The sequence below is a fragment of the Lepidochelys olivacea genome (genome assembly GCF_965140295.1).
Source record: "Lepidochelys olivacea isolate rLepOli2 genome assembly, chromosome: 2".
NCBI classification, from domain to species: Eukaryota; Metazoa; Chordata; order Testudines; family Cheloniidae; genus Lepidochelys; species Lepidochelys olivacea.
The window spans coordinates 68586755-68658843 of record NC_140412.1 but is presented as its reverse complement, the minus strand read 5'-3'; the positions used below and the strand labels follow the sequence as shown (position 1 = coordinate 68658843).

The 72089-nt window shown below is 44.3% G+C and overlaps 1 protein-coding gene across 1 annotated transcript; it reads right to left on the bottom strand.

The window, feature by feature from the left end:
* Positions 1-23935: 23935 nt before the first annotated feature.
* LOC311517095 (epidermal retinol dehydrogenase 2-like) lies at positions 23936-57694 on the bottom strand. The gene is made up of 7 exons (XM_084621679.1): positions 57631-57694; positions 54098-54455; positions 45009-45140; positions 32625-32724; positions 30391-30535; positions 25597-25719; positions 23936-24958 (listed from the first exon to the last, which is right to left on the bottom strand). The coding sequence occupies exons 2-7, from the start codon at positions 54425-54427 to the stop codon at positions 24829-24831; spliced, it is 960 nt and encodes a 319-aa protein (XP_084477805.1). The 5' UTR covers positions 54428-54455; positions 57631-57694; the 3' UTR covers positions 23936-24828.
* Positions 57695-72089: the final 14395 nt, after the last annotated feature.

Below are 72089 nucleotides of genomic sequence, written 5' to 3'. Positions count from 1 at the left end.
AAGAAAGAAAAGCTTCCTTTGCTTTCTATCTAAGCAGGAAGGAGCTCTCCTGAGATACATAGACACAAATGTTAACGGTGAGCCTTCTGGCCCCAGTGAGGATGTGAGTGGTGAGGAGATGCCTGCTCTTCCAGTTAGTCAGAGTGCAGGTGACCTGGCAGCTACGACACCATCCATATCTCCATCTCAAAGGGATATAACCATGCACATTCCTGAAGAAAAATGTAGATCAGAGAAGAGTGTGGTGGAGGCGCAAGAAACAGCTGCTGCTGAGTTTAGTTCCTTCAGTCTAGATTATCCAGGACTCTGGACACACTTGAGCAGTAGCCTGAGGGACTTCCTTATACTGCATGGGCCACAGCAAGTGAAAAACTCCATGTTCCCCAAAGACAATGAAAATAGAAGTTTCCATCCAACATATTACTGGCGTGAAATCCCCAGTGGTGGCAAAGTGGAGAGGCCATGGCTTATGTACTCAAAAACCCAGAATGCTGCGTACTGTTTTTGTTGCAAACTCTTCCAATCTAATGTTCCAGCCACATTGGGTTCTACAGGAACAAAGGACTGGAAAAATCTGGCTAGAAATCTGGCATGCCATGAGAAGGCAGCAAATCACCAGAGAGCATTCCATTAGGTGGAAAGAGCTTGAGATGAGACTAAGGTTAAAGGCCACCAGAGATGATCAGCATCAAGAGAAGATTGCATCAGAGTCTCTTTACTGGCAAAATGTTCTGAAAAGGCTCATTGCCATTGTGAGAATGCTTGCTACCCAGAACCTAGCACTGCATGGCACTTCAGATCAGCGGTATGTGCCAAACAATGGAAACTTCCTTAAAATTGTGGAGCTGATGGCTGAGTTTGATGCTGTACTCCAGGAGCATCTAAGAAGAGTCACCACCCAAGAAATGTACACACCCCACTACCTTGGAAAAACAATTCAAAATGAGATCATGCAGTTACTGGCAACAAAAGTCAAACAGAAGATTGTGGCAGATCTGAAGTCAGCAAGATAATACTCTGTTATTCTGGACTGCACACCTGACATCAGCCATACGGAGCAAATGACTTTAATGGTGCGTTCTGTAACAACAACAGAACCCAGTGAAAATGTCCCTGCAATGGTGACTGTCAGAGAGCATTTTCTAGACTTTAGTGACATTGATGATACTACAGGAGCTGGTATAACAAATGTGCTCCTTAAAAAGCTGGAAGATACGGGAATTGCGATAGCTGACATGAGAGGTCAGGGTTACGATAATGGTGCCAACATGAGAGGAAAGAACAGAGGAGTGCAGACATGGATCCGAGAGTTAAACCCTTGAGCTTTTTTTGTCCCATGCAGTTCTCATTCATTCAACTTGGTGGTCAGTGATACAGCATCAGCTTCTAGTGAGGCTGCTGAATTTTTTAATATAATTCAAAGCATCTATCTATTTTTCTCTGCATCCACTCATTGATGGCAAAGTTTGAAGCAACATCTGGGAACATCCTCTCTGACACTGAAACCACTGAGTGCCACACAATGGGAAAGTCGAGTGGAGGTGATAAAGCCTATCAAACACCAAACTGGGAAGATAGATGATGCCATAGTTGCCATTATGGAGGATAATGCTATGACAGGAACTGTTCGTGAGAGAACAGTGGCAGTGGGAAATGGAATCACCAGAAACATATGTAACTTCGAATTTCTGCGTGGCTTAGTATTGTGGCATGACATACTGTTTGAAATAAATGTTGTAAGCGAGAGACTCCAAGGTGTTGACCTTGAGATATCTGGAGCAATGGAACAACTGGACAAAGCAAAGTCATACCTACAGTCTTACCGGTCAGATGAGGGATTTCAAAATGTTCTGAAGAGTGCACAGAAGTTGGCAGAGGAACTTTACACTGAAGCTATTTTCCCATCCATTCAGGAATACAAGAGTCACCCAAGAAGAAGACATTTTGATTACGAGGCACAGGATAATCCCATAAGAGACCCCAAACAACAATTCAAAGTTGAATTCTTTAACCAGGTGCTAGATTGTGCGTTACAGTCAGTTGAAGGATGTTTCATGCAGCTCAAGGAACAAAGTAGTATATTTGGGATGTTGTATGATATTCCCAAACTCCTCACTATTCCTGAAGAAGACCTACACCAGCAATGCAGGAACTAGAGACAGTGTTGACACATGATGACATGCGCGATATTGATGCGAGTGAGTTAGGTGATGAACTGAAAGCCATTTCAAGATACATTTCAGCAGGATCAACTCCAAAGGCTGTTCTGGAATATATGTGCACAGATAAGATGACCACCCTCTTCCCAAATGCTTTTGTTGCTCTGCGTGTACTTCTAACACTTCTTGTAACAGTTGCCAGTGGAGAATGCAGATTCTCCAAGCTGAAGTAAATAAAAACACATCTACGCTCCACAATGACACAGGAGAGGCTGGTCAGCCTTGCAACCATCTCAATAGATGGCCCAGACTGTGGACCTTCAGCAGAAAGCAGTTCAAATCTTTGCAACCAAGAAGGCACGGAAAGCACCACTTTGATTATTCAAACAGATAAAAATGCCAGTGTTTACTATGCAGACAAGAAAAGTTACATTTGCTGTACAGGTGTTTGAAAGTTAAGCGTTACTTAAAATTTTTGAACAAGGCATTTTAAGTTGTTAGTTCTCCTTTATTGGGGTAGGTAGCAGAGCAGTACCATGAGAGGAGTAGAATAGGAAGAAGGCAGCATTGAGACCTTTCAGAGTTTTGTCCCAAGCGAGAGGGCCTGGGGGTGTCATTTGAGCTTCCCACCTCAGGTGCCAAAATGTTGTGGGCCGGCCCTGTTCGCAGAGACTCTTGCTCTCTCTGCCCTAGCATGGAAGCAGCTTGCCTAGCATACTGTCTGTGACAGTGACATGAGAACAATAATTTAAGTTATTAACTTCCAAGTGCAGTTCCTCATTATTAATGCAGGCAGTTCTGAAGGCAAAAAGTAAACTGCATTTGGCAGCAAGACTTTTTAATGAGAATGTAATTAAGCAATTCAGTCTGCAAACCACAAAATGATTTGTAGTGCACCCGACTGATTTCTCTGTCTGTTTCTGCCCTGTGCATTAAACATAAAAATGTCATTTTGGATACATTTCCTAAATTATGGATCTTACTGATATCACACCCCAACTTTAGCAGAAGGCTGGTGTTGGCTTCTGGCCAACTGGCAGCAAGGAAAGAGGATCACTGTTCAAATGATGTGGAAGCACAGCAGAAATGGAGCAGACAAATGCAGGCTAGAAATACTGAGCTACTGTAGGTGGTTTCCAGGGTAGACTAGGGGAGGAGGTATATAAGAAGATGCAGCTCAGTTGGATTTGTGAGACAGTATTGGAGGACTAACAGCACACAGGCTTGATTAGCCTGTATTATCACTGCAAAGTAGGCAGGTTGCCAGTCTGGGCTTAAGTGAAACTTGAGCTCAAGCCTATGCCCTCAGCCACACCTCCTAGCCTGGATTTAAAGCACCCTGTGTGGATAGAAGAGGGGCTGAGAGTAACACACAGGCTAGAGCCCAGGCTAACCCTGCTGTGAAGACATACCCTTAATTGTCAGCCTTTGGGGTAATGCCCTATTTCCAGTGCACAGTGGTCTATTCTGTGCTGTTAATCAAGTTACAGAGATTGGAGGGGTGGGTGGGAAAGAGGGTAAATTTAAAGGGTAGGAATAGCTATAAACAATAGCTATAATATAATAGCTGAAAGACATAGAAAGCTGAAGAGTCCAGGAATCAAATTTCCTGATCCCCCCAAAGGTGTCCAGTATAGTTTTCACCACAAATTGGAAACTGTACATTTGTCTGTCTTATGACTCAGCTATACTGCTATCTATATGTGAATAATTTTTTGTTCCTTCAAGACAAAGTCTCTTGTAAGCCCTAAAGTGAAGTGAAAGGTATTAGCTATACTCAGAGAATGTACAGCATATGTCCACAACATTTGGAAGAATTGAGGATTATGTTTGTTTTCCCTCAGAATGAATGTTGCACCCTAGAAATGATATGAATTGCATGGAAGAAGAAGAAAAAGGATTATTGGAAGGTATGACATTGAAATATTAAATTAAATTGCTTACAAGGGGGAAATTCCAGTTATTAGTCTGGGTGAATATAGAAATACAATTGCTGAAATGAATAAAACATAAAAAGACCCTGATAAAAGGATAAAGAAATTTGTTATACACTGTTGCCATCTACTGGATATAGATGGACATAGCGGAGAAACTGAAGGCAAAAATGAGAGCCCATTGGCAAATATCAGAGGGGAATCCGTGTTAGTCTGTATCCACGAAAACAATGAGGAGTCTGGTGGCACCTTAAAGACTAACAGATTTATTTGGGCATGAGCTTTTGTGGGTAAAAAAACCCCACTTCTTCAGATGCATGGAGTGAATATTACAGATGTAGGCATAAATATACTGACATGTGAAGAGAAGGGAGTTACCTTACAAGTGGAGAACCAGTGTTAACAAGGCCAGTTCAGTCAGGGTGGATGTGGTCCACTCTGAATAATTGATGAGGAGGTGTCAATACCAAGAGAGGGAAAATTGCTTTTGTAGTTAGGCAGCCGCTCCTAGTCCCTATTCAAGCCCAAATTAATGGTATTAAATTTGCAAATGAATTGTAGCTCTGCAGTTTCTCTTTGAAGTCTGTTTTTGAAGTTTTTTTTGTTTAAGGATGGCTACTTTTAAATCTGTTATTGAATGTCCAGGGTGATTGAGGTGTTTTCCTACTGGCTTTTGTATGTTACCATTCCTGATGTCTGATTTGTGTCCATTTATTCTTTTACATAGAGACTGTCTGGTTTGGCCAATGTACCTGGCAGAGGGGCATTGCTGGCACATGATGGCATATACCACATTAGTAGATGTGCAGTTGAATGAGCCCCTGATGGTGTGACTGATATGGTTGGGTCCTGTGATGGTGTTGCTCTGATGGTGATACAGGGATTGGTTCCTGGGTTATGTTTCTGTGGTATGGTGTGTAGTTGCTAGTGAGTATTTGCTTCAGGTTGGGGGGGCTGTCTGTAAGCAAAGACTGGCCTGCCTCCCAAGGCCTGTGAGAGTGGGGATCATTTTCCAGGATAGGATGTAGATCACTGATGATGTGCTGGAGAGGTTTGTACGTGATGGTCAGTGGTGTTCTGTTATTTTCCTTGTTGGGCCTGTCCTGTGGTAGGTGACTTCTGGGTACCCATCTCACTCTGTCAATTTATTTCCTCACTTCCCCAGGTGGGTATTGTAGTTTTAAGAATGCTTGATAAAGATCTTGTAGGTGTTTGTCTCTGTCTGAGGGATTGGAGCAAATGCGGTTGTATCTTAGAGCTTGGCTGTAGACAATGGATCATGTGAGGTGTCCTGGATGGGAACTGGAAGCATGTAGGTAGGCATAGCAGTCAGTAGGTTTCCAGTATAGGGTGGTGTTTAGGTGACCATCACTTATTTGCACTGTAGTGTCCAGGAAGTGGATCTCTTGTGTGGACTGGTCCAGGCTGAGGTTGATGGTGGGGTGGAAATTGTTGAAATCTAGATGGAATTATTCAAGGGCCTTCTTCCCTTGGGTCCATATGATGAAGTTGTCATCAATATAGTGCAAGTAGAGGAGGGGCACTAGAGGATGAAACCTGAGGAAGCGTTAGTCAGCCATAAAAATGTTGGCATACTGTGGGGCCATGTGGGTACCCATAGCAGTGCCGCTTACTTGAAGGTATAAGTTTTCCACAAATCTGAAATGGCTGTGGGTGAGGACAAAGTCACAAAGCTCAGCCAGCAGGTGTGCTGTGGACTCATCAGGGATACTGTTTCTGACAGCTTGTAGTCCATCCTCATGTGGAATATTGGTGTAAAGAGCTTCTACATCCATGGTGGCTAGTGGTGTTTTCAGGAAGATCACCAATGCATTATAGTTTCCTCAGAAAGTCAGTGGTGTCTCGAAGACAGCCAGGAGTGCAGGTAGCGTAGGGTCTGAGAAGAAAGTCCAAATAGCCAGATAATCCTGCTGTAAGAGATGCCTGAGATGATGGGGCGTCCAGGAAATCCAGGTTTATGGATCTTGGGTAGCAGATAGAATACCCCGGTCAGGGATCTAGGAGTGTGTCTGTGTAGATTTGTTCCTGTGCTGTAGCAGAGAGTTTCTTTAGCAGATGGTGTAGTTTCTTTTAGTACTCCTCAGTGGAATTGGAGGATAGTGGCCTGTAGAACGTGGTGTTGGAGAATTGTCTGGCAGCCTCCTGTTCATAATCTGACCTGTTCATGATGACTATAGCACCTCCTTTGTCAGCCCCTTTGATTAATAATGTCAGAGTTGTTTCTGAGGCTGTGGATGGTGTTGCGTTCTGTATGGCTGAGGTTATGGGGCAAGTGATGCTGTTTGTCCACAATTTCAGCCTGTGCACGTCTACGGACGCGCTCTATGTAGAAGTCCAGTCTGTCATTTCGACTGTCAGGAGGGAAAAAAAAAAGCAATTTTCCCTCTCTTGGTATTGACACCTCTGCATCAATTATTGGGAGTGGACCACATCCACCCTGAGTGAATGGGCCTTGTTAACACTGGTTCTCCACTTGTAAGGTAACTCCCTTCTTTTCATGTGTCAGTGTATTTATGCCTGTATCTGTAATTTTCACTCCATGAATCTGAAGAACTGGGTATTTTTACCCTTGAAAGCTTATGCCCAAATAAATCTGTTAGTCTTTAAGGTGCCACTAGCCCATTGGCAAGTATCTGATAAGAAATATGAGGATTGTCCTCTTCCAACAAATTCCTGAAACAAGGTATAAAACCCAAGGCCATCATGTGGAACCTCAGAGTTTGCCGAACCCACCAAAGAAGCTGCAGAACCCAGAAGTGTATCCGATGAAGTGAGCTGTAGCTCACGAAAGCTCATGCTCAAATAAATTGGTTAGTCTCTAAGGTGCCACAAGTCCTCCTTTTCTTTTTGCGAATACAGACTAACACGGCTGCTACTCTGAAACCAGATACATGAACCAGTGATGTGGACAGGCTGTCCCTTCACAGGATTACCAGAAGTCAGAAGAAGTGGTGAGACTTCATTGCCTCTCTCTTTGTGTTCTTTAATATAAGTACTGAATGTTACCTTCTTGAGTCTACACTCTTTCTAGTGAGACATCGAGGAACTGCATTTTTGGATTCTAACTAAGCAATGCTCTATGCTTGTATCTCATTTGCAAGTCCAAGTAAATTGATCTAAGAGAATCTAGTCCATTGCAGACCAAACACTAGACCTATCAGGATCACATTAAGATAAAGTACAACATTACATCTTAGAGAATTACTTGAAGTGTGATAAATGCATTAGAGATACTAAAGAACTGATTATATTCTTACATGATTCTTGGTGACTTAATACACTTATTGGTTAGTTAAGAATAACTAAGTATTCTAATCTGTGAAGTACTGCCCAATGTAAGAGTTGACCTGAGACGAACATAGCATAAAAATTGGTAATCTAATGATCCCTGGACTCAATAAAAAAGGGTTATTATTAAATTCAATTCAGATATTGGCTATAATTAAATTGAAATATCTAGTTTGTTACATTTCAGCTTTAAAAACTAACTGGTACCTCAACAAATTCATAAATTTAACCCCATTCACACTTACATAACCTACATTAACATTATTAATAAATGTAGTATCCAGTGCTTAATTTGTAATGAAAGAGGTGCTGGGGCTCAAGCAATTTTTTTACTTTCATAAGCGATTCAGCAAGCCCAGTGGTGCCGGGGCTCAGCCCTGGCACAAATTAAGCACTAGTAGTGTAGAACCCAGTGGGGTGGGAGGGCTCCAGATCTTGGGCTCCCACCTGAGCGTAGAAGTCTACACAGCAACGAAACAGTCCTGCGAGCCTGAGTTGGCTGGCACCAGCCAGCTATGGGTTTTTCTTTGCTCTGTAGACATATCCTTTGACTTTGAAATTCACTCAGCTCAGTCCAAAATGACCTGAATCCGTTGGCTTCTAGTGCATACAGCAAGACCCATCTGTTTCTCAGACCTTTGGAAGTTGATTAGGATAAAGCAAATGGGATGCTGAAGTTTGCTGAAGATTATTTGATCGTAGCTGGTTCTGAAAGTGCGAGAGGCTGATTGGAGATTTTATTGTATAATTTTGTAAGTGATTTTAAGGAATGGCAGGGCAGAGAGAGCTTTTAGGGTGTTCTATAAATGGAAACAAATGGCGGCTAATAAATTTTGCCTGCACCTCCCCAGTGTTCTCCTGAATACAGTGCCCCCTGACCTTCTGGCTATGGGCCTGGGTGGCTAGCCCAAACCACTTCATGTGCCACTATGGCAACACGGCTATTTTTAGGCACTAGCCTGAGCGGAGCTAGTGAGTGTACAGATACCTGAGTGCGAATTACACCTTCCAGGGGTTGTGTAGATATACCCTTAAAGGGCCAGCATGCTCTATTAAACACATACCAAGTTATTTTTGTAATTGTAAGATTCCAAAAATTCACTGTCACATATGTTGTCAGATTATGCGAAGGAATGTGAAGAGCACAGGGCAATATTTGAAAAAAGGAGCTTTTTAAAATGTTCCTTCTGCAAAAATTGATAAATATGATTCAGCATGAGAAATGTCAAGGCAGTTAGTATCTTGTTAGGGGAGTACTTGTCTGTTGATTTTTTTTTTTACCTCAGGCTCATAATGGGAAACTAACTTTAAGCTTGATTAGGCAGCAGCTACCACTCCATAAAAATGTGTATACTCTCTCTTGTTCCAGTATCTTTTATTGAATGATATATGCCCCCTCTTTCAAATCTTCAGATAATGCATTATTCAAAATCTTACACAATCTTGGGAATCAGCATTGTCAATAGTTTTTCTCCATAGATAAGATGGTATTGATATTTGCACTTAGAGCTGGACTAAAATCCCATTGTGTCACTTATGCATGATTTAGTGTAATCTCCAAATTCAGCACAATAACTCTTCACAGGACAAGTGAATGTTGTGTGTAATTTCTTTAAAATATATTTTACTAAATTAAAATGACTAAAATTACATAGAAGACTCAATTGCTCTATGAAGAGTATTGTGCTAAATCTTGAAGATTTAATTAAATCACTATCACTAGAATGTGACACAGACGCATTTAGTTTGACCTTAAATGCAAATTTCAATGCAACTTAACTACGGACTCACTCCCGATGCTTCCGTAGTAACTTGGAATGAGAAAATAAATGTTGATTGCCAAAAGGGTGGCATATTTTAGATTTCTAAGAATCTAGGAAAGGGAAATACATATAATTATGTGAAAATACTGCAAAAAGAGCTAGGGTATTAGTTTCTTATGAAGGAGTAGTAGTAGCCACGTAATAATTAAGATTGAAGCTAGCTTCCCATTGTGGGCTAAATAAAAGAGTCTCTGATCTAGCTACATCCTGACTGTCCAGCAGCCTGAGGAAAGAGTGGCCTCTACTGACAGGCTGGAGACAAAACTGTTTATAATAATCACACACACACACACACACACACAATATTGTTAAGGTTGCAGAATCAAACACATTATTCAAACCTTGCTCTGAAGATAGAATTATTAATTTCCTCATGGGATTTTGTGTAGTGCTAATCACTAGAGTATCTGAGAGCTTCACAAAACTTAATGTATTTATTTTCACAATATCTCCTATTATATCCCCATTTGGCAGATGAGAACTGAGGCAGAGAGAGATTAGGGTCAAAAGTTTCCACTAATTTCAAGTGCCCAATTTGAGACATCTAGGACCTAATTTTTCAGAGTACTTGGCATTATATAGCACTGCATATGGTCAAAACATTTTACACTGAGTTGCAACTCTGGCTGCTCAGCACTTTTGCAAATCAGGCCATGGAGTTCAAGTCAAACATCCAGAAAACGAGGAACACACACTTAAGCACAGCAACCTTAATTCTGGTATATCTTGACTTGAGTGCTTGACTTTGCACCCTTAGTAGTGTTCTTTTAACAATGTTTTGGGTGTGTCAAAGATTTATTCCCTCTGTAGCACCTCATTGGGGTGTGACAGGATCTCATACTTGGGTTCCAATTATCCAGGTTGGGGTAGTTAACATCACCAGACTGAGGACAGAAACTTGGCCCTCTGGCTGACTTCCTCTGGAGTCTGCCCTTCTGAGATTCCAAGAAAACAAAAAGAAAGAAGTCAAGGGGTGGGGGAGGGGAAGGAAAAAAAAAAAAAGGGACAACCTACCAGCCCCAAACAAGCCATTGGCCACTCTGCCTTCAAGATGCTCTTGGGGCAAGCTGCAATCCAACTCAATACTCTCTGGTCAACCAGCAGAAAATGCCCTAAGACAAGTAATTGTCTATAGTCTGTCCCACCTTTCTCTCAAGGTACTCAGACATTCTATAGATATGGGAACAGGTACTGCTCTACATCGGGCTTCTCCCTGGGAGCTGTGTGGGCTGTAGAAGTCTATCCTCCTCCCAAAGCTGCCTCCTACTTAGCTGGGCTCCCCCCCACACTTCTGGGGGGAGAACTTTTCCTCCAGTCCTGACATGCCTTGCAGGCATAGGAATAGCTTCAGTTGCAGCCCAAAGCAACTCCTTAACGCATTCCTGTCTGGTGTGGACATCCATCACAGTATGTGATAATACACACACACACATACACGCTCACTCTAGTTATGTTAAGATAAACACTAGTTAACTGTATTTCTCTGGAAAATATATCAGCCACCATTAGCTATTGAAATCTCTCTTCCACAGTCACAAAGGTTCAAACGTTGTATTTAATCAAGGGAATAAATATGGTAACTAATTGCTGCCATCTATACTTTAAAATATTTCTTGAATTGTAGTGTTTATGAAAAGTGCCAGAACACCATTAGAACTGAATGTTCAGTACTTTTGTGTTTTGTATAACTTGTACAGTAAGGCAAGTAGCAGTGTAAACTTTCCCATGCTGCCCCACTGGTATATTTCAAAACTTTTGGTCAAGAACCACTAGGGATGTGAGGGTAGGTTAGCTTCCATGCCCATTAAATCTTTACAGATAACCCCAGCTAAAAGAGTAATGGGGCTAATTGTGATACCCATTCACGAAGGAATGAAGGCAGAGAACACTAACTGAAATTTCATTGGCTGCAATGGAAGTTATGCTTGGTAGCTGAAGAGAGAGAATTTGCCCCTATCTAGTGACAGAATGAAGAAAGAACAGCTTGTACTAAAAATATTGATTAACATGGACAACTAGCAAGAAGAAATACAACATCTTGAAACATGTTAAGTGTCATGTAGAAAGCAACTTAACTACTGAAGTCAAAAACCTGAAATACTAAATCGTATTTCCACAAATTGTTACATGTGAATTTCAGTTTGCTGGTATTTGATATCTTCAATGCATTTGGTTCCAGTCTCTTCTCTTCTGACCTCTGAAATAATCTGGGTTGTTGAAGAGCCCAAGGTGCTGTGCAAGGAGGAATATCATGTTTGCAGATAGAAAGCTGAGGAGAACACACTGCATTTCTGGTTAGTTTTGAAAATTATAAAATCCTTTCACCACTAATTCTAATGAGCAACAATAGATAAATAATAAATGTGTACACACATAGTGCTTTATGTCTCCTAGTCTGTGTAATCTTCACAAGCAAATTTCCCATTCTCATTTTACAGATAAGGAAACTGAAGCAGAGGGGTTAAGAGTATGTCTGGAAGAGACATAATTGCACTAGCTGTCATTGACCTGGCATGCTAAAAACAGAATGTAGCCATAGTGGCATGAGTGGCGGGAAAGGCTGACTGCCACAACTATATGCCAATAGTCTCAGAAGGGTCTGTACTTGGGGGACTACCATGGCTAGATTCTATTATTAGTGCTCTAGCTCGATCGGAGCTAGTGCGAGTCTGCCTCCTCGAGCTGGGAATCATACTCCCAGTCGAAGTGCAGACATACTGTAAGTGACTTGGCCAAGAGTACAGAGTTAGTCAGTAGCAAAAGCAGGTTTAGAACTTATATAACATGTAAATATTTCCAGAAAGGTACCCAGTTTTGATTTGAAGACTTCAAGGTATGTCTACACTGCAATAAAAAAAACAGGGCACCGAATCTCAAAGCCCTGGTCAGCTGACTTGGGGTGGCGGGGCTTGGGCTTCGAGGTGTGAAAGTAGAATGAATTATATTGAAATTATAATTCATTAAAGAAATGCTACTTGAAGGGTTTGTTGAAATATAGTTGTCAGGAAGAGAAACGTTAAGGAGTGTGAGACAATGGGTCCTCAAACTAATGAACTTAGAGCTCCTACTGAGCTAGGAGATTGGTAAACGTTAGTATGCAAATAAGATATGTATGTATATTTGTCAGTTTCTGCTTCCTTTTGTCTCTTATGTTAAATTGGCTTTGGCTTAGCTGTATAAATAAGTTATCTTGAGCCGCAGAGAGGGGCTCACATCTGGGTGCATTGGCAAAGCGCTTTGCTAATAAACAGAGGGGTCTGACAAATTATGTGAGTCCTGAATCTGACTTTGACAATTTGGAGGTCCCACCGAGATGGCAACCGTCTTCACTGGGGCCGTATGACTCCTGACTGTTCTTACGACGGCCGTGTGACTCCTGACTGTTCTTAGGACGGCCGTGGCAAGCCGGCACCTGGGCATTTGGCCCGAGCGGTCCTCTGCCAGAACAGAAGGGTGCATGACCACAGTGAAGTCTACGCCATGGAACCTGTTGGTTCCCACTCTGTTCTGGTAGGGATCCTGGGATCTGACATCAGGAATCTGGTCAGGTAATTATTTCTGTGTTTTGTCCGGACTGTCTTGTCTCTGTGTCTATCCGTCCTCCCTGTGGTGTGTTTGAGTCTGGGCACCGTCTCCATCCGGGGATTGGCTGACCAAAGGGTTCCTGTCCCCACGGTCTGAGTGAGTGAAATCTGCACAATCGCAACCACACTGCGTCTTGGGTAAAACCTTTGGTGTGAAAGCAGGGGCGATTGAGGCAGTATCTTGTGGGCTCCTTTTGTGTGTTGCACCGGGCATCGCTCTGACGAACTCGACTTTCCTTCTTGTGTGATTGGTGTGTAAAGTCCTCCTGTATGGGTAACCAGACGTCTAAGTCGGGACAGTTCCCTAAAGGAACGCCAGCTCATTTTATGTATTTTAGGAAGAGTCCGGACTCCTGTAAATTTCTGGAAAAATGATGTAGACTAAGGGGATCAGGTAGAGTGGCTACTACCACCACTACGCTTCTGTCCCCAGAAGTTTTTACAGCTATTCTGAGGGAAAATGGGCCCTTTTCCCACAGAAATGGTCTATAAGGGACTGCTTCAGGCAGCAGGCGGAGAGAGAATCTGATCAAAATTATTTGACTATTGGGTAATGTAATCAAAATCACTAAAGGATGTAAGGGGTTTCTATTGGAACTTAACTTGGCTGCTCCTGGTTGTGTCTAGTTGTACAAGATGGAAGTGTAATCGGGGTACAGTTGTGTAAAAGAGTAATCACAGTGCAAGGGATGTTAGGCAAAAGAGAATTGTGTGTGTGTGTGTATAGTGATAAAATCTGAAGCTCTGTCTCAGCTATTACCTGAGAATAAACTTAAAGATTGGTACAGCAGAGAAACTATTGCAAACATGGTCTGTTGCACAAAAGGGGAAACTGAGGTACACCACCTCATGAATTTCATAAATGACCAGTGAGTGGGGTAATTCACTAACCTGACTATAGAACAGCCTGACTATAGAACAAAATAAGTACAGCCTGGAGGTAATTCTTCTGTTTTTCCTGCAATTAGCAAGGAAATTTGTAAAAGAAAGTGGTATTATTATTAAGCAATAATCTGTCCCCACCAGGGGGGTGGAAATTGTTTCTTTTGTTTTTAGACTCTACAAGCAAGCTGGCGCCAGCGGAAGAATAACTCAGAATACCATGGATCTATGTTTTGTGTTGTTTGTCTGTGGTGTTTGTCTTGTTGCTAGCATTGTTGTGTTTCAATGAACAGAAAACCTCATGACATGGGTGGGGGATGGCTTCAAAAGGCTGACCTTGGGGGGGTGGGGGGGAGATGTGTATGGGAATGCAAAAGACTAACTCAGGAGAATCCCAAAATTCAGTGGCCACTATTAGGATCTTGGGACAAAGACCGAGTAGGCGTCTTAAAAGACAAACTCGGCCAACCTAAAACTGAAGTGGCAAAAGGAGAGGCTAAAATTAGCAATGTAGATGTTCAGGTTTGGACTGGAGCCCAGGCTCTGCGATGCATCTATGTCGTGGGTTCTCAGTGCCCAGGCTGCAGCCCTAGCTGGACGGTCTACACTGAAATTTTATAGCCCCACAGCCCAAGCCCTGGGAGCACATGTCAGCTGGCCAATGCCAGCCACAGGGTCTTTTACTGCAGTGTAGATGTACTCCAAGACACTAAAAATCCAAAATTTCCCTTGCTAATTTGTTCCAATGGGTAATCATTCTCACTGCTTAAAAATTGTGCCTTATTTCTAATTTGAATTTGTCTGGCTTTAACATCCAAATATTGGTTCTTGTTTTTCTTGGGAACTCGGAATTCCTGACTCCCAGGCCTGAGTACATTCCTTCCAATCATGCTGCCTTATAATTCTTACAATTTATGTTCCTGATTAAAATTTTTAAGACAGTGATAAGATAAAAGCCAAAGTGAATATGTGCATTTCCTTTTATATTAAACCAGGATTTCAGGTAAGGGAACAAAATTACAAAAATCACAATCAAAATCATAAACAGAGCTAATTACAATTTTTGTAACACATAGTTTTTTCATAAAAAAATGGCCTTTTTTCAAAAATAAAATTTCACAAACCTATCTTCCCCCACGAAATAAAGCTTGCTTTTTTTCAATTTTGTTTGTTACAAAATTTTTCATAACATTTTTATTGACACATTACTAAGGACATTTAAAAAATGCTAGTGACATTTCAATCATCGTTTTGATACAGGTTTCAAGAAGAAAGGGTCATCCATTTGAAAAAACCGCATCCATTTTGAATCTTGTGAAATGGGTACATTTTATGAAATTTCTGAATTTTTCACAAGACGTTTTTGAACAGCTCTAGTCAAAAGTCCAATACATTCGGACATATGTTTTTGCAAGGAATGTTTGTGTTTCTTTGCAGATGGGATTGCTCAGATCTGAACAGAGCGCTGAAGGCTCTGGAGGAGTCAAAGGCAAAGTCTAATCTTCAGTTGCAGCAGGTGTCGCTTTCTCAGGTTAAGATGGCCTGGGAGCCACTTTGCTGTCTCCATGATTCCCTTGCTGGTGAAGACAAGTTAGGTGCGGGGCCCACTCCTGCTTGTTAATACCTCTCTTTGGGAGGACTAAGTGCTCGCTTCCTTTATGGAAACACTTGTTAGATTTCTGCTCAAGAATCTGTCTCTTGATGCAGACTTTTTATCTTTTAAAGCCAGCAAAGTAGACAATCCCTTATATTCCAACTCTTCCTGCTCTTCACAATTTAAGTGACTTATATATTTGATTAAAGCAAAACAGCTTTTTGCTGCAATTTCACTGCATCTTGTCCAAGAAATGCCTAGCGAGTCAAAGACTTCTCTTAAATTTTCATCCTTTAGTTGGTATAGCAGTCTTCTAATTCTTGTGTTAACCTATTTGTGGACGTGTGCGTGTCTACTCAAATTGGTCCCTGGCTCAAGTAAGCGCCCCATTATGGCAATGCAGTAAAACCACCTTTCTAAATGTCATAGAGCCATGGTCAACCTAGGGAGGTCAAACGAGGTGAATGTAGACGCTGCACGACCTGTGTTGACCCTAACAGTTCTCCAGCAGCTATCCCACAATGCCCCCTTCCTTATGGCACTGAACTCTGTGCTCACAATTGCCCAGACTGTCACAGAGACTGGAAGTCACTTCCCCCACTCTTTAAAACTCCCATTGTGTTTTTGAAATGTCTTTTCCTGATTGCCCACCTTGATGCGCACACCTAGCAACTCTCCCTAGTTGTTTGCAATTGCCCAACTGAGCATGCTGGCTTCATGCACTAAACACGCTCCTACTTGGAGTAGCCAGGAGGTATCGGATCTCCTGGGGCTGCGGGGAGAAGGAATGGTGTCAGCGCAGCTACGGACCAGCCATAGAAATGTTAACATCTTTGAGTAGATTGCATGGTGGATGCAGACAAAGGGGTACCACAGGGATCAGCAGCAGAGTCATATGAAAGTGAAAGAACTTCACCAAGGAAGCCACAAGGCCAGGGAGCGCAACAATAAATCTGATGCTGAGCCACAGACCTGCTATTTTTACAAGGAACTGCATACCATACTTGGAGGAGACCCCAACAGTACGCTGCAGACCGGAATGGATACCTTGGAGGTGCCCAAGACAAAGACCACGATATCCTGCACATTCATAGAATCATAGAATATCAGGGTTGGAAGGGACCCCAGAAGGTCATCTAGTCCAACCCTCTGCTCGAAGCAGGACCAATTCCCAGTTAAATCATCCCAGCCAGGGCTTTGTCAAGCCTGACCTTAAAAACCTCTAAGGAAGGAGATTCTACCACCTCCCTAGGTAGCGCATTCCAGTGTTTCACCACCCTCTTAGTGAAAAAGTTTTTCCTAATATCCAATCTAAACCTCCCCCACTGCAACTTGAGACCATTACTCCTCGTTCTGTCATCTGCTACCATTGAGAACAGTCTAGAGCCATCCTCTTTGGAACCTCCTTTCAGGTAGTTGAAAGCAGCTATCAAATCCCCCCTCATTCTTCTCTTCTGCAGGCTAAACAATCCCAGTTCCCTCAGCCTCTCCTCATAACTCATGTGTTCCAGACCCCTAATCATTTTTGTTGCCCTTCGCTGGACTCTCTCCAATTTATCCACATCCTTCTTGAAGTGTGGGGCCCAAAACTGGACACAGTACTCCAGATGAGGCCTCACCAATGTCGAATAGAGGGGAACGATCACGTCCCTCGATCTGCTCGCTATGCCCCTACTTATACATCCCAAAATGCGATTGGCCTTCTTGGCAACAAGGGCACACTGCTGACTCATATCCAGCTTCTCGTCCACTGTCACCCCTAGGTCCTTTTCCGCAGAACTGCTGCCTAGCCATTCGGTCCCTAGTCTGTAGCTGTGCATTGGGTTCTTCCATCCTAAGTGCAGGACCCTGCACTTATCCTTATTGAACCTCATCAGATTTCTTTTGGCCCAGTCCTCCAATTTGTCTAGGTCCTTCTGTATCCTATCCCTCCCCTCCAGCATATCTACCACTCCTCCCAATTTAGTATCATCCGCAAATTTGCTGAGAGTGCAATCCACACCATCCTCCAGATCATTTATGAAGATATTGAACAAAACCGGCCCCAGGACCGACCCTTGGGGCACTCCACTTGATACCGGCTGCCAACTAGACATGGAGCCATTGATCACTACCCGTTGAGCCCGACAATCTAGCCAGCTTTCTACCCACCTTATAGTGCATTCATCCAGCCCATACTTCCTTAACTTGCTGACAAGAATACTGTGGGAGACCGTGTCAAAAGCTTTGCTAAAGTCAAGAAACAATACATCCACTGCTTTCCCTTCATCCACAGAACCAGTAATCTCATCATAAAAGGCGATTAGATTAGTCAGGCATGACCTTCCCTTGGTGAATCCATGCTGGCTGTTCCTGATCACTTTCCTCTCATGCAAGTGCTTCAGGATTGATTCTTTGAGGACCTGCTCCATGATTTTTCCAGGGACTGAGGTGAGGCTGACTGGCCTGTAGTTCCCAGGATCCTCCTTCTTCCCTTTTTTAAAGATTGGCACTACATTAGCCTTTTTCCAGTCATCCGGGACTTCCCCGGTTCGCCACGAGTTTTCAAAGATAATGGCCAATGGCTCTGCAATCACAGCCGCCAATTCCTTCAGCACTCTCGGATGCAACACGTCCAGCCCCATGGACTTGTGCACGTCCAGCTTTTCTAAATAGTCCCTAACCACCTCTATCTCCACAGAGGGCTGGCCATCTCTTCCCCATTTTGTGATGCCCAACGCAGCAGTCTGGGAGCTGACCTTGTTAGTGAAAACAGAGGCAAAAAAAGCATTGAGTACATTAGCTTTTTCCACATCCTCTGTCACTAGGTTGCCTCCCTCATTCAGTAAGGGGCCCACATTGCTGAGTGTCACAGTTCTGTGCAGCAGGAGACGATAAATGGCCTGGCACACTTTCATGACTTTCCTACTCCACAATGATTTCTTGCTGACTAGTAGCAATCCAGTGTTGCAAGCTTCCACAGTGAGATTGCCATTCGCTACTCTACGGTCAGTGCAGCTCTCATTTTTGTGTCCCTGCCTAGGATGGCTGGGGTGAACTCAGCACTCAGATCTAGAAATGTGGCCTTTCCTATCCAAAAGTCCTGTAACCACTGCTCGTCATCCCAAACCTGCATTACAAACCAATCCTACTAGTCAGTGGTTGGGCCCAGAAGTGGCACTCCACCATCTGCAGCTGCTCTGGGAATGCCACCAACAACCTTGAATTGTTTTCGTTATGTCCCTTAACAAGCTGCCCTTGAAGAAATCATCATGTCCCCTGTTGTTGTGGTTCTTCTCGTGGGTCTGCAAATACTGGATGATTGTTCTATCTGTATTTGCAACATTCATGAGAATAGTGCAGACCCTGTGTGGGCTCTATGCTTCTGCAAGAGATGGCAACAGCAAAAGTGCTATGTGGGTTTGTGGGATTAAAAAAAAAAGACGCAAAGTTTATGGGATATGGATGGCATTATGAGATGGAAAATTGCACACTGAGAACTTGATCCCCCAGCTCTCAAAGGTCCCTGGGCAAGTCATTTCTATCCCAAAACACTTTGGAAAAAGCTTCCGAGAAGGCATTACACTAGATGGTAACAACACTGGAGGGTGGCAACCGGGGCATGTCTCCATTCTGTGTCCCCAGAAGTCAAACACATGCATCTCAAACAATACAAATATCAGAGAAGAAATAACGTGTTTGCTGCCCAGCTGGCATGGTCCAACATGGAATAGGCATGCAAAACATGGCTCCTCGACTAGCCACACTGACATAAGCACTCCACTTGCATCACATGTAAAAAACCACAACTCCTACAACAGACTCATCATTATCACAAAAGGAACCCTACAGTTCCATATTGTATCAACATTTTACAATCCTGCCCTCAGGCCACAACTGTTCCTTAAACCTAATGAATCTTCACCAGCAGTAGTTAGTCCAATAAAACATATCACCTCACGCACCTTGTCTCTCCAGTATCTTGGGACAGACATGCTACAACAAAACTGTATACAGAAGATACATGTCCACTCCCTCATTAGGCTGTGGCCATGCAATGAAGGGATCAGACATCTTCATCAAGAAGCGATCACACTTCATCAAAAGGCTATTTCATCCCTGAATGCCGGCATGCTGGCAGGACTCCCCAGGCCAGGCAATAAATCCATCCTCCTCAAGACTTCTGTGTCCCCGTGGTACATTCCAATCACAGCAGATTTCATTTTAACAGTGAGTCAAAGGAAAAGAGGCAAGACACAACCAAGCATGACAAATAGAAAGCATTGCCAATATCCGCAGACATGGCACAGTCCAGCTAGGAAGATCCTCACAAGACATTATCTGGTGTTCAGCTGCCTACTAAAATCAAAAGAGGGACAAGTATATATTCACATGGGCTGAACTAACACACCCAAAGATCTGTAGGAAGAACAGTGTCAGGTAATGGGATGTGCTTTCATGAAGGCAGAAAACTGTGTATGATGTAAGATGAAGTGTGACTTTCAACTGTTTGCTAAATCTACCAGAAATACACCAGACATATAGTGCCAGTGAATACATGTTCTCTATCATTCCATAGAGCATAAACACCAAATGGTACCTTGGGGAAAATCTAACAAGCAGGTCAATAAGCAGCCAAAGAAATGTATGTGTGTGTAGTAACTGGAGATGGGTAGAGCCAGCTCTCTAGGGCACCGTGTTCATTTTTATAAATGGTGTAATTTAGATTTGACCAGAATGAGACTTTGTATTGCTGCAAAACCAGATAAGGATAGTGGGGATATTCTCCCAGAAAATTTTGAAATAACCAGAGCAATTCCTGCATCTTAGAAGATTTAAACATTTCAAAAGACAGATTTTGCATAGACTATCCGATACATTATTGGTCTGTCTTTCCTCCAGAGGGGAGAGGAGGTGGTGGCTAGCTTGTGGTGCCAAATCTCTTTCTTTTCTCTTCCCCCTTACAGTGAAAGAGAAGCAGGTGCGGGGATAGATATTTCTGTAGAGCTTGTAGATAGGTGATTTCTGGCTGGACACTGTCAGGTGCTGCTGCTGCTCCACCCACTAATGCCCAGAAACACCTCAGCCAGACATCAGGTTCTCATGGTTCTCCCACTTCAGATTTCCTAGCCTGCTGAGTCTTCACCTTTCTTGCCAAAGAGGAAGGGGAGCAGTGTTCCCTCAAGCAAAAGGAGAGTGAACTAAGATCCTCCACACTTGCTCTACAAAATAGCATCCTTCGCAGTGTGACCTCACACGCACCATACAGATGAGGTCACCCCTGCGGAGGATGGCATGCCCTGTGGAGCAAAATGGCATCCTCCATACAGTGTGAGCTCACATGTACAGTGCATGTGAGGTCATGCTGTCTGGGGTCCCAGGAGGAAATATTTCATCAAAATGGGATTGTGCCAGCAAAAAGTTTGAAACGCCTGGTCTAATGGTTGTAGGGACATGCGACTCGGGGTGACTCAAGAGGTATTTTGTCATTTACACATCCTCAATTTGAATAAATAACTCAGATTTAATAGGAAATGATATGACGGGCGCCTGGGGACTTGCTTGTACCTCTGTGAAGCATGTTCTCAAAAACACGCTTCTGTAGTGTTATAAAGTTCAGTCTCATTGAGTTGGAATTTCTAAAAATGTAAATTTACACAGATGCTTTTTTTTAAAAAAACTTCAGCTTGGAATAAGGAACTGGGAGCAACTTCAGGCTTGTCCCTTACACGAACCTCTCACCAGTCAGGCTCCTGCATCTGGATCATTAGTTCTACAGGAACTATCAATCATAGGTGGAAGCTACTCTAAACCTTCAGTGAGTCTAATTTGTCTGGATACCATCATATGGGGGAATGAGAAACAATCGTCACATGGTTGCTGAAGCTGAAGGCAGCTACTACTTTGGGGTGGGGAATGAAACTACATTTTAGAATTCCACAAGTTCTTTTCCGTTCCAGGGTAGAGGCAAGGAGGCCGGCTTGCTAGGTGTCATGATTATTGATTGCAGACATGCTACAGAGATCAGCAGTACTGGAAGTAGTAGGTACCTATTATGTCCTGCAAGGGAGACAGCATAGCATTACACTACGTTCAACAGCGTTTATTGCTGTTCACTCCCCTGTTCAGGTTACCTATTGCTCTTGCCCTTCGCTTGCAGTTTTTAATAATTGTACACCACAGTAGGCTATGGAGCCAGTGACCATGAAAACACTCCAGTTGGTTCAGAATGCAACAACTTTCCTACTCAGCACATGACTCCCCACCTCCTCTCTTCTCCTCGTTGGCTCTGAGTGGAATGCAGAGCTTCATAGTTCTAACCAGTGTTCTGTTTCACAGCCACTATGATCCGTCATGCCCAGATGCATTAACTGTTTGTTTTCCCCCATGTAAGCGTTATCCTGTCAACTGTTTAAATAGTAAAACTTGCTGCCCAGGGCCATTGAGAATAAAGATTTTCAGGTTTTTTTAAAAAATGGTGGTAGTGATGCTATTCTGAAGATATTTGTTATACTTGGCTCTCTACAATTCTTGCTGGTTGAAACGCTGTTCATTTAAACTGTTTAGTACCTCTGTAAACAGTGTCAGGATGAGCTCCACCCTGACATCTGGTGGTGAGGTGTGGCAAGTTGTGGAAAAGAACTTCAGGGGCTGATCTCATTTGCATAGGCACACCCACCCCGCCTAGAATGAGGCCATAGCTGCCCAAATGGTCACTTTGGCTGCTGTGGGTTCCTCAGTGTCTCTGTTATTGGGGCAGGAAGAATAAATTATTACCCTGATTTTGGGAACTGTGCTTGGAACTGTACTTGGCCTTTTGTTATGATGGAGGGACTCACCATCAACTAATGGCACTCGCTAGGCAAGGGTCATGGGTTCCAAAACTCTGTGAATTGAGAGAGGCTGGGGACAAGTATTAATACTTGGTGGCATGGGCCCCTTGGTGAGGGCCTTACATGCTACTTGCACTTCCTCCTCTCTCCACTGTGGAATATCAGAGCTAATTTTGATTTCATTAGAAGTCTAGTTACAGGCTGCTGAGCTCACTTTGGGCTAACAATGCACCAGCACTGAGGCTCCCCTACTAATTCACCAAAGAGCTGAACTGACTAAGAGCTGAAATCACTGAGTGTTGTGTTAAGTAGTGGGGGAGCCTGAAGATAGATTGTGGAGCAGTTTGCGGGATGGTTGGAGTGCCTTGTGGACAAGCTGGTGGAGCAGTTCATAGGACGGCGGGAGCTGCTGGTGGGACACGGAGCAGTTTGTGGACCAGCTGGTGGAGCAGTTTGTGGGACGGCGGGAGCTGCTTGTGGGCCGTGGAGCGGAGCTGAGCGAAGGAGTTTGTGGGGTGGCTGGCAGAGCGGAGCGAGGGCCTATGGAGCTGTGGGGTGGTCAGCTTCAGATCATGTAAGGTGCCTCTTACCCCCGTCCAATCTCCACCCAGGTTGGGAGGTAAAGCCCCGTAGATAAACTTTCGAACTCTGGGGCTGCCCTGACCAGGGACAGAGACCTTTGGGTCATTGGACTTTTGGGACTTTGGGTGATTTGGGGTTGCTGGACTCAAGAACCAAAGGGAAAGGGGCATGCCCCAATTTGCTTGGGATGGGTTTTTTTTGCTCATGGGTTGTTTTATGAATCCTGTTGGTGGTGTTTCCCCAACATAATGCCACATTGTTTCTCTGTGTTATTAAAAGGCTTTTGCTACACTCAGACTATGTGCTTGCGAGAGGGGAAGTATTGCCTCTTGGAGGCGCCCAGCGGGGGTGGTATATATTTGTCCCAGGTCACTGGGTGGGGGCTCGAGCCGGTTTGCATTGTGTTATTGGAATGGATCCCCTAGATATTGAACCCGGCCCTTGTTGCTGCCAACTCTGACGGGCAGAAGGGTTACACCTCTTTCCTTACAAGATTATGAAAAAATTAATGTAACATTGTTTGAAATTATACTAAAAGCCCCAGCAATTTAAAGAATCAAGATTACCACAACACCACAAATTCTGCCTTTTTATGCTTATACAAAATCACTAGGCTGTGTCATCGGCATACACAAGGGATCTACACTCTACACCTTGGATCAATATTTCCCAAACTTCTGAAAGGTAAGTTCCCCCTTCAGGAAATGAAACCAATTATGCCTTCCACAGCTACACCATGTGTTATTAAAGGCCTATTAGTTTTAATTGATGTGTCTTCTGCATGTCCCTCCTGAGCTAGCCCTTCATGCCCATTCCCCTACTTTGGGAAATACTTCACCCATCTTCACCCATGGTTCTCAACCAGGGGCATGTGTACCTCTAGGGCTTCGCAGAGGTCTTCCAGGGGGTACATACACTCATCTAAATATTGGCCTAGTTTTACAACAGGCTACATAAAAAGCACTAGCAAAGTCAATACAAACTAGAATTTCATACAGACTTGTTTATACTGCTCTATACACTATAGAGTATACACTGTACTATCAGTACAATATTTATATTCCAGCTGATTTATTTTATAATTATATGGTTAAAAAGCAATTTTTCAGTAATAGTGTGATGTGACACTTTTGTATTTTTATGTCTGATTTTGTAACCAAGTAGTTCTTAAATGAGATGAAACTTGGGAGTATGTAAGACAAATCAGACTCCTGAAAAGGGTTCAGTTGTCTGGAAAGGTTGAGAGCCACTGCCCTATGATACTTCCTCTCTTTTCATAAGTATTTTGACAAGCAGTGAGATAGTTAGTAACATTGACATTTAAAGCATTATTAGCGACATCTGAGTTAGCACCCATTGAAATGCATGGAGCAGTTCACACTTCAGTGCTATTGTTTCAAGGTCTCTGTAAGCTTGGACAGACATCTTTCCTTTGGTTGCACTCCAGATTTTAACAGTTTTCTTTTCAGTATAATAGCTAGAGACTTCATTTCGTTTTAAATGAAAGCACAGACTCTGAAGAACGTTTGAAAGGTCTGTATGAACCCCTCAAAACTAGTGCTTTACTGTCCTCCTTGGACATGTCCCTCACTTTGGGGAAACACTGCCTTAGATACAACCTTTCAAATTACTGCCTATGATACACAGATACAACCTTTCAAATTACTGCCTATGCATGGAAGTGAAATATTCTGCAGAACTAAGAAGTAAAGGCAGTGGCAATGCAACTTTTTCTATTCAGCCCCAATTATTGTCCTGGAGGAACTACCTTTAACAATATGAGATTATGTCAATCTCTCCATGTCCATTAAATCTCACAATCTCTTCGCTGTGAGAGCCCATAAAGGTAACAGCTATGTTAATTTGTGACCTCGATACCCATTACCTATGGTACTGAGACAGGTCACTACATTAACTTTTATTTGCTTTAATGAATTACATACATATGTTGAGGGGAGAATATGCCTGTACTGATGGAAAGAAGAGAGAACAGTTGAGGATAAAAAATACTGAGTAACAGACAGCTATCAGAACAAGTATGACATCTTTAAACACCTAAAGTATCATATAGAAGAGAATTGATCTAAGGAAGAAATAAACCTGAAGAAATAACCCATTATGTCCATTAACTGTTAAACATGAATTTTGATTAGCTGGTATCTGACATCTTCAGAGCAGTGTGGTTTTGGTCCCTTCTCTTCCGGTCTCTGACACCGTCCAGATTGTTGAAAATACCAGCATACTCTACAGCAAGGAGTAGCACTTTCTTAGGTACAAAGCTGAGGAGACAAACAGCATTTCTAGTTAGTCTTGATGGTATTTTTTAACTATCCACCCACTAATTCTAACTAACAAGGAAATAATAAATTAATACTACATATAAACATAAAATCAAATATCTGTCAGGGATGGTCTAGGTATACTTGGTCCTGCCTCAGCATGGGTGGATGGTATAGATGACCTCTTGAGGTCCCTTCCAGCCCTATGTTTCCATGATATAATACTTTACATTTCCAACATTAGTCTTCACACCACATTTAACAATCCAAGTTTACAGATGAGGAAACAGAAGAGAGAGATTAAGCCATTTGACCAAGAGCACAGAGCTAGTCAGAGGCAATTTTAGAACTTGGGAGTTCCTGACTTATGGCCCCAAGTGCCTTCCTGCAGATCACACTGTCTTATAATTTGTGAAAATCCTTGAAATAACTTTTACTTGTGTATACATTTACCTGAGAAGTGTGTTGGAGGCAGTAGTTGAAACCACCCTTTCTTCATAGTTCTGTAGGTAACTAGTCTGAAAATTGATAGCCCAGCATCATATCTTATTGCACATTTTTACTAGCTTTGCATTCTGTTTAGCTACCAGGTATTTGGTGGGGGAGGGGAGGGGAGGGGAAAGAAGTCCCATTCTTACTTTTTCAAAGAAGAAAGGCAATTGGTCAGAGGCATGAACACATAAAACTTCTCCTCTCGAATTGCATCCACGATCTTCCTGCCTGCATACTCTACATCCAAAATAGGAAGTAAAAGTGGCCTCCTGGTAAAATAGGACATGTAATTATTATAAAACTGTAAAACTTTACTCCTGGAATCACTTACTTCAAAACTGATAATTTCCCTTCTTCCTCCCACTTCAAATGGAAAGTTTTGCTTCTTGCAAAAAAGTAAAGATCCTCCATTCTTAGGCCAGGTTTTCACTTAACATTTTTGACCTAGTTACATCACTCAGGAGTGCGAAAGATTCACACTCCTGAGCAACATAGGTAAGCTGGCCTAACCCCCAGTGTAGATGATCTATACGGATCTTCCATAGGGCTTGCATTGACCTAGTTACTGCTTCTCAGAGCGGTGGATTAACTGGTGATGGAAAACCCCTTTCCATTGCTGTAGGAAGCACCTACACTAAGGAGCTAAAGCCGCACAGCTGCAGCACCATAGCTCTGCTGCTGTAGCACCTGTAGTGCAGATCTAGCTTTCGAGTCCCCCCGTAAGTAAAATAATTAGTAAAAACTGTCGAAAACTGTGAAATTTTACCTAATAAATAGCATTCATACAGGGCCCGTGCTGGAGCCCACTGAAGTCAATGGGAGTCTTACCCATAGTTTATTTGGTAAACATTTAACATGTAATGCTCTTTTGTGGCTAAGTTGTCAGATCTCTGTATGTGCAAATGCACCCATAAACTCTGGGCAGCTGTGTGGGCAATTTATGCACTCACATGCACACAAAGAGGTGACAAAATTTGGCCCTACATCAGACTGGTTGCCTTTTATGATCTGATTTTCATTTGGTCTTATCTAAGTACTATCTGTAGCATAACTTCCTCAGCACCTCATCTGCCAACAACGCTTCTTGCCTGCCTGAGTGAGGGCAGTTTGTAATGCCAGCAGGTGTCCACTACAGGCTGATTCAAGAGGAAAATTTTATTTCAAGTAGGCCACTGAATTGATGTGGGTCACTTTGAGATGGAATCTGAAACAGTGACCTATAAGGCAAGGCTCCCTGTCTTGCTACCAAATCCAAGCTAGTCATCCGCGTTTGAGTGCACACAGTGCATGGAGTCCACACACAGGATTACAAGGTTTGTGAATTGTACCTACCCCACAGTGTCTGGTATTATTAGACTATGTCTACATTATGGATCGTATGCCAGCATAGCTATGTCGGCATAGCCCTCTAGCATAGACACAGCCAACACCGAGAGAAGGAGTTTTTCAGTCAGTGTAGGAACACCACCTCCATAAACAACAGTAGCTACATTGACAGAAGCACTCTGCTGTTGACATAGCTGCATCTACTCTGGTGGTTTTGTTGGCATAGCTGTGTCAGTCCGGGGTGTATTTTTTTCCCCCCACAGCTGTGACTGATGTAGTTACGCTGATATAGTTTAAGTGTAGACCAAGTCTTAGGCACTTACATAATTATATCTATCTATTGCATATACCATACATTCGGACCTGTACATTTTTCATGTGTTCCAGTGGATGATTTCAAGTTATCTGCTTCATCAGAGGCAGGGACTAAACCCTGCTGAGCCGTCACTCTTGAAAATATGATGGGGAAGCTCCCCACCTCGGCTCTTGCTGGAATGTTTGTGTGTCTGACATGGCAGGGCTTTCCCCTAGTTTCCAAGCATACGCTGCCATGCCCAGTCTCCTTGAAGTATGAAGTATTGTCCAAACGTAAGCAAGTAAAACAAACAAAAACAAGTCAAACTGCTCACCTTATCCCCTACGGTTTCATGGGCTCCCCTCCCAGGGTCTTTGGTAATCCCCCTCCTTGCAGCTTCCCAGTCCCAGCCAGCTCCCTTCTCAGCCACTCCTTGTTCACTAGCATTGCTCTCAGCCAGCTCTTCTGTTCTTCTGGAACAGCAGCTCGGCTCCAGGGCATCCTTTCTGGGCAGCTGGCCGCTACCACAGGAGTTAGCTTCACTCCACTGTGGTTCCTCTCTCCTAGTTACTCCCCCTCCTCCTGTCCTCTGACAGGCCTTTAGAGGCCCAGGTGTAGCCGCACCCCCTTTTTTTTGGCTTTACTGGCCACAGCTGCTCTGACACAGGGAAGCTGGACCAACAGCCTGCAGGGGTCAGTTACCCTGTGACAGCATCCTTCTTTACTCTGGGGGCTGGGAAGAGAGCCCTGGAGGGGAAACTGGGCAGAGCCCCAGACCTGCCAAGTACTACTTCAGCTGCTTAGGTCTGCATGCAGACAGCACACTGAACTGTCCGAATGGTTACTGACTGATGAGCAGAGCCATTGTGGTAGTGCACAGAAAAACCAAGAACAATTGCATTGCTTGAAGCTGCTAGACCAGTGCTTTTGTCTACATTGGCACTGCAATGGTGCAGTGCCATTAGGGTGGATGACATAGTTGTCAGTCTTGCTCAGAGGAAGAGCAATCACAATGACAGTGTGAGCACCTGTGCACCATTGGTAGCGATTGTATGTGGCCATATGATGTGTTACAGGTGGCTAGGGGGCTGGAAAAGTGATTGCAAGGCCAATATTCTCTAGTGTAGGAACATCATAAACCAGTACATGTTTGACTTCAGTGACCATTACAGATGTTTTAAGGGGTGACTCAAATAAATTTGACTAAGTTCTGTGTTTCGCCTTCCAGAGAAGCAGCACTAAGGCATAGCTCAGGAGGACGGGAGGCAAAGCTGGCTTTAAACCACTTGTGTACTTCTCACATTTTGAGCTGTTCTGAGGACTGGAATGGCCTCTGATGTAAATTAGAACAGCTCCAGGACTGCTCTGACTTATGGCAGTCTTCCCAGAGCCATCTATGGGTTACTCCATATCCTAGAACAGACTCAGCTTCCCCTTCTATATGCAACATTCCCCCTTCGTCTTCCTGCATACTCCTATATAAGTTTGGGCATGAGTTCAGGCACTAAGGCTTTGTTTATGCTAAAGAGCCTATGCCAGCATAACCCCCTAGTGTAGACACAACGTACATTGACAGGAATTTTTCTGTCAGCATTGGAAAACTTCCTCCCTGAACTTCATTAGCTTTGTCAACAGAATCACTCTTCTGTTGGCATAGCTGTGTTTACACTGTGGGTTTTATTGGCAGACCTACGTTGCCAGAGGTGTCTTTTTCACACCTCTCACTAACATGGCTAGGCCAGTACCAGTTTTAAGTGTAGACCGAGGTTTAGTGTTCTGCATTTCTCAGGCACATGCAAAAGTGAAATAAGCTGAAATGAACAAAGGCCACTTTACTTCTTAATTAGAGCATCCACCTAGGGGTATAATTCACTTAACTAATGCACTTTAAATTCAGCTTAACTTCTTGTGTAGACAAGCCTTCAGTTATCAACACACTACCATGCCTAATTTTTACCTGCCTGAAAGAAGTGTCCAGTTCAGGCATTATCCAAAGCCAGTTTAAGTCACTGGGCTTTGGTTCATGCACTTAGTGCTGCACCTCAATGTCCCTCTTCTTTACAGGTAAGTCGGCTGGACCACACACATGCTGAAGAAATGCATTTCTGAGTAAGAGTCCACAGCCAGTAAGACTTTTGTGCCGTCTGTGCTCGTGTCAGTTACTGGTCATGTGTGCTTAAGTGGATTCATTATTCATGGCTTTGTGCACTTATAAGCCATACAAATGGTATTAAAAAACAAAGCCAACTTTAAAATGGCTGGAGACTGAAAAAATGATTTCTACTGTTTACTAATTATATTTTCATACACGCTGTGACAGACTGACAATTTCCTGCAATGTCCTGAATGAATTTCATTGAATTAATTTAAATCATATTGAATTACGTTAATACTTTTGGGGTCCATTATATTAAAAATGCAATTGTGTATGTGTTATTGTAGCGTTGTATGTATTTCCATAGGAAGAGTAAATAGGAGAACAGCATGGGCTGATAAGGCAAATGCACTCAGGCTATAACATTTTCAGAGAAGCCACTCCCCTTGAGAGGCTCACATATACTAGTTCAAAATGGATTATCCAGGGACCAACAGACAAAGAAAAGGTTTTTGGATAAATAACTTGGTTTTCAACTGGCTCGGGCCTGAGCCAACAAATTGACAGAACCTCTGGTCCACGAAGGCCCCCAATCTTTAGGGTGGGGTTGGAAGGACTGGGCAAACTGAGGCCCCATAAAACTGTGCTTGTTCTGAACTCAAGCTGTGATGAACTTGTGATCACAAAGGAAACCTCTGGATGTGGTGTTGAAGGACTGCTGCTGCCAGAGCCCATGTTAGGATTGGGGAGCAGGGGGGATTATTTGGTAAGCTTATTAGCATGCGTCTAGGTTCTGTATTGATTTTAATGTGTTTTCTCTGTAGTGTTTTTACCTTAAGAATAAAGTAGGCATGCACAGGAAGTGTTGTGTGGTACCTTATTACTGTAGCAATTATACCTGTTAACTGTCTCTGAAGAGAAAACGAACAGGTGTCCTCGGGCAACTTGTCTGTGCTGGGAATAACAGAGTGAAGGCAGGGAACTGTGCTGCTTGGAAATACCTTGGTCAGAAGAGAGAGCTACATGGATCTCCACACAAGAAATACAACAGCTGGGGAGCTGGAAGCATGAGAGTGGGTGCCCTTGGCTGGACCACTGAGGGAGAATTAGACCACTGAGAGGGCAGTTGCCCTGAATGGTGACAAATGCTAGATCTAAAGCCAACCATTTTTAGTATTCCACATGCAATTGCTTAATATGCAAAATATAAAAAGTTTTACTTACGAGACACGAATACCCGTGGATAATTCTGTATTTACGAAAGAAGGACAGACGATGGTGGTTTTAATGCCTTTCTTTCCTGCAGCCTGTAACTCAAAAGCTAATGACTCCAGAAAGCCAATTATTGCAAATTTACTTGCACTATAATCTGTAAAGAGAAGAAAAAAGGAATATTCAAAACACATCATTAGCATCATAGCAAGTGTTACTGCCTGAATTTAAATTTTTAGAATAAAATACTTAAACTTTGATGATAATGAGTTATGTTACGCTACTTTCTATTTTGTCAAAGGGCCCAGTTGTGCAACCCTTACTCATGTTGGTGAGCATTTATTGATGTGAGTTCAATGGATCTGTTCATAAAAGAAAGAGCTCACTAGCATGAATAAGGTTTTCACAACTGGATCATTAGTTTTTCACAGCATAAGACTTATAATCTGACAACATACTCTGACAAGAGTCGCTGAGATATTGAAACATTTCAGTTTGTTACTGGAGCTCAGGTACAGCACTGGTATGCATGGAAAGAGCATCCTGGATATTTACATGCAAATAACAGACCAAACATCCTATTAGTTTCAGAACACCTGGATCCAGTACTACCCCAAGAAGCTTACACTGGAACAGAAACTATTTCCTTTGCTAAACTCTAAAGGCACTACCTTCTCAATGCTGCCTTTAAAAAAGAGGATTCCCTTCAGACTCTTCATCCAACAAACCACACTTTTTCTCTTCCAAGTTCTCATTAGTGTATTCTTCCCCTAGCTCACCCATTACTCCCTCAGAATCTCCTTTGGTGTCTCTTCATCCTCAGTTCTTTCATGTCCAATTCCTTCTCTTCCCTGGATATATCCTCAGCAAACTCATCTGCTCCCAAGACTCCCATTATTATTAACCTCTGGTAGCAAGAACTCTCAAATCTAACTAACTCTTGTCCAGTCTTGTGGCTCTAGTTGTCTTAGACATCTTCTCTTGGATGTCCTTCTGCATGTCAAACTTGATCTTTCCAAAACTGAAATTCTCATCTTTCCTACTAATCGCTCCCCATGTCATCTTCCTCCATTACCAATGGCAGCTCCATCATCCTTCTATTGCCCAGGCTTGCAATGTGGATGTCATTAAGGTTCCACAAACATCCTTAATACAGGCTTTTCCTAACTTTTGGTGTTTGTCTTTTCAACTTTAACAACATTCTTTTAACAAGTTTTTTTTTTAAAGAATAAAAAGGAGAAATATTATATTATACACAAGTGTAATATTCCTTTCCCTCCACTTGTGCTAGAAGACTAATTTTAATAAATGACAGCGGGTGTAGTCTTATTCTTTGAAACAGTGTGTTACATGTGCAGGAGTAGCCCCATTTTATAGACAGAAAGATTCTGCCAAATCTAACTACTCAGATATGCTGACAGGAAGTGTAATTAAGTGGCTGAGAGTTAGGACTGTCATGTTAAAGACATGATTACATTCTCAGATTCTCAGTGGAGTATGTGGTCTTGCCTAATAGAAGTTGGGAAGAATACAGAATTATTAACACCAATTAGTAGAAGAAGCAAGACATGCTCCTAATATCCTGGCTGCTAGCACAATGGTATTTTGAGAGGAAGTATGAGAAGCTGGATGATCCATTTTGTCTGTGTGGAATGCAGAAGTGAGAGGTTGGGAAGCATACAACATGTGGATGGTTTGTTCAGAAATTTTAATAGCAAGCTCTACTGAGAAAAACACAAAAGGAAAATGGAGAATTTTAACAGCTTATAACTCATTGAATCAGAATGGATTTTCATGGGGATCATAAAAGGCACCTGTATGACACCAGGACCATCCCCCTACTAAATATAAAGTTCTAGCTGCAAACCATGAAGGCAACAGAGCTCTTTGCAAAATGTCAGAAAAAATGATAATGGGAAATATTAGGCAATGTTCCTGAAGGGATCACTGCTGTGTCCTCTGTGATAATTGAATTATCTGTTTGCTATGGTGCATACTGCTCTTTCCAGTCCGTGACGCCTGCAGGGGGCTTGTCTATGCTAAACAGGTATAATCATCATAGTTCTCTCCTTCAGTCTGCTCATAATTTTTACAAATACTTGCAGGTTTTTCATGAGTTTATACTATCTTTGCATAATAGATTAAGACAACGTTCCTTTAAAAAGCTGGATGAGATTTCAGAAGTAAAATGGTTAACTCTGAGTATACATTTACATTAATTCAGAATAGCTCTACAGCACACTAACCTGTCAGTTTATTGGCACCAATAAGTCCAGTTCCACTTGAGATACTAACCAAGTGTCCACGGTTACAGGCAATCATAGCTGGAAGGAAGGCTTTGCAAGTCTATGGAACACATAAGAAACCACACAATTAGGTATCAGTTAAAATTAGTTCATTCTATAATTAGGTTTTACAACTTCAATTACTTTTCAAAGCTTCATTTTTGAAACTAGGAGATATAAGATAAGGACTTTTCAAGGAGTAAGCTTTCCCCTAAAATCATGGAGATTTGTCAGCGCAGAGATTATTCTTATTTCATCTGCTTAGTGTTTCCTTCCGGTTTGACTTTGCAAGACTCACTGAGTGTTTTAAATTAGGTTTCTCCAGTCATAGTGATCCACTAGGGGGAGCTAGAAGCCAACTTGTCACGCAGACGGAGGCAAAAGGATGGTAATCGCAGGCAGAGAAGGCCTGTTAGCCATGCGGCAATTCTCAAAAAGGGCCATATTTTTGGAGTTTAATGTATCTACCTTAAACAGGCCCACATTACACATCATTTGAAAACTAATTTTATGTACTATGGCAAGACACCTTTCACTTCAGCTGGCTTGGTGTTTCTCCCTCTGGCTGTGGGGGCCTGGTGTAAATCAGTGCCACTCTGGCAGGTTTTTAATTCCTCACTTTGGATTTTTTTTCAGTATTTACAAGGTGGACTTCAGGGTAGGCCAGAGGAGCTCTCCTGAGCAAAACAAAAAACCAAATTCACAATGCAAAAAGAAATACCTTTCCCTGCCCCCTCTCCATGGCATTGCCTTACTACGCTGACTTCTCGTTGATAGTTCTTCCCCAAACAGAAGTTAACTTGGGTCTTTCACCTATGGGGAGGGGAGCAGTCTTCCACCCAGGAGAAGCCTTGCCTCCCTGCTGCAACTAGTCCTCCTGCAGCTTGCTTCTCATCCCTCCCTCACACTAGAAGAGGTTTTTTTTAAGGATCACCAGAGGCCCTTAATTGGTTCAGGCATCTCTAGCTAAGCTAAGAACTTCTTTTCAGATCAGAGGGAAAAGGGCCTTCACCATTCTAGGGCTGATATATCTGCCTTCCACCCTTTCTCGTGCAGGCAAGCCATGCTCGCCTTATTGCTGAAGAAGCGGGACCTCCGTGACTTACGGAATTGGTGTCCTGTCTCGCTACTCAGCATGGACTACAAAGTCGTAGCCAAAGCCATCTCGCTGCGGCTGGGGTCCGTGCTGACGGATGTGATCCACCCAGACCAGACCTACACCGACCCGGGTTGTACCATCTTTGATAACCTCTATCTGGTCCGGGATCTTCTGGAGCTTGGGTGTAGGGATGGTCTGTCGTTCGCCCTCCTGTCCTTAGATCAGGAGAATGCGTTCGACAGGGTGGATCATGGATATCTTCTGGGCACTCTGTGAGTGTTAGGCTTTGGATCCTGGTTTGTGGGCTTTCTCCAGGTGCTGTATGCCTCTGCGGAGCATCTGGTCAGGCTCAACTGGACCCTGACCGACCCGGTCAGCTTTGGGCACGGAGTACGGCAGGGGTGCTCCCTCTCTGGCCAGCTGTACGCTCTGGTGATCGAGCCCTTCCTTGGTCTCCTCCGTCGGAGACTGATGGGGTTGGTGCTGTGAGAACCGGAGCTGCGGCTGGTCCTGTCAGCGTACACCGACGACGTCCTCCTCATGGTCCAAGACCCGGGCGACTTGGTGCGGGTGGAGACTTGCCAGGGCGTCTACTCAGCAGCTTCCTCCGCTCGGGTCAAGTGGGTCAAGAGCTCTGGCCTGGTGGTTGGGGACGGGTGGCAGGCGAGCTCCTTCCCACCCATGCTTCAGGCCATCCAGTGGAGCGCAGGTCCTCTGCTCGATCTTGGCATTTACCTTTCTGCCACGCATCTGGCCAGCCGCTGGAGAACTGGCATGGTTTAGAAGGCAGGGTGACAAAGTGGCTCTGGAAATGGACAGGACTACTCCGGTGCCTCTCCCTTCGAGGGAGGGCACTGGTGCTCAATCAGTTGGTCCTGTTCATGTTCTGGCACTGGCTCAACACCCTGGCCCTGGCCCCGGATTTCCTGGCCAACCACCGGACGGCGATTCTGGAGTTCTTTTGGCCAGGAGTGCACTGGGTCTCTGTAGAGGTCCTCCACCTGCCCCTGGAGGAGGGAGGGCAGGGCCTGAAGTGCCTACGCACTCAGGTCCATGTCTTCTGCCTCCAGGCCCTGCAGAGGCTCCTTTATGGTGCAGGCAGGCCGGCATGGAGAGTGCTGGTGCACGCCTTCCTGCGCCGCTTCTGAGGGCTCTGATATCACTGACAGCTCCTTTATCTCCATCCTCTCTTGGCTGCTGTTCTTCTACCAGGATCTGCTCCGGACCTGGAAACTGTTCTCGGCGACCAGGTCCATGGCGGCCACCGAGGGAGCAGATCTCCTGGTGGAGCCCCTGCTACACAACTCCCAGCTCCCTGTGCAGGTGGCGGAGTCCCCCTCGGTGCGCCAGAGGTTGGTCCTGGCAGAAGTCACCAGAGTCGGAGACCTCCTGGACCACAACCATGGAGACTGGCTGGATCCCCTGATGCTTGCTCAGCGCATGGGGCTCTCCAGACCTCATACTCCCGGGTGCATACTTCAGGAGGTGAGGGCCGCTTTACCACCTGCTGCTTGGGTTTACCTCAACCGGGTTCTGCGAGAGGGCACGCCCCACCCACCCTCCACCCCGGGCCCTCTGGACCTTTTCATCGGGCCCCTACCCCATGGACCCAACTGGCCCCTCTGTACCTTCAACATGAGCTGGCTGCATGATTTGCAGCAGGTTCTTTTCCAGACCACGCCAAGAAAACATCTATACATGCTCGCACTCCACACCCTTCACTTCGTCACCCTTGTGTCCCACCCTGACACAAAGTGGCGGGACTTCCTGCCACCTCTCGAGGGTGAGGAGCCCTGGTGGGTCAGCCTTATATTCCACCCTGGTTCCGAAGCCCGCCGGGGATATCAGTTGGCGGCTCCTTCATGGGGCCGTGAACACAGGCGTGTACTTGGTGCGGTTTACCCCTGTCCCGGACACCTGTCCCTTCTGCGGCGTGAGGGAGACCCTGGCGCACGTTTACTTGGAGTGCGCCAGGTTGCAGCCCCTATTCCGGCTCCTCAAAAATATTTTGTTATGTTTCTGGTTGCACTTTTCCCCTCACCTCCTTATCTATGCACTCCCTATCCGTGGCCCCACAAAGCCACGGGACCCCCTGGTCAGCCTCCTCCTAGCCCTGGCTAAAATGGCCATCTATAAAACCAGAGAGAGAAGGTTGGTCGATGGGGTCTCCTATGACTGTAGGGCCTATTTCCGATCCTCTGTTCTTTCACACATCTGGGCAGAGTTCCTCTGGGCGGCGTCTGCTGGCTCCCTTGATGCCTTCGAGGAGCAGTGGGTGCTGTGCGAGGTTTTCTGCTCGGTGTCCCCGTCCGGTTCCCTTCGTTTGACCCTTTGATCTCAGTTCTGTCCCTGTTTTTTCATTAGTTGTCCCCCAGAATCATTTGGTTTCCAGGTCCTGTGGAACTTCCCCTTAGGCTGGGGGGAGGTGCTTTAGCAGTGGGCGGGCTTCCGACCGCCCATCTCCTGCATCCCAATAGGACCACTCTTTTATAGCTGTGAGGTCTGACTTTGCCACAGTACGTTTAGATGAGGTATGATCTGAAGCTGTTAGTGGTGCCGTAAGCCTGCAGGCCAGGTGAAACAATGGTACCCAGAATGAGAAAGTGTCATTTTTTTGCACTGTTCCAGAAACACTGCAACATGACTACTGTTTAAGTTAATTTCAACACCTTACTGTGGTGTTTATTGGTCAAACCTACTAAACGACAATTTAATAAAAGACTTTTATTGGTTTTGCATGGGCAAATTTTTTTTTCAGAAGTGATGAAGCTGTTTAGCATGTGGCAAAAATGGTGAATATCAACACTTTGCAATTTGCAAACATGAAATACTTTGACAATTAAGAATATGTGATGTGAAAACATCTCACCAGTGATTATAAAGCTTCTATGCAGTATTTTTGATTAAAATTTGCTGGCCAGGTTATTCTCACATTGAAGATATTGCACCAGTATCAGTAGACTGTGTGTCCATAGCCTGCACTGCATAATGGATAGATAGAAATGTACGCAAATTCCTAATGCTTCACCATTAGTAAGCTTTTGTACATACAGCATAGCTCCTAGTCTGCCTTGTAGAAGGTTTTAATTTGTAATTGTCTATGTATGTAGTACTAGCCTTTGAAATATTCTAGAAACTAGCCTTTTAATTGACTTATGCATAGGTCAGTATTAGAGATGACAACACATAGCTTCATATTATGAATATACAAAAACTATGAGAGAAAGAAGTGGCATAACAAAAGTAGTAAAAACAAAGTCCACCAACAAGTCCTTGCTCTGCATTGAAGAGGGGTGAAGAGCATGTTACAACTTTACCACCTGTCACGGGGTAACTCACCACACTGTCACCTCCTGCTGGGCGTTTCAGGAATTTACTCAGTCCCAGCGGGTGCATCCTCGGGTGGTGGTGGCTCTCCCATCCTTGCATCCATCTACAGACCCATTCTCTCCTTTCTCTCAGCGTCTGCTTCATGGCACAGCCCTCTGGTCATGTGTCCATCCGGTTTCCCCCCCTTCCGGGGGCCTCTTCTAATAATAGTCCAGCTGCTCCTCGCAGCGGCTTGGCAGTCCACCGCTGGGCTGCTCCTTCATCATCTAGTGGGGAGGCCCTGGCCCAGGAACCCTGCAAACAGCAGCTTCCTGCTGCCTCTTCCTTCCAGCTCACTGTCTCTATTCCTTGGACCATTTCCCCACAGCCCCAGTTCCTTCCGCTCCTGCCTCTGGCTCCAATTCCTTTGCTCTTTTCCCAGGGCCTCAAGCCTATAAGTCCTGGCAGCCTGCCAGGAGCCCTCTAGGAAGCCAGTTGTCTCCCTAGGGCTCCCTGCAGCAGACTCCCTCACTCTGGGCTGCAGCTTCCTTTCATATGGGCCAGCTGGGCCCTGATCGGCTAGTCCAGCTGTCGCCCTTATTGTCCGCAGTCGCCATCCTAATTAGCTGTTTCCCCTGCAGCCACTCCTTTGGCTGCCTTGCACTTAGCCTCCCTAGGCTGGTTTTAACCCTCCCAGGGCCAGTGCGGGGCAAGCACTCCATCACACCACCATATCCACAACAATATGACAAACCCATTTGACCCTGAATCACATCCAGAGGCCCTTATCAACATACCCAGTGGAGTATATGTAACATCAGATGTATACGACTCTACTGAAAACAGCAGATGTTGGTGAAGAACAAATGGAGAGATTTGTGAGAGGGGCACTTGATTCTGATGGGACATGCTGCTTCTTTAGCCCAGTCAAGAAATCTAGCATCAAAACATTTTCTGCCATGACCAAGAAAACCAAATTTAAGTCTGGTAAGGGAAGGACAATCACAGCAACTATCAGTCCAGAAATTTTCTGCAGAGCCCTGTCCTTAGCAAGATGCAGAGATGATATTTCAATGGCAACTGTTCTTAGTCCCTCAGTGGGACCTGTGCCTAAGACCCTCTTGCATGCTGACAGACCACTGAGAATAACATACAAAACTGAATTAGGACATCAGCTGAAAGCTCAGGCTGAAAAAATCCATGACCTAAGATCATGCAACAGAGAAACTACAGTGTACAGAGATGCTATGGCTGTCATACAAAATGATGGCTGGAGACAAATTCCACACATGTGATGAACTGGCTGCTGAGTACTTGAGGCAGATCCTAAAAGGATTTGACAAAGCCAGTTCTGCAATCAAAGTCTGACCAATATGACAACAGTAACCCTGCGAAAATTGCAGAAAAACAGCACCAGGCAGGATCTAAGGTTGGCTGCAAGAAATATCAGGTGATTGGTGGATGCCCTGTACATCCATGGAAAAAGTTTCTAAACCTGGCATCCAGTAAGCAGTCACTTGTAAAATTCCTCTGTGAATGTATGGTTCAAAATGCAGCTGAGAGTGTAGAGACATATACAACACAAACACTCCTTCTTGCTGGCGGCTTTTCCAATGGTGAAGTAGCAAAGTAGAGGTATCAAAGAAGCCCCAAGGTTTGTACAGTACTCAAGAGGAAGCGGACACAAGGATGCTCTTCATGCTGTATGTGTTAATACAGCTTTTGGATCTCTTAGGGTCAAAGGAACCATAGTAATGATGTCACCTGATACAGATGTTTTGGACCTTTCTGTTCACTACTTTCCAAAAATGGAACACATGGATAATATGTGGATTGAAACAGGCACCATTACCAGCACATCGGACAAATGTAACTTCATACCTGCGCATGCAGTTTGTGATGCACACACTCCTGACTTCTGCAACATACTTCCTGCTTTACATGCATTAACAGGAGGTGACTGTCATTCCTAACGGGTATTTGGGGGGTGGGGGGCGGAATCTGTGTTTAATGCTGTGAAAACAAAGGAAGCTGACTTCTTCAGAGATCATGCCAAATATGGAGAGTGTGATGGACAATTTCTTCATTAAAGAACTTGGTAGCAGTGCTATTTGATTGGAGTGAGAAAGGATAGAAGACTCACAGAGACCTGAATTGACCTGAATTGCTTGCACCTCAATCTAGCCATCAAAAAAGTACAAGTCACAGGCCAAACTCCTCACCATTTGAGGACAGTTTTGAAGAGCATCTCAAAAGAGCATCTTGGCAAAATAAAGATTTGGATGTCTTCACACACAGGTAAATAGAATATCAGATCAACATTGCAACATGGATGGAAAAATGTGGATGATTAACTACTTTCTGTATTCTTCATGGGCTCAAAGGCACCTGAGCTTCTACAAGACCTTATTTGTGCCTGTACCAGTAGGGTTTGGTGCACAATCAACTGTCTCTGTAGTCAGAAAATCTTGCTTGCACAGAACTGTATACTTGCCAAGGCAATGAAAACTGTGGTAACCCACTTATTCTTGACAGATATCATGATGATAATGATGACTAGAAATGTCAAATTATATCTGTACAAAGCTAACAGAAATGAATGCAAATATTTCAAACTGGTCAATTTACTGCATTTATGGTGTCATTGTGTATCCTTGTTGCTATGGTACCAGCACCACTTGACAGAGCCACATCATACTTCATATTTAAGTAGACATAATAAGCTTTTAAATTATGTACAATGTGGATGTGTGTAGATAGGATACGTTAAGTTGACCAAATCGGTGGTGCTTGCCATTAACCTATATGAGGCTATAATTTTCCTACCCATGAAGAGCTCAGTCGCACCAACCTTCTGAGTAAAAGCTTTTAAGTGTAATAAAGCTGTTTTCCATTTTGCCCTTAAATATCAATCAAATAGAGGAACCTGGTAGTCACAGATGATTTTCCACAATCACTAATAGATTCAGTTCGCTCTGGCCTGTTTCATTTCTCCATTTTCCAGCAGGTGGAGACAAAGCAGAACACTTTGCATGACTCCTCTCCAGAACTTTGAAACATGAAAGTTAGCTTCCAACACAGGAAGATGCAGGTTGGATTACCTATTACCAAAATAAAAAGTGCTCTGTCAGAGCAAGCATGCCAAAGTTAAATAGGTACAGAGTGCTTTGAAACTTGCAATGACTAATTATTACTCATTCTTCTTTGTAAAGTAAGCACTCTTTGGCAAATCCTCTCCTTCAGCTTCTCCAGGGCCATGAAGGTCAGTGACAGCTGCAAAATCAGTGTGGACCCTCTGTATATATTGGGAGAAGTAGTATTATAGGACCCAGCACAGAACATCCACGAGTCCTACATGCTGGGAAGCTGTGATCTGTTGAGGCTTATTGAAGTCCAGCACAAAGGGGTGGAGGAAAAGAGGCACAGAGTAAGGAGTTTGCATGGTCTGAGGAGGAGGCAACCCTTGATGGTCTCATAGAATCTTTAAAGTAATCTCTGCTTCTTCTCCTATTACTCAGGCTTTGTACAGTGACCAGGATTTTTCCCTGTGGAAGAAAATCTTGTGAATATTAATCTGCCAAATCCCAGTGCCCCAATTGGCCAAATTCTCCAGATATTTTCTTCCCCACCTGGTACCTGCAGAAACATTCTGCGAAGGAATTGTTTGCAATAAGGCTCTGTAGAGAACTGGATCTTTCATTACTGGAAACCAAGCACTGAAGGTGGATAAGTGAGTGTTTTGCTTTGTTTCTACAGGCAGAAGAATGCTGTGAGATGAGAGAGTTCTCTACTGAAAACAATATTAGCACATCTGTGAAGTTGCTTGGTGTCTCTTTCCTTTCTATATGCACATAGAGCCACTACAATTACCTTCTCTATCAAAGGCATTCACTGTCCACATTATTTCAGCTACTGCTGTCACAACATTTTATCTCTGGAGGGCTAAAAGCTTGGAACTATAGAGCATGCTTTCCCCCAGTGGCAGCTTCTCACTGAGCTGGAAGTGTAAATTCCACCTTGAGACATACTCATGCTAGCTCTCATTGAGCCAGTGTGCTAAAAATAGAGCGTAGCCATGGCGGTGTGAGACGTGGGAGGGGAGAGCTGCCTGGAGCACGTTTAGCATCTCAGACAGGTACATGCGTGAGTCTGCTTGCCCATCCTGCTCCTCACACCACCACAGCACACTCTATTTTTAGGATGTTAGCTTCATCAGAGCTAGCAAGGGTATGTCTCCTCGAGCTGGAATTTACACCTTCCAGCTCTAATGCAGACAAAGTCATAATTATCATTGGCCTAGAATGAGAGAAAACTCTTGGATGGGAAGTGCAAATGGCTTCAGTTCTAGTGAACTCGGAAGTAAAGTTACTGATGGACCTCATTCATTCCCAGAGGGCTCAGTTAGGGTGTGCATCAGGGCAGGAATGGGTTGCTGTAGGAGCAGTTACACCAATTCTAAGCCATTGGAGGATCCCCTGTGCTGGGGTGATTGGCTTGTGGCCCCAAAGCCACCATAGCAGTGTATTTTGTGTAGGTTTTCACATTACAATGTGTCTCCAATGTAAGGGAAGATCTGAGCCTATGTCTTCTAAAGGTGTTTTCTAATTTTAAGGAGGCAGGGATGCACTGGGAATAAGATAGTTAATTAAATCTTATTTGCAAGTGAATTAAATATAGAGAACGGGAAGTTAGAGAAGTAATGGAAAAATATGAATTGCGTATTATTACTTTATTATTAATCACTTTTATTACAATAGCACCTACAGGTCCCAGTCAAGACCAAGGCCCATTGTGCTAGGTACTGTTCAAACTCATAGTGAGAGACAGTCCCTGCCCAAAGAACTTGGGACTAGATTTTCAGAGGTATTTAGGCGTCTAAAGGTGCAAATAGATGACTACTGGAATTTTCAAAAGTGGCTAAGTGCCCACTAGGAGCATATGTAACTTGCTTAGCTATTTTGGAAAATTTCACTAGGCACTTATTGTTCCTAAAATCTTTGAAAATCTGTCTCTTACAATCTAAATAGGTAAGATACAAAAGCAAGGGGGAAATGAAGTATTACTATCCCTATTTTATTATTGGGAACTGATGTATAAAGAAGTTAAGAAACTTCCCATTATAGGGAAAATAGGGTATTATTTTAAGTAATTAAAATATAGGAGGGGCTCAGGAATAACATTTAATTATTTTTACCTCTATATAGGTTACTCTGGATTGAAGCTGTGAGAAATAAACCAGTTTGGTGCACCTTTTATAAATTTATTAAAAGACTAAGCAAGCAGTTATAGAACAAATATGAATTTAAGCAACACAAGCTAATTTAAGTTAAAGTTTTCCTAACTTAACTTACTATGGTATAATGCAACAGTCAAATTAAGGGTATAATTAAAACATAATCAGTAATTCAATGGTTCAATTTATCTGCTTTGCCAGTGAACAAGTTAAGGAAAACAATTCTGTTAAGATTTAGCAGGAAGGTTAATGGGAGAAGCTATTCCTTTTTATTTAAACCCTTTACCGAAGGGTCCGTTAAAGGCAGAGGCTATTTCTTGCCTTGATTTTGAGGAAGTACAGCTCTTAAAATGATTTTTAGTGCCTTCTCTCTCTGGTTGCTTTCTCCTGCTTAGCTTCGTGTTCACAGAAATCACATCAAGCGTCTGTTCATTTACTCTATTTCCTCTCCCCACTTGAACACAATACCTGCATTTTTCTGGCAGTCATACACAGATATAGAAAGTTTTCTAGAGACCCATACTTAAACCAGTGTCATCCTAAAACTGCCATGACCCAGGATCTCCTTATGTTTAGATAACACTTAGGGGTTTAGTGTCTACTTTGAGAGGCAATTGCGACACACATGTGCGTGTGTGCGTGCATTGGAGCGATTTGAGTGTCCTTGAATTGCTCTACAGAAGGATTTTCATACCTTCTTCTCAAAGTCTTTAGCTCATAAGAGTGGTCTTAGTTTGGAACTATGTAACCTGGAGTTCTTTTGCATGTGGTGAGGAAAGTTTGGTCTCATATTTCTTAGCTGTAGATTTCAGGCTTGGCTTAGCTGGCGGTCAGAGTCTTTCACCTCTTCTTCTTTGGATGTCTGGTCCAGGGAACAAAGCATGATACAACTTTGGGTGTTGGGTTGATGTGAGAGAGCCTCTCCCTTCTTTCTGCATGGTTAGCATCTTTTGGATCAGTGACTCCTCTACTCAGCCCTAGGGACACTCTTGTCCAATTAGGGGTTCCAGCATGTCGGCTGTAGTTCATTGTGCATCAGTGACTTGGCACCTTGATCTTGAAGTCATCTAGAAGACGCCAGTTCGGTATGTATGTGTCTTGCACCAATTTGTTGATAATCACAAAGAGATATTCTCAAAGACAAGATGCAAGAAGGTGCCATGTGATAAGGAACTGGTAGGCAAACTTCTGCTTATGACCAAGACATGTGTCCTATTTGTTTAAATATAATTAATAGCTATTCAGCATTCACATATCCACTCATTCCCACACATCTTTGTGACCATGAATTAATTATGACAGGGGGAATGTAACTCTGAGAAGTGGGGCAGATCCTAGGGCAAGTGAATGACTGTACCCTAATAACCTGTTGCCTACAAGACAGAACGCTGCTTCAAACATCTCTTAGTAATGCTAACTTTCATTAAGCATTGAACATTAAACTATCATTAAATATTTCACACAGGACATCTGTAAAAGAGCCAGGAATTTAACCCAGACTGTCCGAAGTCTCAGTCCAGTGTCTTAGCCCAAGCTCATCATCCTTGTTCACAGTTAAGCCACTTATGTTTTCAGTCTTTTTTTTTAAAAAATGGGATGACTACAGCTACAAGACTGTATGGGGTCAATTGTGGCTAATGATTTCCTGTCCAACAAAAGTCAAGTCACTTCAGGCTAACTTGTTCAATTCTGTTTCATTATGTGTGCCTCAGTTTTTGGGTGCTCAGCTTGACACACTATGGCCTGATTCTGGAAAACTCAGAAACTCCAGCTGAAGTCAATGGAAATTGTGAGCACTCAGCAACTCAGAAGATCAGGCATTAGGGGTCAGATTTTCAAAACAGATCAGCTCCCATTCAAACACCAAAATAAGTGGCCAGATTTTAAAAAAATCTTTCAGCACAATGGATAACAATCCAGCCATAAATGTCACAGTGGGAATTACTGGCTGCTGAGCTGTTTTGCAAGTCATGTCCAGAGTTCTAAAAATATGCACCAGAGTTAGACGACACTTTTCAAAAGCTGACTTTACCACTTTGTGCCTTTCTCTGACTTCACAAATCTCTAAAATGGGACAATTCTCTATTAACCATTGAAAAGTGCTTTCAGACCCTAAGAATAAATGATCTGTACAAATACTGGCTGTTGAGGACAGATGGTACCAGAAAATAAATACCCCAGAATTTTATTTGAAATCTATGGAAAGCAAAGGAAAATACCAGTTACAGATGTGCAGTCCTGCATACTGGTGTAGGAAGTGTAGTTTAAATATATCACGGCTTGTGTTTTATGAAAGGTGAGAATAGGAAAAGAGACCAAAAAAAAATAGAATTCTATCATCACTAACTGCAGTCACAGCTATTATAGAGAGATTCTGTTTCTTGACTTAGCAATACAAAGCCTTTAGATGTACACCAAAGAGCACTGTCAGATTTTGCTTTTAACGTCAGTGCACATCATTTTTTGTGAGGACAGTTTGGGTGCCTGTTCCTAGTCAATTCATACCTCATAGAGGAGCAGAGCTTGCAAGCTAGTACTTTTTCAGCCTGGCATTTGTCACAAGTTGAACCAAAACCAAATATTGCTCCATTTCTAACGGGAATTTCTGAATACTAGACAACCTAAGTTGAACACATTTTGCTCACTTCTGAAGAAGTTGGGTGCTAGCGCCCTTTCACAGTTATCCATGGAAAAAATATATTACCCAGAACTGGGCCATGATGTTCACCCTTATAGTTTTCTCCATATCAGCATCTGGAAGGTCAAGAAACGTCTTCACATTTGCTATGCCTGCATCATTGATTAGGATATTAACATCCCCAACTTCTTTTCTAACCTGAAAGGAAAGAAGGGAAAACCAAGCTATTATATGATATTCATGCTTTATGTTTATAAAAACATATAGTGATCTGTTCTATGTACTTCCTGAATATTTGCCATTATTATTTATTACCAATACTGTGGAAGCAGACCACATTTGATAGGTGTTTTACAAACACGGAGAAAGACAGTCCCCTTGTCTTGAAGAGTTTACACTCTCAGAGGATTACTGTCAGATTCACACATGACTTTTCAATTAGTGTACATGCCTAGAAAGGAGTTAATGGAATTGAGGATATTTTATCAACCAACTTCTAACACTTGAGTATGAAAAAACTCTTCAAGGAACAGATTTCTGCCTGTAGTTTAAGGGTGTGATTTCTAAAGTGTTGCACACTAACTGGCCCATGTAAACCCTGCTGGTGAGAACTAAGCACTACATTAATGTGCAGTAGGGAATGTATAATTTGTTTCAGCAGGGTCTACATGGGCCAGTTAGTGCATAACATGTTAGTACACTTTAGAAATTACACCCCTTTAGCACACATTGTTGCACATGTAGACAAGCCCTAAGTCTGTGCTTTTAAGAATAATCCATACTCATAGGAACGCAGAATATTCAAGGTGCTTGATCCCGTAATGTTTAGCTGGTAGAGTCAATGTGTTGGAAATTTCATATGGACCTGGAATAATTTCAGTATATTAGTTTACCTGGTAATGTGTACTATGCGCATATGATTATTCTTATATTCCATTTTAAAAAACGACAAAACAAACAACATCGTTACTAGCATTGGATGAAATTTTTCAGATGAGTAGTTTATTCATAAAAAAATGCAGTTTTGGGTGGACCCAAACTATTTCCAAATGTGTGTCAAGTTCACCAAATAGTTTCAACTGAGCTGAAAGAGTCTCAATGTTTTGATAATGTTGAAACAAAATGTTTAGTTTTGACCTGGAAAAAATGCTTTTGATTTTTCGGCATTTTGACAAAAGCAAAGCACGGACAAATTAGCTAGAAAAGGAGGTGTTTCCCTTATAAGCTTTAGCCTAGCAGTTAGGCCACTCACCTAGGATGTGGGAAATCTGGCTGCAATTCCACACCCTGCGTGATGTGTTGAAGGGATCTGCACTTGGGTCTCCCACATTGCATAATCATTGGGCGATGGGGCTTTCTTAATCTCACCTGTTGAAGCTGTTCCACTTTGGCCACGTCTAGACTACAGACCTATATAACTATGTCGCTCAGGGGTCTGAAAAATCCACACCTTTGAGAAATGTTGTTATACTGACCTAACCCCCCATGTAGACAGTGCTATATTGATAGGAGTGCTTCTCCCCTTGACATACCTACTGCCTAGGGTGACCAGACAGCAAATGTGAAAAATCGGGACAGGGTATGGGGGGTAATAGGAGCCTATATAAAAAAAAGACCCAAAAATCGGGACTGTCCCTATAAAATCGGACATCTGGTCACCCTACTACTGCCTCTCAGGGAGGGGGATTAACTATTCTGGCAGGAGTAGCTCTCTTGTCAGTGTAGTAGCATCTCCACTAAAGTGCTACAGTGGTGCAGCTGCACTTGAAGGAAAGCCCTTAGTATCAATAATTAAATAGTCATGGAGCACTGACTTCAACTTGGGTCTCCCACATCTTAGGTGACTGTCCTAAGTACCAGGCTATAGAGTCATACTCACTCACTTTCCCTGGCCCAATGACTATCCATTGTCATTCACAGTATCGAGTGTCATTCATAGTCATATAAAAGTGTTTGGGCCAGGGAATGAGACTGAGAATGACTCTATAGCATGGTAGTTACGGCACTTACGTAGGATATGGGAGACCCAAATTGAAGTCCTTGCTCAATGACTATTTAGTGGAAAAGTGGAAAAGCTTCAACAGAAGAGACTGAGAAAGCCCCACACCAGAAAAGTCCAGTGGCTAGGCACTCTCCTGTAGTGCTGGAAACCCAAGTTCAAATCTCTTCTCCACATCAGAAGCAGGGAAACAAACACAGGTCTTCCGTGTGAGTGCTTTAACCACAGGTCTAAAACTTATAAAGGGAGACACCACTATCACCTCCTCATCCAGCTTTGAATACTTTGCTTTTGTCAAAATGCCTGCAAATCATAATGGATTTTTTGGGTCAAAATGAAACAAAACATTTCAATGTGACATTACCCAAATATGTCAACTCTTTTTAATGTTTTGATTTGCTGAAAAGTGTCATTTGACAAAAACATTTTTTTTTCAGAATTGCCAGCAAACCAAAAAATACATTATTCACTCAACTCCACTCACTACATTCAGGAGTCAGTTAGAAAATGCTAATGTTAAGATTGCGTATACCAGCTTAATTGCCACTTTTGTATATGCTTTCTCAAGAGAAATAGAGTATATGGAAATTCAGACTTTATATTAGTTTTTAAATTGTATTCTTAAATGGTTGATCTTGATAGGTTTTAAAGTAACTTCAAGATGAAGATTCCAGAAGATAAGTTGTCTGACGTACAGCCCAGTTTCAAAATAGAAAGATTACTGTAAATTGTCTTGTTTGCAAGAAGAATGACGCCACTGATCCTTAGTTGTTTAACCTTATTTTTAATTTTGTGAAGGATGAATGTTAAGTGACTGATTGAAATAGATTGTAGCAACAATCAGCTAATTTTATAGGACTTTTGTTGAACTTTTCATAACCTGGTGATTCCATATCATCATAAGACCTTTTCACCTAAATAAGACCATATCAGTTTCCTCAAAAGTAGTCTTGTGTTCTGGGTTTTTTTGGAGGAGTGGGGGAAGCATGGGGGAAGCATGGGGGAAGGACACAGTCTAACTAGTCTTTCCCCAATATAGATGCTAGCTCAGGCTAACCTAATTTAAACCTGATTGAACCAAGTTTCATGGCTCTAAGGTAGGTCTCGCACTCTATGTTTATGACAGCCTTAGAGACAGGCATTGCAAGGCAAAGTAAGCAAAGTTTGCAAATCATAAGAATCAAGGGTAAGGCTGAGAAGCCTTTACCTTTTGGGTCAACAAGCCACCTGAGGGAAGACTGATGTTCCTGAATCCTCAAGACCCAGCCACCTTGGGGAGAAGAAGTCAAGACATCAACGAACAGGCCATGCCAGCCTTTGACCAGTCTCGCTACAAGAAGGTTTGCTAGCAAGAAGCGCTGTGCCAGTAACATCATCATCTGGTTCCTTGACGGCATACTCTATGAGAGAGACAGAGTGGATGAGGTAGTGTTTTTAAATGGACCAATGTCTGTGGGTGGAAGAGACAAGCTTTTGAGCTGCACAGAGATCTTCACCAGAAAAAGAGCCTTGTGCAGTTCAAAAGCTTGTCTTTTCCACCAACAGAAGTTGGTCCATTAAAAGACATGATCTTACCCACCTCGTCGCTCTCATATCCTGGGACCAACATGGCTACAACAATGCTGCATACTCTATGAAAGTCCAGAAGACTACAAAGGTTTAAGAGCTCACAACACCTTTGTTATCTTAAGTATCTTAGTTTTCCTTTTTTCCTGTTTTTGTCTTTTGCATTTATTAGCTGGTAGAGATCCCAGCTTTTTTTTTTTTTTTTAAACATTCTTTCATTTTAGAGTGTGAAAGTGTGGCTGCGTGCATGCACCTGGTGTATAAATACCCCAAAAGTCTAAACAGAGACGACACCAGAAAGTAAGTTCTTCAGGTCTAAACAGCCCTAAAAGTTGTCTCATAAAACCATTCATTGAAGTGTGTTCTGTGTTTTAATGTCCTGGCTTACATTGGCTTGAAATTGTATTCTGTAATTTCTGGTAAGCGAGTGTTCTCAAACTTCTGCTTATGAAGAGTGTTCTGTTAAAGTCTGTACTATAATGTCTCTTTTGGGGCGTGGAAGGAGGAAAGCGTTAGCCACCCCATAGCAACAGAATTCTAAAAAGAAATCTTTACAATTGGCTTTGAGGATGTGGTTCAGACAAATAAAAAATTAGTTTCAGTATTAAGATTCCAACAGGTACCAAGTTGTAAATTTGACTAAAGTTGGTAAAATTCTTTAGTTGGGATTTATAACCAAATAGACAGCCACATTCTTAATCAATCCTTAGAAATTCTAGAAAGTTTTTATTTGTACTTAGTTAAATCCTCTGATTAATTGATTATTTCATTTTATTCCAAGGATCTTCTTATTGTACGTGGAGCTTGCAAAACCAATTTGCAGCAGCCCTCATCAGTGAAGTGCAGAACCGTCAGACCACCATCAAATCCAGTCATCAGTGATGTGTGACGTTGTCTGTCTTTAGACACAGCCACATGTGGGATCCTCTCATTGGCCTCAGGTGTGAAGGCTGGCTGCACATTGACCCTGGCTTATTGAAAATTGGTTCAGAAGGCCCCATGAGCAGAATGGCAAATCAAAGCCAGATACACACATAGTTAAGTCAGTTGTAAGAGACTGGTTTCTGACATCAATGGCAGACCATTCTTCATTCCACATTGACATCACAGAGAAAGTAGTGTCAAGTAGGCCCACAACAGGTGTCTCAACAATATGCACACTCTTGGGAGGTTGAAGAGGTCTGCGTAAAGTGATTGGTTGTGAAGATCAGTGCAAACCCAAGCCTTTCTGTATTTAGCATCCTCACAATGGATGCGAGGAGGAGGATGTTACTTAACACAGTAAGCCATGGTACTGGGGCTGGTCAAATTGTCCCAGTTACGATGTGCATGGTTGAGAGTAGTTGTGTATCAACCAACTTGATGTGAGACGAATGGAGCCGACTGCGTTTCATGGCATTTCTCGGTCTGAAAGGATGAACCCCGCACTGCTCTCTACTATTGTGATCACTGTTATGAACACACTGTGGATGGTCATGCAGTATATCAGGAGCTCCCACTCTGAACAGGAATCAGAGTTGCCTGACTTGCTGTGTGCCATGGAAAGAAACACCAGATTACTTCTGGCATTCACGGAGCAGCAGAACATGGTGGACCGTCGCTTCTGGGCTCGGGAAACAAGCACTGAGTGGTGGGACTGCATCATTGTGCATGTCTGGGATAACGAGTAGTGGCTGCAGAACTTTTGGATGCGGAAAGCCACCTTCCAGGAACTGAATGTGGAGCTTGCCCCAGCACTGCGGTGCAAGGACACCAAAACGAGAGCTGCCCTCTTGCTAGAGAAGTGCATGACGATCATTTTGTGGAAGCTGGCAACTCCAGACTACTACTGGTCAGTCACAAATCAGTTTGGAGTCAGGAAGTCGACCGTTGGGGCTGTGTTAACGTAAATGTGTGGGGCCATTAATTGCATCTGGCTATGAATGACTGCAACTCTTGGCAATGTGCGTGAAATAGTGGATGGCTTTGCGGCAATGGGATTCCCTAACTGCGAAGGGGCGATAGATGGCACACACATTCCAATTCCAGCCCTGGACCATCTTGCAACGGAATACATCAATAGAAAGGGGTACTTGTCTATGGTGTGGCAGGCAATTGTGGATCACCATTGGCGTTTCACTGACATTAACGCGGGGTGGTCCGAGAAGGAGCATGACGCAAGAATCTTCAAGAACACTGGCCTGTACAGAAAGCTCCAAGCAGGGACTTTCTTTCCAGACCAGAAGATTCCAGTGGGAGATGCTGAAAGGACATAGTGATCCCAGGAGACCCAACGTACCCCTTACTTCCATGGCTCATGAAGCCTTACACAGGAAAACTGGACAGCAGCAAGGAGCACTTCAACAATAGGCTGAACAGGTGCAGAATGACTGTGGAACGTGCCTTTGGCAGATTAAAAGTGCGCTGCCGCTGCCTTTATGGCAGGTTAGGGCTAAATGAGGAAAACATTTCTATGGTCATAGCAACCTTCTGCATGCTCCATAATAGTTGTGAGGCTAAGGGTGAAAAGTTCCCCCAGGGGTGGAGCGCAGAGGTGGATTGCCTTGCTGCTGAATTGAGCAGCCAGATACCAGGGCTACTAGAAGGGCACAATCGGGGCTATTCAAATCAGGCTGGTATTGGAGGCAACATTTTGATAAGGTGCCACAAGTACTCCTATTCTTTTTGCGAATACAGACTAACACGGCTGCTACTCTGAAACCTGTCATTTTAATAATGAACACCAGTAATGTGTCTTTCTATACAGCACTCTGCCATGCTCTGTTAACTTGCAGCCTTGCATGAAATTGTGATGATTCCTAACTGGGATTTGTAGTCAGCAAATGATCAAACAGCCACTATGTATTACGACCACTAGCAACCACACGTGTAGAAGACAAATAAAGATTGGTTATCTTTCAGAGAGTTTGTTTTTATTAAATACCAATTAACACCACACACAAAAGGCTTGGTTGGAAGGGAGATGACAATTCAGGGCAGTGTAGGCTCTCATAGCTGTGTGTAAGTCCGCTGTCACTTTGGAAGCTGTCCGAAGGGGTGGAGTGAATGGGGTACCGAGACGTTCCGGGAAGTTGCAAAGAATATGTGGGAGGAGTTTGGAGAGCATGGGAAGCAGTTCTGTATTGGCTGCAGGTGGGGTGAGCACACATGTGTTTGGCCTGGAGCTTGATTAGGGACTTCTCTGTTTGATCCTCTATCACTTTTATCATCCACTCCTGGCCCTTTATGATGCGCTCCTCACTCTCCTTTCTGTCCTGCCTTTCTATTTTAAATTTTTCCTTCAGGGTCTCTCTCTACTCCCTGCATTCTCCTTTTTCGGCCTCTGAGGATTGGAGCACTTCTTGGAACATGTCCTCCTTGCTCCGCCTTGGTTGCTTCCTTATCTGGCAGAGGTGCTCTGCCAGTGTACAGTGGGTTCCCCTGAAGTCCACATCTGCAGAAGCACAAGAAACAATATACAGAAGCATGACGGTTAGTTCATGCACAACATTGAATCATTACAGTAAAATACACCTCTTAACATACGAATCACTTTCCCACTGTCCCTTGGCAAGCACACATCTTGGTAAACACCTTACACATGGTGAGTTCGGCCTGGGTGGGAGTTGGGCATTCAAGATGAAGCAAAGGGTCTACATGTTTTTTTAAGGGGATCAGTGCATGCAATTAGGGACAATATTGTAAATTCCGCATGAGAGCAACTTCAGACCCAGGCCCTACGCTGCTTGCCTGCGTGCCACTTTGGTACCTGCACAAGAGATTGCCGATTGGCGTAGGAAAATTTCCTACAATGGGGGAAGGAACAAAGCAGTTCTGCCAAGGAACCTTCGGCAGAGGATTGTCAAGTGCCTCCAGGAAAGTTTCCAAGAGATCTCTCTGGAAGATTCCTGTGAAATCTCAGTGTGCATTAACACATTGTTCCGCCACGCTGCTTAGCTGCACAGGGGAATGTGGAGCACACTCAAACACAGCTAGTCTTGTATGTTTCTATCCTTTCACCCACTTCTAGATTATACAGAGCAAAGGACAGCTCTACCACACATAACTGAGCAGCATCAACTCAAAAACATCACTTACCAGGGCTCTCCTCTCCTGCATCATGCACGCCAGAGATGGACTGCTGGGACTGGCTAGATCCCTCTGGAATGGAAAAGAGGTCCTGACTTGCCATGCCACTGGACGACCCTGTCGTGTTCTCCACGTTGTCCTCCAACTCAACCTCCTCATCCACAACTTCATCCTTGGGGTTGAGTCCACTGTCCACTGCCTCCAGCCCATCCTAAGTATCCATGGGGCTCTTGGTGGTGGAGGTGTGGTCGCCACCAGGGATAGCATCCAGCTCCTTATAGAAGTGGCAGGTCTTTGGTGCAGCATCAGAGTGATGGTTTGCCTCCCTGGCCTTCTGGTACACCTGCCTCAGCTCCTTTATCTTCGCACAGCACTGCTGCATAGCCCTTATCCAACAAGCCATGAGAAATCTGATTGTAGGTACCGAAGTTCCTATGGCTAGAGTGGAGCTGGCACTGCACAGCCTCCTCTTCCCACAGTGCCAGCAGATCCAACAACTCAGATGTGGTCCAAGAGTGAGAGCATTTACTGCATGGAGCTCTCATGGTCAGCTGGGCAGATGCAATGTGAGCTCTCCACACTGAGCAAACAGGAAGTGGAATTTCAAAAATTCCTGGGACTTTGAAAGGGGCAGGGCAGAAACCTGTATACCTGGGTGCAGGGCAGCCGAGTTCAAACTCTGGACCAGAGTTTCAGGATGGGCATTGTGGGACACCTCCTGGAGGCCATTTACAGTGACATAACCAAGGAGCCCTCTCAATATAACTTAGCCACAGAAAGCTCTACGCCTCTCATCGAGGTAGTTTTATTTTGTTGGCAAAGCAGGAGAGTTACATTGGAAGAAGGAACATTGCAGTGTGTACACCTCCACTGTTTTGTCAATGAAACCTGACTTTTGTCGACAAAACTGTGTAGTGTAGATAAAGCTTTAGTTTACTTAAGATAGGGCAGCAGAGCAGCAAAAGTTAAGTTTGTAGTGAGGTTCTATTATGTCTTATTTTCCAGCTTAGGCTGAGTGAAGAATAAGTCAAACTGTACATCAGGAAAACTAGGATGAGACCCTCCTAGTTGCTTTTTTGAAATGGTTAGATCCCAAGACATCCTTATTTAACTATAATTCACTGATCACATGGACAAATAGCAGAAAAATCTCTTTACTCTGTTTTACTGTTTCTCAGTAACATTTGCAAATTTTGAGTCTCAGCAATGAACATGTGAAGTCAACTACTATCATATGCTTTACCATGGTTTTGATCTGAAGCAACTAATTTCCTTTAGAGGGAAAACTCACAGTATTTCAGTCTCCACAGTACATTAGATCAAACCCAATTATTTTATTACAAAAAATAGATTAAGCTCCATTTAAAATACCTTCAATTTTTTTGTTAAATTGCAATAAATGGACATAAGTGGTAAGTCCTCTTTATCAAACATTACTGCTTCTAAAACTAATTATTTGAAAGAGATATCTTTTAATCAGATACAATATTATACTGGAAACAAAAACAACGTAAAATATTACCTGATCTGCCACTCTGTAGACTTCTTCCCTATTGCTGCAGTCACACCTGTAGGCATAAACTCCTTTGGCTCCATTTTCTTTGGCCAGTTTAGTCGTCTCTTTGTTACCTTCTTCATCAATGTCCCAGAAAACCAGGGTAGCCCCAAGACGAGCAAAATTTAAGGCAATCTGCCTTCCAATCCCATTTGCAGCTCCTGTAATAAGCACTATTTCACCAGCAACATTCTTTTTACATGGAGGACAAATTAACAGAACGAAAGCCTCAAAGTAGTAATATCCTAATAAAATCAGGAATTCAAGGGTCTCCAAGATGCTGTTTAACTTGCACATGATTTTTCAGATACGAAGGATAATTTTTCTGATTAAAAAGATAAAACAAAAATGCTGCATTGAAACTTCAGAGATATTAGGGTTAAAAAAAAAAGAATTAGCTTGTACCCTAAGGATCTAGTTAGTTAATAGGTCACAATTCTTTTATGCAAAAATGCATTTTATCGCTAGATATATTTATTGTATTTTCCTAGGGAGTCATGGAATAGTGCCAGCTGTTAAAGACTGCTTAGGCCAGAGGAGCAAGATCCCACAAGTCTCCTATTCACTTCGTTTTAACACTGCATTTTCCATTGGCTGTAATATCATTTTATATACATATGTGGGCTTTTGTATACACACATTTTGTGTAATTGTTCACATTTCTGCCAAAAAATAGATTGTTTTCGTAGTAGTTTGTTTAAAAGGAGTAGTTTGTTTAAATGGAGTGAAAACCACCAAAACACTCAGACTGCATTAACCTCAGAAGATAGACTGCTAAAAAAGTTTCCTTCTCCCAAGAGAAAATGTGAATCACAGTTTCAAAGCACAGGAGATAATGATTTGTTCAAACACTGCAAATTTTCCATTGATATTACTATTTGTATTTTCATGGTACCCAGGAGCCCTAGATTTAAAAATCACACCCAGTGTTTTATATTATGGTAAAGTGCACCAATGCTCCTAAGCAGCATAGAATTACAATCTTACAATTTTATTATGACAGCACATCATTTTGTTTCCTTTACATTGTTCTCTACTGTACATATCTATTGTGTCTTTAAATTTTAGGCTCTTAATTCTAGGGACCTGTTATAAATTTGGTACATTTCACTTCTGAAGTTGCTGTATGTAAAAAGTCAGTTCTATGTAGTTAGTTTGTGATAAAACTATCTTGGATTTTTGTAGTTACTTTGAACAAATGGGTGAAATCTCATCCTCTCCAGCATCACTCAAGATGTGATGAAAAATAATGTTTGTCAAGTGGAACAAAGCAGCAAATAAGTTTTTTTCCCCCCATAGATGACAAGGCCAGAAAGGATCATCATAATATCATGATCTTCTAATTTGACCTGCATAAGACAAGCCCTATCTTACCCAGCAATTACTGCACCCAGCAGATAATTTCTGTTTGAATGATAGCATATGGTTTTTTAAAAAATATCCCATCAAGATTTAAAGACTCAGTGATCAAGAATCCACCCAGTCCCTAGGTAAATTATTCCAATAGTTAATTACCCTTACTGTAAAAACCTGTGCATTATTTTAATGGGAATTATGAACTAAGAAAAAATCACTTGTCTCTGTCCTTTTAAATCCAGTTAAAAAGCTCAGTATAGCAAGCTATCAGATATTGTGACATTATAAAAAGGAGTACTAACAATACTTTTTTAAAACCATCAAGACCTAAACAGTGACAACATATATAAGAAAAGTGCAGTATTGAGTCTCCTCTTTCTTCTATCTGTTGCAGTGGCCCTTAAATACTACAACAGTTTTTTGTGAATAATTTTCAACCCTCCAAGGTTTATGCGGATTTTGTTACCAATGTTGTAATGACAGGCAGAGGATCTATATCAAAAATAAAGGAGTACTTGTGGCACCTTAGAGACTAACCAATTTATTTGAGCATGAGCTTTCCTGAGCTACAGAAGTGAGCTGTTTTCAGAGCAACAGCCGTGTTAGTCTGTATTCGCAAAAAGAAAAGGAGGACTTGTGGCACCTTAGAGACTAACCAATTTATTTGAGCATGAGCTTTCGTGAGCTACAGCTCACTTCATCGGATCATGCTCACTTCATCGGAGCTCACGAAAGCTCATGCTCAAATAAATTGGTTAGTCTCTAAGGTGCCACAAGTACTCCTTTTCTTTTTGCGAATACAGACTAACAGGGCTGTTACTCTGAAACATATCAAAAATAGTAGTCCAAAGCTAGATCTAAGGGGACTGCCCGCTATTATACCTAAGGCTAAACTCACTTTTCAGATTTTGCCTTTCTAAGGCCTGTACTTTATGGGGTGGGAGAGGGGGACGGAAGATCTCCCTTGTACAAGGCAGCGCTGCACACCATTCTAAGGTACCACTGAAAGGTACACTGTGTTTATTAGTCCCCTGCACACTTTTAACTGTCTTCTGACAGAATCGCAGCTGAGGTAGCTATTGTACTTCCCAGAGCCTGCAGCCGATTTTCCTCCCAGCCCAGGAGATCCCACAAAGCACACGTTTGCGGGCACGCGCCCATTGGGCACCAACAGCATGCACAACTGTAAAGCACTGGAAAGATCAAGTTTTCCTGCCCCCTCCTTTAAGATCCGCTGCGGACAAGTCCCCAGAGCCCGCTCCTCCGCCCACCCCCCTGACAGACGGGAGGGGCTGATTTCCCCCCGCCCGCGTTTAGTCTCCCCTCCGCGGGCGCGCTCAGCAGCGGCAGCAGCCCCGGCGGGCGGCTCCCCCCCCCGTGCCCTGCCCTGCCCTGCGCTGCCCTGCGCGCGGCGACCCGGGCTCCCGCCATCCCGGGAGGCGCAGCGAGCGGCGCGGCGGCGAGCGGGGGGAGACGCCTGCCCCGAAGCGGCGGCGCAGCGCCACTGGGGGAGCCGCCGCCGCCTGGCTCCGGACGGCTCGAGGGGACCCGGCACCGCCCCGCCCCGCTCCCCACTCACCGCGCGGACAGCTCCCTGCGGCGCGCGGGCTCCGTCTAGTGCCGGGCGCCGCGCGCGCCAGCGGGGTAAATAGCTCCCCGGCCCCCGCCACGCCGCCCTCAAGCGGCCGCCCCGCCCGGGCCCGCTGCCCGCCAGCAGCCGTGACCCAGCGGGGCCGCCTGGCCAGGGGTTGCAGCCCGCAGCGGCCGGGGGGCACCCAGGGGCCCGCGGCAGAGAGCAGGGGCGGGTGGGGGCTGGAAGGGGGGGGCAGTTTCCCCTGTGCTCCCCTTCCCCCAACTATCTCCCGCAGCGGGGGTGGGGGTGGTTTTAAAGCCAGGCGGGCCAGTCAGTGGCCACTTTGGGTGAGTCTGCACCGCAGTTTAAGCGCAGGGTTAGTGGGACTTGAGTCAGCGCTGACCTGTGTTAGGGAGCCCTGGTCTTAGGGTGACCAAAGATCTCAGTATTAGAGGCTTTGTCTTATATAGGCAATTATTATTCCCTTCCCCTGCCCTGAAAAAAAAGTCTATACACTTGCTGTCTGGTCACCCTACCTGGGCTTAAGCATCTACATTGTATTTTAACCTACCTTAACACTTTTCCAACTTGTGCTCAAACCTAAGGCTCTGGTGTCCATACTGCAATGCCCAGATGTGAGTCAAAGTAACCATATCCCAGTGTCTCTAGTGCCTCCTCCCCCGAATATGGCTGCTCTAGCCCTAGCTGTGCAGTGAACTGTAGAAACAGCTCACTGCTTGCCCTGCACATTACCAGGAAGTAGCTTGCTTTGCAAAAGGCTTGTTCGGTTCGTTCCGGCAGCAGACCAAGGAGACTCTCTGACAGTGAGCTTGCATATCAGTGATCAGAAGCGACTGGGTTAATGCTGACCTGAGCTGCTGCTGTTTGCAAAGGGGGGTGTGGGTGGGTGGGTGGGTGGGTGGGTGGGAGGCGAAGGGTGGCATCTGTTTTAAATAGAGTGGATTGAATATTGTTGGGATAAAGAGGACTAAGAAACTTGTCCCATGGAATTTTGGGATACTTCTGACTGACTGCTGGGGCCTGAGTCAGGTGCGGCTGCATCTACAGTGCAAAGCAATAAGGCTTGGACCCTGCATCATGGCTTACCTTGAGCTCGGAGCCTCAGCCCTGCAGGGTTCTGGGACCTTGGGTTCGAGTTCTGGGTGAGTGTAATTGCAGTGTAGACAGAAGGGGGGTTAGGCTTATGTTGCAGTGTAGACATACTCTGAGGAGGCAGCTGTGTGCCCGGCCGTTGTCGCAGGTGGCTGCATAGTGCCTGAAAAGAGTAGCAATGAGAGGGCTCCTCAGCAAGGGGCCGGAGCCCTAGGGTCATCAGCGTCTTGCTGCCATTAGAAAGTTACAGCGGGCTAGACGGTGGCTCTGAGGAGTTGTATTAGCCAACACTGTGCTACCCCCAGCGGTGCACTTAAGGCAGACAGGACCAAGGCATTGCCCCTACCCTCATCCCATCCTCCACACTGCTCTGCAAAGAGGCATCCCTGAGCTGAGGTGCGGAGTCCTCCTATGCTATCTTGCTGCATCAGGGCTCCCATGGGAGCGGTATGGTGCACAGACATCTTACTGGGGTGGACGAAGCCTCCTGAGTCAATAGATTCACTCTACTAAACTGCCGAGGGGGCTCTGCCCTTAATCCCCGGATGGAGAGGAGGCCTTGGGGTGAGTGGAGTAGGGCTGGAGAACAAGTATGCCTCACACTCACTGTACAGTAAGAGCTCCTGTGCTGTGGGTCTGGGCCAGGCTGTCCTCTCGAGGTGCTGCGACCTGGTGCATGGGGCTGCAGTGCCATTCACATGTGGCTCAGTGATGCTGGAGGGCCTTCTGGGCCAAACCTGAGTGGTGCTGTGACCCTGTGTGCCTGGTCCCAATGCTTAGAGAGGGGAGCCCTGCCCATCCCCACAGGACAGGAGTCACTGCTGCAGGTTGAGCGTGTCACAGGCTTTCTCTCCTGACCAGGTTATTGGCAAAGGGTATAGTTTTGTAGTGGGGCAGTGAGCAAATCTGGCATCCTTTGCCAGTGCACCCAGTTATTACTTTTTCACATGAATCTGCCAACAAGGTTGTTATACTTAATCCGATGAGAAGGATGCCATTGTTCATTACATGGAGTGGCTGCCTGCAATAAGTTGTGAACCCTGAGTTTGCTTAATTTCTTCAGCATTTGTGATGACCTGTGCCTTGCAGTTGCATTATATAATATTGTCTGGAGACTTCCTGTGTCCTTTCAGAGTGAGTCTGGCTGCTGGAGCTACGAGTGAGCACTTTGGAGCCCTCTCTAATGCAGTGTGAGCTCTGGTGTACTGGTTACCGGCCTGTCCATCTTGGTACATGATAGGAGGCCCAACTTTCTGTAACAAGGCTGCCTGCTGCCACAATGAGTGAGTACAGTGTACCTACATATCACCCAGCTCTGAGTCAAGTCAGAATAGAGAGTAGCCGCTTGCAAATGTATTTATTTGTTGATTTGTATTACTATAGCACCTAGGGGCCCTACCATGGTTCAGGATGCTACCGCATTACGCTCTGTACAAGCATAGAACAAAAACGTGGTTCCTGTTTTAAGGGGCCTACAATTTAAATATAAAACAAGAAACATAGATACAGACAGACCAGGGAGAACACGGAAACAATGAGGTGATATTGGTCAGCATGTCAGGCAGTGGTACCAGCACACCCGCAGCTTAACCAATGCCAATTTTTTATAGGCATCACAGCAACGGAGAGTTTTCAGGAGGGTTTTGAAGGAGTGTAATGAGTTAGTTTTGTGGATGTTTATGGGCAGCACTTCCCAAGCACGTGGGGCAGCATGGGAGAAAGTATGAAGATGTTGGTTTGAAAATTTAACAAGTGGGCAGTGGAAGCTGGCATCATGTGCTGATTGGAGGTGAGAATCGACAGTTTGGTAGTGAATGAGAGACGATAGGTAAGGTGGAGACTATGAAGGGACCTGAAAGTCATTATAAGGAGTTTGTATTAGATGTATTAGAGAAGGAGGAGCCAATGGAGGGATTCAAAGGGAAGGTTGATATGGTCAAAGTGATGGGCTAGGAAAATGATCTTTGCAGCAGCATTCTGAATGGATATGAGTAGGGCAAGACTACATTTGTTAAAGCTAGAGAGAAGGATATTGCACTAATTGAGACTGGAGAAGATGAGAGCTTGGATGATAATTTTAGCTGTGTGGATGGATCGCAAAGGCTGTATTTTAGAGGGATTATTCAGAAAGAATTAGCAAGTTTTAAAAAGAGCCTGGCTGTGAGGCTATCGAGAGAGGTCCAAGTCAAAGATGACACCCTGGTTGCACCTTGGGGAAGCCAAGACTGAGGTGCCCAGGAGAGCTTGGAAAGTACATGTTTGTATTCTGAACACCATAGCAGTGAGAGTAGAGTCTCATTTTTGCATCACAGGAGGAGAGAACTTGGAAGAATACCACTATCATCCTCTCCCCCACTTTGATTCCTGTCGTACAGCTTGTCCCCATGCAACAGAACTAAATTGCGTCCCCTGCATTCAGATCTGCAGGGGAGAGGGAACCATATATTTTTAAAAAAGGAGGGAAAATGCCTGTCACAATTGACACAGTGTGGTTCAAGGTCAATCATGGAGAGATCTGTAAAGTAACAATTACCCTTTATTGTGTTTAGCAAGTTCAACTGTATGTTAATGGTTTTGCAACACTGAAAAATACATCTAAAGCAAAGCAACTAGCTTACCCTTGTTTCAGGTCTTTAAGAAGACACCCATAGCAGTCAGTTTTCCTTCTATCCTAATTAAAACTATTCCTTTTTGCTTAGTAATTATGTGAATGCTTCTATGACATTTAATTTAATCTAGCATTTTGCATACCTTGCCTTAGACAGCAGTCCTTTTAAAACTAGTTTCATTCACTTTAATTAATATTTGTATGCAAGAAGATCAAACATATGATGGATAGACCCACCTAAACGTCTCCCATTTTACTGTGTATAACATTAGTCACTTCTGTCCATACATGTACTTCCTGCCTATTTACCTCATGATCATTTTAACAGCTTCCATGGTATAAATTAATGTTTACACCTTTTGTGTTTATTTAAAGAGGTAAGTAAGGTTATTGTGATGTTGCACTCCATGTGTTTTATGGAGATATGCTTATGAGTGTAAATATGATGTAAATGGAATATGCTTTATGCAAAAGGTCTCTTGTAAGGTATCATAACGAAGATTATAACCTACTGAATATATTCCTCCTATTTGTATGCATGTATCTTTCTTGTATCTGAAGCTAGAAAGATGAAGTATAACTCTGAGGTCCTATTGTAATTATGCAAAGTGTGGGCCATAAATGGTGGTTTAGAATCTTGATGGCTCCCATTGACTAGGACGAATGGTTGTAAATGGCTCTGTTTACCTGCAAGCCATCCCGTGTATGTGTAGGCCAGCCCGTGGGTAATGAAGAATGAGGTCTGATATGACCTGATATACCATGTCACCTGATACTGGAATCAATCTTAAACCTGGTGCTTTTCCATTAGAAGGAGGGGTGAGGACCCAAGAGACAAAGGTTTCCCTCCTTGTGCCAAAGCTATAAAAGGGGGTGAGCAGGACAAGGGGGGGTCCCAGTCATGTGAAAGCCCCTGCTTAACACCTAAGACGTCTGCTGGAACTAACAAGGACTGTACCAGGGGGAAAGGATTGGGCCCAGACTAGGAAGGCATCTAGTCTGTGAAAGAAGCTTATTGGAACATCTCTGAGGGTGAGATATTACCTGTAATGAATTTCTTAATGTATTAGGCTTAGACTTGTGTGTTTTGTTTTATTTTGCTTGGTGGCTTACTTGGTTCTGTCTGTTATTACTTGAAACCACTTAAATCCTACTTTTTATACTTAATAAAATCACTTTTGTTTGTTATTAAACCCAGAGTAAGTGATTAATACCTGGGGGAGAAAACAGCTGTGCATATCTCTGTATCAGTGTTATAGAGGGCGGACAATTTATGAGTTTACACTATATAAGCTTTATACAGAGTAAAACGGATTTATTTGGGGTTTGGATCCCATTGGGAGCTGGGTGTCTGGGTGCTGGAGATAAGTAACTGGTTGACCTGTTTTCAGTTAAGTCTGCAGCTTCAGGGGCATGGACCAGACCCTGGGTCTGGGTTGTACCAGGCTACCGTGTCTGGCTCGGCAAGACAGGGTTCTGGAGTCCCAAGCTGGCAGGGAAAACAGGCTCAGAGGTGGTTTCAGCATGTCAGGTGACAGTCCCAAGGGGATCTCTGTGACCGAATCCGTCACAGTTATTTCAATCTCTAGATTTCCATTTTTGAATAAAAGTGTTCTGGTCCCCTACACAGTCATGAGGAAGGCCACAGAGGGAGTGGGTTTTTTAAAAAGTGCTAAAATTAAGTTGAATTCCATAATATGCTTTTTCTGTGCAGTATCATTAGATATTTTTCATTTCAAACATTTAAATAAAATAGGTTTTAATGTAATTGAAGTTTGAAAATGTAAGGGCAAATTCTGCTCTGTAAGCACTGATAGCATATTTGCATAGGGGGTATTTAATTAGATTTATAAGTAACTACAGTACATTCCACCTACATCCTGTCTGCTTATTGTGGCAGAAGGCAGGCATGTCTTTTGTATTCTAGTCAGGTTCCTTATACTTTGCTCATCACAATAGCATCTCAGCACCTTCCAGCAGTGCACTAAGCAATGTTACTGCACATCTATCACATGTTGTGTCATCTCTTAACCTCTCCACAGAGAATGAAGTGTGTGCAGTGGAGGTTTCTTTTAATGTAAATATACCTGTTGCTGTGTATTTATGTAAGAGAAGGGACGGTCAAAGAAATGCACCTTATATTTGGAGTGGAAAGTGGTGAGGTTTGTGATGGTCCTTAATTCCTGGGGGAGTTTATTCCACAGTCTTGGATCATCTCCGGAGAAAGTCTGTCTCCCATACAGCCAAGCTTTACTCTTATAGTTGAGAGTTCTGTTAATGTTCCTGTGGCAGGAAAAACACCACAGCAGCCCAACGCTGTAGCATTTAATTTCAGAAAGGGGATCTACACAAAAATGAGGAGGTTAGTTAAACAGAAATTAAAGGCTACAGTGCCAAAAGTGAAATCTCTGCAAGCTGCATGGAAACTTTTTAAAGACACCATAATAGAGGCTCAACTTAAATGTATACCCCAAATTAAAAAACACAGTAAGAGAACCAAAAAAGAGCCACCGTGGCTAAATAACAAAGTAAAAGAAGCAGTGAGAGGCAAAAAGGCATCCTTTAAAAAGTGGAAGTTAAATCCTAGTGAGAAAAATAGAAAGGAGCATAAACACTGGCAAATGAAATGTAAAATTACAATTAGGAAGGCCAAAAAAGAATTTGAGGAACAGTTAACCAAAGACTCAAAAAGTAATAGCAATTTTTTTTAAGTACATCAGAAGCAGGAAGCCTGCTAAACAACCAGTGGGGCCATGGGACGATTGAGGTGCTAAAGGAGCATTCAAGGACGATAAGGCCATTGTGGAGAAACTAAATGAATTCTTTGTGTCGGTCTTCATGGCTGAGGATGTGAGGGAGATTCCCAAACCTGAGCCATTCTTTTTAGGTGACAGATCTGAGGAACTGTCCCAGATTGAGGTATCATTAGAGGAGGTTTTGGAACAAATTGATAAATTGAACAGCAACAAGTCACCAGGACCAGATGGTATTCACCCAAGAGTTCTGAAGGAACTCAAATGTGAAATTGCAAAATTACTAACTGTAGTCTGTAACCTATCATTTAAATCAGCTTCTGTACCAGATGACTGGAGGATAGATAATGTGACGCCAATTTTTAAAAAGGGCTCCAGAGGGGATCCCAGCAATTACAGGCCTGTAAGCTGGACTTCAGTACCAGGCAAACTTGTTGAAACTATAATAAAGAACAATATTGTCAGATGTAGATGAAGATAATTTGTTGAGGAAGAGTCAACATGGTTTTAATAAAGGGAAACCATGTCTCACTAATCTACTAGAATTCTTTGAGTGGGTCAACAAGCATGTGGACCAAGGGGATGCAGTGGATATAGTGTACTTAGATTTTCAGAAAGCCTTTGACAGGGTTCCTCACCAAGGGCTCTTATGCAAAGTAAGCTGCCACAGGATAAGAGGGAAGGTACTGTCATGGATTGGTAATTGGTTAAAAGATAGGAAACAAAGGGTAGGTATAAATCAGTGGTTCCCAAACTAGGGGTGCTGCTTGTTCAGGGAAAGCCCCTGGCAGGCTGGGCTGGTTTGTTTACCTGCTGAGTCCGCAGGTTCGACCGATCGCGGCTCCCACTGGCCATGGTTCGCTGTTCTCGGCCAATGGGGGCTGCGGAAAGCGGCAGAGGCCTAAGGACGTGTTGGCTGTCCTTCCCGCAGCCCCCCTTGGCCTGGAGTAGCGAACTGTGGCCAGTGGGAGCCGCGAGTGTGATAGTGGAGGGAAATGCAGTTTCCCATGACCATATGTTGCAACCCTCCAGAAAGGACTCAAACCATTTTAGCGCATAACCTTGGACCTTTGCCATCTCTCTCAAGTGAGCAGCAGAATATCATGATCCACAGTGTCAAATGTTGCAGAGAGGTCCAGGAGGATGAGTGGATGAAAGTCAGGCCCCATTGAACTATCTCAGGGTGGGAGTCAAAAAAAAAAAAATCAAGGCACCAAACTCGCTTGTTACTCTTGAAAATCTGGGCTAATGGATATGAAAATGTAAATGCTGTGGTGCAGCAGGAGGAGCCAGTGCAATGGTTAGGTAGAAGGAAGCACAGGACATGGCACAAACGTATGAGAAAATTAATGCTAAACTCGAATGTAACATGGTACCTTGCAGGAAAGAAAATCATCCGTAAGCACCATGCTCCCTACCCAATGGACTATAGAATCGTATTCTCTCTCGCTGTGGCCTAATGACTATTTAAGTATTTATCCATAGTGAAACAGTCATTGTTAGAGAGAGAGATAGAGAACGACTTTGTAATGTAGTGGTTTGGGCACTTATGTGGGAGCTGAGAGACCCAGGGTCCAGTTCCCCTGCTCCAATCACTCTTTCATTACTTATCCAGAGTGCAACATCTTCAGCAAGTGAGATTGAGGGAGCCCCCACAACAGAATATCCCATAGCTCAGTGGTTAGAGCATGCTCGTGGGAGGCCCCTGTTTAAATCCTTTCTCCTGCTTCTAGCAGAGTGGGGGGAATTAAATGTGGATCTCTGTAACAGGAAGATCTGCCCCTTTAATAGCCTGAGGTGGGGGAGGGGGAAGAGGGAGCAGTCGACCCTGCCCCGGAGAGAATTGTAGCAGGCAGGTGCTGGGAGTCAGGTGACCCAGCTGATCATATGATTGGGCTACACTCTCAGCTGGACAGTGTAAAGGGTGAAAACCAAGAGAGAGGAGTGGTAACTATAGCAGGTGTCTGCAGGCACTCTGGCCCTCCCTGTGGTGCCCACTGCAAGGTCAGAGAGGGCCCTATCCAGTAGATACCAGAGGACCCCAATGTGAACCCCTAACCAAAGTGTTGTTTGTACAAACAACAAACACACTTTTCTTTCTTGTTTGTGGAGACAATAAGCACAACCCTGAAGAAAGGGACTAACCTGGGTGTGGCTGATGGTCTATTCCCAGCTGGTGGCGGCTCCACCACCACCTCCTCCTCCTCTCCCCTGCTCCCATTTTGTGTGGTGTACCTAACTAAGTCCCACAAGATATGCCTTAGGTACTGTGACAGAGCTTCCTCTCCGCCTTCCCTTCCATTTAGCGGCGGGCTGGGGTATTCCTCTCTTCCCTCAGGATTTTCCCCACACCCCTGGGTTTACTATCCACACCCTGTCGGAGCAGGGTTCCTCCTGGCCTCCCTTACAAGGGTTGGGGATGGGGGGCAGCCTCTCAATCTCTGGTAGCCCTTCTGGGTGTGGTGGCAACAGACCACACACCCAGTTCAGTCTCTCCTCTCTGGCAGGGTCTCTTCCCTCAGACATCCGGGGCCTGGAAGGGCCATCCGCCCTTTGCCTTCTGTACCTGTGTGGCTTCTCTCCTAATGTTTGTCTGTGTCTGCACTGCCCAGCTCGCCAGTAGCTCGCCTTCCTCCCTCAGCTCCTATCGCGCACCCCTATCTGGCTGGAGGGGAGGCTTTTAACAGGTTCTGGCAGGCCCTTTGGATAGCCTCCAGCTTATTTAGTTGGAGCTTTACTACACCTCTTCCTATGATGTATCTAAGGTATTTAGCCTCTGCTAGCCCTATGGCGCACTTGGCTGGATTGGCTGTGAGGCTGGACCGCCTTAGGTTGTTCAGCACTTCTTCCACCTTTCCCAGGTGGGTCTCCCAGTCTGGGGTATGGATAATCACATCGTCCAGATATGCAGCAGCATAACTGGCATGGGGTGCAACAGCTTGTCCATGAGGCACTGGAAGGTGGCTGGGGCCACATGCAGTCCGAAGGGGAGAACAGTATACTGAAATAGCCCCTCTAGTGTGGAGAAAGCAGTCTTTTCTTTTGCTTCTTTGGCTAGGGGGATCTGCTGATACCCCTTTGTCAAATCCAGGGGGGTCAGGAACCGCGTGTTGCCCAGTCGGTCAATTAACTCGTCTATGTGGGCTATAGGGTATGTGTTATACCAATAAAATAAAAACCAGCAGGATCTTATTAAAGGGAATAAGGCAAAATGCCACATTTACTGTGAATCCGGAAAGAATCATAGTAGGCAGTTAGTTATAGCTATAACATTCCATTCAATTTCATATTTATTCGCACATTCATTCACACACACAAGTTCTGCAAGGTTATTATCATAGTTACCAGCCTTAGTGTTGCTCGTGCCAAGCCAATGGCCAGGTGGCCTGGACATGAGGAGAGAGCAGGGCCTTGTCAGATGCTCATCTGATGCTCCTGGAAGTTGGTTTGCAGTATCAGACCCCAAAGGTCTCACTTTCTAGAGTCCATTTTTATATGAATTTCTTCCTATGCCAGTCTATGGAAATTGCTTCATTATGCTGTTGCTGAATCAGTCAGCAGATGGCACATTCCTGAAGGCTCTGTGCTACCAGATGTTATCTTGTTCTTTGGTTCTCCCATCCTTGAGGCTGTTGGGTGGATTCCAGTCTGCCCTCCGGGGGTTCTCTGGTTGTTTCCACTTGACGCCTTCTTCGGCCGATCAACACTGGATTCTTAGGCTGGCACCTCCCTGATCATTCATTTATTATCCACACCAAGCATCCATCCACATACATCCTCTATCTCTATTTTAATCACAATTGTTAACAAAGCAAGATAAATACAACAAAAGGACGGGGAGTCTCTGTGTGCTGTTTCTGTCGTTACAAAGTGTCGCTCTGAGTCTCTCTCTGTGTGAGTAGTTGTTGTTACAAAATATTGCTTTGAGAATAGACTCTGTTTTAGGATGTACTAACACAATTAGCAGCTTGCAAGTTTCACACAGAGAGGGAGAGAAACAGTAAAAATAAGAGACCAAAAACCAAGAGACCTCTTAATTAGTAATACCCTGGAATTTAAACTATGGGGAATCAAACTCATTTGTGATTTTAATACAGAACTTCTTTAATATGATCCAACACATGCATCAAACTGGGATACCTCATTCAGTTGGTGAAAGTCATTGCAGATCTTGTAGTGCCATCAGGTTTGGGCACCAGCATGATTGGGCTGGACCACTGATTATGGGATTCCTTGATGACCCCTAATTCCAACATTCTCTTCACTTCCGCCTTGATTTCCTCCCTTTTGGCCCCTGGGACCATTGTGGGGCCTTAGCATCACCTTGGCCCTGAGGTTCATGAAGATATGGTGATATGCCTCGGTCGTCCAGCCCGGTCTCATTGAGAACACATCCTGGTTCCAACTGACCATCTTGGACACCTCGGTCTTTTGATCTGATGTCAAGTTGGGGGATAGTGTCACCTGCTTGGGCCGGTTGCTTTCCTGGGGCAGGGCCTCTTGGGTGGCTACACATGCCTCTTGATTGTGCCAAGACTTCAGGAGGTTGACATGGTAGATCTGCTCTTGCTTCCGGCATCCCAGCTGTCAGACCTTGTAGTTCACCTCCTACAATGGGTTCGATCACTTTGTAGGGCCCTTGCCACTGGGCCAAGAGCTTACTCTCTGCCATGGGTACCAATACCATCTCCCGGTCTCCAGGTTGGAACCGCTGAACCTTTGCTTGGTGGTTGTAGTGAGCTCGTTGGGTCTCCTGCGCTGTGTCCAAGTGCTCCCGTACAATGGGTGTGACTCGGGTTATCCAAACTCTCATCTGTAGCATGTGCTCAGTTATGTTTCTCCGCACATTGGGTTCTTCCTCCCAGATTTCCTTGGCTATGTCTAATATGCCACAGGGGTGGTGCCTGTATAATAGCTCAAAGGGGGAAAACCTGGTGGAAGACTGAGGAACCTCCCGAATGGCGAACATGAGGTAAGGCAGTAGTTTGTCCCAGTCTTCCTGTCCCTACTTACCACTTTCCTTATTATGGCTTTGTGGGTCCTGTTGAACCTTTCCTGCAGACCAGTGGTCTTGTGGTAGTAGACAGAAGTCCACAGGGCCTGTACATGGAGTAGAGCGCATAGGTCCTTCATCAGTTTTGACATGAAAGGGGTCCCTTGGTTGGTCAGTATGTCCTTTGGTAGCCCTACATGGGCAAAGATCTCCACTAGTTCCTTGGCTGTTGACTTGGAGGCTGTGTTCCGCAGGGGAATGGCCTCTAGGTTCTGGGTGGCATAGTCCAGGATGATGAGCATATGCTGGTGGCCTCGGGTTGTCTTCTCCAGGGGGCCCATCAGGTCCATGGCTATCCACTCAAATGGGATCTCTATGGTTGGCAGAGACACTAAAGGTACCCTCAAATGGGGATGGGGACTATGTAGCTGACACTCAGGGCAGGGGGCGCAATACCGCCAGACTGCTTCGTGAACTCCTGGCCAGAAGAACCTTCGTAGGATCCGTGCCAGGGTCTTCTCCACCCCTAGGTGCCCTCCAAAAAGGTGACTGTGGGTAAGGTGTAACACCCCCTCTGATGCTTTCGTGGCACCAGGAGTTGTTGTACCTCCTGTTCCTGCATCTGTACGACTCAGTACAGGAGATCCTTCTTGATCATGAAGTAGGGACCTGGTCCCTGAGCTTTTCCATCTGTAGATACCTCATCTATCTCAGCCATCTCCTTCCTGATGTTATCATATCTCGGGTCTTCCGCATGGTCCTGCCTGAAATTCTCCCTCCCGGGACTAACCTGCCTGAGCTCCAGGGGGCCTGGCTCTGCCCCCTCTGCCAGTTAGGTGGCATCATGGTTGGGACCAGCCTTGGGTCCGTCTCCCGCTGTAGCAGCCTCCCTATCCGCTGCCCATGTCTGCATGCCTACAAGGGCAGCCTTCTGGCCCTGAGTCAGGATCTAGGTTCCCAAGGCCTTAGCTTCCCTTTCCCGCTTGATGTTCCTGACCCTCCCAGGAATGGGGAACAGATCCTGAGATATCTCAGAGAAAATCGGGGGGTGGCATTCTGCTGTGGAAGACTCATTAACTTCAGGATCCTCTCCTTCCTCCAAACCCTCTGGTGGGAGCAAGCTTCCAGACCCTGGGAAATCTCTCCCTATGAGTATGGGGTACGGGAGTTTAGGGACCACTCTCACTGTTATTCTGATGATGTTCCCCTGGATCTCAATCTTTACCGGGATGGTGGGGTAATGACTAACCACCTCAAGGACGCATGTTACCACCTGCATTAGCTGGCTATGTTTCACAAGCTTCCCCGAGATGAGTGTGATAACACTCCTGGAGTCCACAAGCACCATGGTCTTTATCCCATTCAGTCTCACCGGCCTTGTATATTTATGTGGGGTTACTGCGATCCCCACGAGGTAGATTAGGATGCATGGGTCTGTCCAGTTCCCCAGGTTACACTGCATGGGCTCCTCAGTGTTGGGCCACTGGGCCACTATGTGCCCCCACTCCCCACACACATAACACCTATATATGGCCCTAGCCCTCCCCCCGCCCCGTCCTTTGGGCTAGGGGTACAGGTCCCACAGTCCTCTTTGCCCAGGTCGCTCCATCCCTTCGTGGCCCCTGGCTGGTCCTTGGCTCCCCTCTTCCCCCACCTAGACCTTCCCAGGTGCTTGGTCATCCAAACTCCCAGGATCGGAGCTGATCATATGATTTGGAGTGAATCTTCCCCGGGTGATTGGGAAAGTGCCCTGGCCATCATCTGTCTCTCCACCTGGTCTACCCATTTGCAGAGGTCTGGCGACAGTCCCCTCATGTATCAGTCTATGACCAGAATTTCCTCTGGACTATGGGCCTCAGGTCTCCGCCACTTCTGTGTGAGGTGGGTGAGGTCAAATAGTTGGGAGCTTGGAGGCTTGCTGTGTTGGTACCTCCACTCATGATTTGATTTAGTTGGGGATTGGTCCTGCTTTGAGCAGAGGGTTGGACTAGATGACTTCCTGAGGTCCCTTCCAACCCTGATATTCTATGATTCTGTGATACCTCTGGGCCTGCACCACTGCCATCACCCCTGATCGGGCAAGGATCTCCACTTTCAACTGGGGGCAGCTTCTGCAGGCATGTCATGGTAAGCCAAAACAAAAAGTGGGTGAGGATGCTGGCCCACTGGTCCTGAGGCCAGGCCTCACACAATATGGTCCTTTCAAAAGGACCTTCACATAGTGCCCCCACATCGTCTTCTGCAGTCATCTTTGGTAGATAACTGGTGGCCCTCATGGCTCGCGTCCCTTTGGGCCAATGGGCTAGGGTGGTCAGGGCTTTCAGCTGGTCCATCACTTCTTGTAGGAGGGCTCAGTCTTGGGTCACCTGACTCATCAGTAATTGGTTGGTCTTGTGCTGCAACTGAATCGATTCCTGCTGGGCTGTCATCTGAGCCTGGGTGACCTCCTGCTGGGCCGCCGTGGACTTTACTAGTGCCCTCACCATGACAAGAAAATCCCCCTCTCTCCCCATTCACCATATAAGAATCCTAGATGCCTAACTTGGCTTTGTGGGTTGCAGTGTTCCTGTGATTTTCTAGGTGCTTAAAAGTTATTGTTAGCATCACAGCACCTAAGAGTCTTCATGGACCTCACCCTTATTTTTTGGCCTCCTGAAAATTGCACCCACTAACTTTTAGACTTGACATGAATGGCGAATCTATGTTGATTTTGGGGGAGGGGAGAGTCAAAAATGGGGGGCGGGATCTGGAATTTCTTCCCTGGAAAATTTTGAAATACCTATAGCAAATCCTTGCATTTTGCAAGATGAAAACATTTCAAAAGACAGACTGGGGTGGGAACACACAACAGTATCTGTGCATTCCCTGGTTTCTAACGTTTGTGTTTTGTGTGGGTCAGTGTTTCCTGGTCCTCAGTGGCTGCTGTTTCTGGCTGTCCACTTTCATGTTCTGGAGGGGTATGAGGCAGTGCTAAGCAACCTTAGCTCCCACTGAACAAAGCTTTGTTAGTGATTTTTCTTGTCTTTTGAGAAACTGGTCGTAAGAAGTGGATCATATTGAGAAGCACCTGGGGGAGGGGGGTATCCTGAGCACATTTTGTTGCCCCTCAACTGTCATCTCCCTTCTCCTCCTAGCCTCTACACCTTCAGCAGGGAGGATCCTTGTGGATGAGTAAAGAAAGTAGTCAATGGGCTGCAAACAGTGCAGTGGGAGGTAGCCAGTCCTTACTCCATATCAAAGTTCAGTGCAGAGACAAGGGACTTTACATATCATTTGCCCCCAGAAGTAGGAGATAAAAAATCCCAGAGTCACTTTCCCACAGGGAAGGATCTCAGGGCTACACTTTCCCACAGAAACTGGGGCAAGGGCAACTCCACAGTGCCTTACCTTCCTCAGACATTGTTCTTCACTAGGAAGATGGTATCCTGGTAACTTTGAGACTGAATAGTTGGAGACTTGCAAGTAGGAGGGGCAGAGCTTTTTTGGCAGCTGACCCGTGACTGTAGAGCTCACACCCTAAATATGTTAAAATCATCATGACTCACTGCCCTCAGAACAAAACG

Bases quoted from the DNA above. Each gene is read 5' to 3' on its own strand.
- LOC311517095 (XM_084621679.1), bottom strand. From the start codon at position 54,427: ATGTGCAAGTTAAACAGCATCTTGGAGACCCTTGAATTCCTGATTTTA. The intron at 25,720-30,390 runs GTAAGTAAAACT...CTATTTTACCAG, and splicing joins TCCACGGGTATTCGTGTCTC to GAGGCCACTTTTACTTCCTA. The intron at 24,959-25,596 runs GTAAGAATGGGA...TTGTCTCCTCAG, and splicing joins TGCCTTTCTTCTTTGAAAAA to CTTTGTACCTAAGAAAGTGC.